Here is a 71,446-nt window from a genome sequence, read left to right on the forward strand (position 1 = left end):
CTTGTACCTGTAGTCATGGACCTATCCGTCTGGGCTTTTTCTTTCAATGTCTCTTTGGGGCTTGCCAGACGACGTATTCTGTCTGATAATAATCGTGAGTTTGCGTCTGCTCTTGGAGCACTATGTGTATAAAGTGTCTTGCTCTGTGCTTTTACTTTAGATCTTCTGTGTCCTTTGATCTGAGTGCTGGGATTGGGGTGTGGCTAAGGAGGAGACCATCTAGTGCTCTAGTCCCTGGGCTCATCGGAAACACCACCACAAACAAAAACAAATCCTCTATAAATAGCATGTAGATGAATCTTGTGGGTTTGTGCAAATCTGACTGCCCATTTCCGCCTTTAAATAAGAGAGTTCAGATAGTTTATATGTAATACTTTTTCTGATAAAGATTTATTTCTGCTGTTTATATATTGCTTCCACTTTATTTATTTTGTGCATGGATGTATGTATGTGTGGGAACTTCTGTGCCACGAACAGTAGGTGGAGATCGGAAGACTTTTTGTGGGAGCTGATTGTCTCCTACTATATGGGGTCAGGTGATTGAGCTCAGGTTGTCAGGATTGGTAGTAGACACCTATACCCACTGAGTCATGGCACTGCCCACCCTCCTTTATGTAGATTTTTTATTTATTTTCTTAGCGATTATCTTAAAGAGTAAAATTAACAAATTGATCTTGTGATACCTTAATTTGAATATCTACTTAGTTTCATTAATATGCAAAACTCTGTTCCTAAAACTCTCTGCCCTTTTCCTTTTATGTTGCTATTGTTACATATTTTCTCTTTGAACACTGAATGACTATTAACATAGGTTTTTAATAATTGTTTTATGTGCTGTCTATTAAATTATGTAGGAAAACAGGAATTTCAACTCATAACAAGAATGCAATAATTCTTGCCTTTATAAAAGTTTATCTTGGCTGACCTCGTGGGACAAGCCCATGATCCCAGGTACCAAGAAGCTGAGGCAGCAAGATTGCAAGTTTAAGGCCCTCTCTTGGCTAGAGACGGGATTCAAGGACTACCTGGGCCAATTAAACAAGGCCTTGTCTCAAAGTAAAACAAAAGAGCTGGAGATGTTGCTCACTGGAAGAGTGTGTGCTTGGCACCTAGGAAAGCCTAGGTTCAGTCCTTAGTACCACATGCACTTGTGGGCACACACAAGCATACATACATACATACATACATACATACATACATACACACACAGAGACATACAGACAGACATACAGGCAGACAGACGAACACACACACACACACACACACACACACATTAATTTACAACCCAGGCATGGTGGCTGGTACATTCCTTTCCAGCATGCAGGAGGCAGAGACAGTGAGTTTGAGGTCAGCCTGGCCTACATAGAGAGTTCCAGGCCAGCTAGACCTACATAAGGAGACCTTGTCTCAAGAAAGAAAACAGAGGTTGGAGATACAGTTCAGCAGTTAAGAGCATTCGTTACTCTGCAAGAAGACTGGGCTTCAGGACCCACATGGCAACTCACAGCTTTTGGTAACTTCAGTTGCAGGGGCTCTGCAGGCATCAGGCATGCACATAGACACACCTACAGGCAAAATGCCCATATACATAAAAAGAAAGCAAAATAAAGCTAGTGTTTTCTGTGCAGGGACCTTTAGCAGTGTTCCCATCCTTTCTTGGGTTCAACAACACTGTCCAGTCACTTCCATTACAGTCAAGATCTCTGGCTGGTGGTGGCACACCCTTCATCCCAGCACTGGGTAGACAGAAGCAGGTGGATTAAGGACTCTCAGTAGCCTTTGGTACCAGCAATGTATTTCCTCAGATTTTGTTTTCTCATTTGTCTTCATTTCCCCTTCATTATTAAAAGGCAGTTTTGCTCAGGACACAACTTTGGGCTGACAGCTCTTTCCTTCCAGGCCTTTAGACCTTGTCCCATTCTTTCTCATCTCCATCAATTTTCCAGAAGGTCCCTTGTACATAACAAGTTGCCTTTCTTTTTCTTCCTAATGATGATGATGTTGTTGATGTGTATGGGGGTGGGGAGAGAGAGACTGTACATATATGTGAGGGCCCAGGTGCCATCGCAGGCATGTGGAGGTCGGAGGACGACTTGGCAGGATCAGTTATCTTCTTTAATTCCTACGGAGGTGCCAGAGGTCAGACTGAGGTTTCCAGGCTTGGGCAGTATAGGCATCTACCAGCTGGTCCATCTCCTGGCACACAGCTTATGTTTGTCTCATTACTTTCACAGTTCTCTTTATCCTCAGATTCTGTAATTTTATTGTAATGTTTCATGGCCCAGGTTTGAGGGTTTTTCTTTCCTTCCTCCTTCCCTCCATCCCCTCCTTCACTCCTTTCCTTCCCTCTCATCTCTCTCTCCTCTTTCCTTCCTCCCTTGCCTTTATGTATACTGGGCAAGTGCTCAAGCACTGAGCTGTATTCCGGCCTTTAAAATTGTTATTTATTTTATTTACCACTTTTAGTTTTGAGGTAGTCTTGCTAAGTTGGGGAGCCTGCCCCAGCCTCCCCAATGGCTGGATAGGCCTGCAGTAAGCCTGATGAGCTATGAGGCTGAGTATCTTCTCCAGTGCCTGTGGGTGATTCTGTCTTCTTTAGAGAAGTGTCTGCTAGCATTTTTTGTAAACCTTCGATAAGACTGAGGGTTCTTTGTTGAATAGTGAGCCACCTGAGTTCACCACAGTCTGGATGCTGGCTCTTATTGGTCCTTGTTGGGCTCCAGGTGAGCAGACATCCTCCTGCTCCAGTTCACACAGATTGAAACATAGCAAGAAAACTCCATGCAAAAGCAATCAAAACGATCTGAATATACCGCAAAGGAGCAGCAGCCATGGAGGGAAGAAGGCACTGGAGAGCCCCAGTTCAAGAGAAGGAGGAGTTTGGTTTCTTACGGACACGTCTCTGTTTTGATGGCTTAGATTAAGTGATATAAACATTTTTTTTCTATTGCATATGTCTCTTCCTATAATGCAACTGATTTTAATCATATGTGTGCCCAATTATGCATATACACAAACTGGTAAATAAGGGGTTGCTCCCTAAAAGTTGGATTGGCCTTGCTGTTCTTCCTATTGGTACATTAGGAATGTGTTTGAATAGGAAGTGAATTTGATGGTTGTTGGGGCAGAGCAACCTAAGTAATTCAGAGAGAGGTGTTGCTCCACACAGGCGGGGGTCTGAGGTTGGAAGGTGCCTTGTTTGAAGAGGGGTGGGTGTGTAGTGGCAGTTGGGCAGCCAGGAGACAGACTTGCCTAACCAAAACCAAGTTCCCTAGGACTAAATTATCCCTGTGTTTGCCTGCCTCAGTGACACCAGCACTGTGACTAGGGCCATCTTGCTCCAGTATAGCCAGGCTCCAGTGTGACTTAGTGTCGCTCTGCCCACTGTGACCTGGCATTGCTCTGCCTCACTGTGGTTGGGTATGCCCGTGGTGAACCTAAACAACGGTGGGAAGCAGCCACACCAATGAATGCCAAGGCCACAGTGAGGAGCAAGAAGTAGGTGCGTGGTAGTGGGAGACAGTAGGGTCCTTCTGAGGTCGTGCTCTGAGGCCAAGAAAGGAGGAGGAGGGTCACACGAGGCAAGTGGATTGCAGAGATGAAGGGGCCTTGGGCGGATGAGGCATCCTGTACTAGGGCTCAGTGATTAAGAGCACCTGCTGCTTTTGCAGAGGACCCAGGTTTGGTTTCAAGTACCAATAAAAAGCAGCCCATAATCACCTATATCATCAGTTATAGGAGATGCAACTCCCTCCCCCTCACCTCCACAGACACCGGGCATACATGTAGTATATATACATACATATATATATACACACACATAAAATTAAAATAAATAAATCTATTTTTAAAAGATACTTATTCACTCTGCATGAAGGTCTCCACACAGACCACTAGGCAGACAATGGTTGGTACCTAGGCACACACCTACACACATGCAGTCCAGCACACAAGTCTCACAGGCGTACAGGCCTACAGGCAGACATTCATAGACAAGCTGGAAAGGGTGAAGGCTAAAGCCTTTACTTCTGACCTCAAAGCATATTTGTAAAGAGTCACACAAAAATGAGATTCTGTCCAGGACAGTTAGAGAAGAGATGACATCATTGTTTGCTTCTGGGTTCCCCAGGCATCCAATGTCAGTCATTTTGTACTGACTCATAGACCCCGGTGTCTGACATTAGCCACCTCAGCCCGGGCTGGGTATCTAGATCAGTGCCAGGTTCTCGACACATAACCTGGTCCTTAGAGCCCTCTGTTTAGGCAGATGTCACGGAGGGTGAGGACATAAGCAGAGATCCTGGGGAGGAGGCCTAGGACACATGAAGAACAATGTGTGAACAGACAGGGTGTACCTCTGTTAGTGAGGGACCCTCGGAGAAGCCATTTTACAAATGGGAAATGGGGGGGGGGGAGAACCCAGCCCAGATCACAGCTGAGGGTGGAAGCCAGCTTTGTCTGCCCTCTGCCTGCTGAGACGGAGAACATCTCAGAGTGTGGCAGGAGAGGCCACCTGGGTTCTGCTTGGCCATCTGCTCTCTCTCTTAATGTTCCCTCTCTCCTTCCACAGGACAGGCGGCCAGGGCCGACTATGGCAAACTGCCCCAAAGAGCAGTACTGGGACTCCTTGACCAAAACCTGCATCTCCTGCGTCTCCTGCAGCCAGAGGAGCCAGCGCAGCTGTACAGACTTGTGCAGTGAGTTCTGAGCCATTCCCTTGCTTGCCCCAGAACCCCTCTGGCCCATCTGCAGCCAGGTGGAGGACAGGGATAGAGGGAGGAGATCTGCCATGTGGTCCATTTCCATTCAGCCTTTCAACTGTCTGTACACGTCCGTTCTTCCCTGCCTCGTGCCCTGGGCAACTGCCTACGCCCCTGTCTGAAAGCTTTTCCCAATCTTCCCTTCGCTTCTTTTCACTCAGCCTTCAGTGTCTTAGCATTCCTGGAGGACTTCTCTGTCACAAAGGAGGAACTAGTCCTCATCACGTAACCCTTCATCTCTATCTCCTTGAAATGTTTCTTCAAGTTTATTCTTTGGTCATTCGGTCAGTAAATACAATGTCTTTCCCCCTGCCTCCTCCTTTTCTGACAGGTCTACTGTGGGTCTCAGGCTAGTCTTGAACTTGAGATCTTCCTGCATCAGCCTCCTGAGTACTGGGATTACAGGCACGTAGCCCCTCCCCAGCTCTATTGTTGCTTTGAAACACTTTATTGTGGAAATTATCAAACACATAAATATGGGGATAGGTGAGCACAGCACACCCACCTGCACATCTTCGGAAATTATTAAGACTCTGCCTTTTCCTTTCCAATCTCGTTTTTTCCACTCAAGTATTTTTCAAATATTTACTGATTATCACTCGGTCTTAAAACTTAGCCTCTCTCTCTCTCTCTCTCTCTCTCTCTCTCTCTCTCTCTCTCTCTGTGTGTGTGTGTGTGTGTGTGCGTGTGTGAAGATAGTTTTGGTAGTTAGTTCTCTCCTTTCACCATGTGGGTCCTGGGGACCAAACTAGGTAATCAGTCTTATTGGCAAATACCTTTATCCACTGAGCAATCTTGTCCACACTGGTGGGCAAGATATTTAAATATTTAAAATATTTAAAGAAATCTAAAACTCCATTAGTCTTAAAGGGAGAAAGCTCGTGATTTGGAGGGAGGGTCTCAATCAATGTCCCTTGGCTCTTTATTTCTGGGTATGTGGTGAAGGCAGTTTATTGAGAAGCGAGTGGGTAGTATCTCCCCTTCCAGAGCGGACCTCCTCCAAGTAGGCTCTGCCCTGCTTTCCTGGCTGTGCAGCTGTGAATGGATCCGCTCACCCAGGAGATTAGCTTCCCTTCATCTGTTCTGCCCAGCGTCATTACCTGTGGAGGCTGCTGTGGTTCCCACGTGTTGCCAACAAATCACCACGGACTTTCCCAGCTCCCCTCCCCAGCTCTCCAAGGAGGGTTCTGGCATTTTCTCTTCTATTCCTTCCACTAACTTGAAGTGTGTTTCCCCTTCAGGAGATCTGAGAATGCAAAATAAACAATTTATATGACCATGTAATAATCTAGATGTTAATTTTAAAAGATACATAGAAGGGACTAGAGAGATGGAACCGCAGTTTAGAGCATTTGCTAATTTGCAGAGGACCCAGTCCTGCTCCTAGCACCCACACGGTGGCTCACAACCATCCCTAGGAGTCTCACACCCACTTCTGAACTCCACAGGCATAGGGCACTCGTGTGATGCAATGCATACATGCAGGCAAATCACTCAGGCACATAAAGTAAATAAATCTAAAAGATTTTAAATATATGTAGAAAACCACCACATTTGGAAACTAAGAAGTATGAGAAACTTATGGGTCATAGAAGAAACAACAACAATAAGAAACCAGATGCATCTTCAGCTAGGTACAAGAAGATACACATAAATATAGATATAAATATCCAAATGCGAATCATCTGGCTAGAGAGCACCCAGAGGGCCCAGCTGACCTGGAACTGCTGTTTTCACACTGAACCATATAGGGTCGGTTTGCTTCGTTCTGTCGCTTTGACATAGTTCTTCGTCAGACCCCAAGCTCCTGGAAGTCTCTAACACCCAGTAGCATTGTTCTTTGCATCTCCCAGAGTTCCTCAGTTGCCGCAGAGAGCATGGCAAGTACTACGACCATCTCCTGGGGGTCTGCATAAGCTGCAACTCCACCTGCACGCAGCACCCTCTGCAGTGTGCACACTTCTGTGAGAAAAAGGCCAGAAGCCAGATGAACCTCCAGCCCGAGCTCAGGAGACCACTGGCCGGGGAAGTGGAAGCCAGGCTAGGCAACTCAGGAAGGCACCAAGGAGCAGAACAAGGAGGCTTGCAGACAGGATCAGGTAAGCAGCCAGAGGTCAGCGCCTAAGGGATCCGAGGATCAGGATGGGGAGGAGGCCAGGCAGCAGGCTGCAAGAACGAGTGTCTTAGGTTCAAGAGGCCCAGGCTGGCGAATAGCCAGAAGCCAGGGAGGTCACTCCAGGGTAGGAAAATTATTGAGATGAAAATTTCAGAAGTCTCCGGGACATTTTGACGCACATACATGATGTATACTGCTCAAATCTGACACCCCAGGCACTGAACCAAGTCTTTGTAATGAAAATATTCCAAATCTCTTCAGATTTTCCCCTTGATTCTGTGCAGTACTGGGGCTGGACCCTGAGCCTCATGGTGCTATGGTCAAGCGGACAGCTGCTGAGCCAGGCACACATCCCTCTAGCGTCTGAGACCCCCAATACATTGGTGTGGCCTAACCAGCCTCCCAGGATTGTCCCTTTCTACCTAGCCGCTCTGAGCTTCTCATTTCATGGAATCAAACAGGGCCCAGCCCAGAGCAGGGTTGAAGAGAATGATTCCGTAGGGCCTGGTGTAGGCGGCAGACTTTTTTTTTTTTTTTTTTTTTGGTAAATGAAAGAATTAATCAGAGGGAAATGATGAAAACTCAGATAAACCTTCATGATGAAAAGTTGTTGATATTCATTGGTCTGAGAGGTGGTGCCCCAAGACCCAGAGGCACAGCTTCTGAACCTGCAGAGGAATGCAAATTGCGTGGTTTGGGGGCTGGCATAGCTAAGGGTACAGAAGAAAGAGCGGAGGGTATTGTCAGGGGCAGAACGAGGAAGTGAACTGCTTTTCGACATGATCTGTTTCTTGGAATGGCTGAGTGAAAGATAGGTCAGTTGCTTTTCTCTGACCCTCCAGGGGATTAGCTGCTTTATGGAAATTCCATGGTGGCAGATCTGGGACCTTGGGCTTCTTTTAGGGCGTCGCTTCTGCGTGAGTGGCAAGGGGGGAAATCTCCTTTAATCCCAGACCCTTTACATATGAGGGATGTAGGTGCTGTTTTCTATCTGGCTACTATCTGGTTGGGGGGAGCATTATCTGGGGGCTCTCAAGTCTGGGGTGACCCTAAAAGAAGCATTGTCTTTACTTCATCTTGTGTGGTGGAGCAGAGGAAGGCAATAATGCTATCTAGGAGAAACTGGGGGAAAAGTTGAAAAGACAGGATAACCTCTAAGTATGAGGATGTTAAGGAGGAAGGGGTGAGAGGGGAAGGGCCAGGATGGGCAGGAGCCAGGAGCCCACCCAGAGGAGGCTTGTTCCTGAGTTTTCTGTGTGGGGTCTTGAAGCAGTTTTGATCTGTTGGTGAAGAAGCAGCATTGTCCCTGGAGGAGCTGAAGGGTGTCGAGAGGATCTGGATGTAGGCTGTCCGCGAGCTGCAGAGACAGGGGGGTTGGCTGATGGAAAGAACCCCCCGTTTCTGCTGTCCTCCTTATAGTCCCTGGAAGAATGCCGAGTGACAAGAAGAGGGATGAGTTGGAAGGCCCTCTCTGCTCTTGTTTATGTAGGTGTAGAGACAGGATTAGAGTTCCATGGGTAGAAGGGGAATGGTGAGGTGGAGAGGCTAAGAGGAGAGATACCTGTTCAGCTACTGGACAAGCACACAGAGACATTTGTCCTGCAGCCCCCAAAGAGCCATGCTTTATAGGAAAAACAGGGACTAGAGTCAAGAATGGTTACTCGGTGTAGCATTCCCTCCGCAGGGCACTTTGGAAGAGCGTCCAGGGACATGGCAGTGAATGGCTTCAAGCTGACTAGGAAAACAAAGTTTATTTTAATTAATTGGTTCATTTTGAGCTAGGCAAAAGGTTCTGGTGTTGAGGAGACACTGGTAAGGTGAGGCAGGTTCTAGGAACCCACAGGCCGCAGAAGGGTCAGGTTTGAATGGGGACAGATCGTTAAGGATTTGATAGGATTTTCCTAGAGTAAGGAAGACAGGTTGTCCTCCTGTCCCCAGCAGTCTTAGGAACCAGAAGAGGATTCAGACAGATGGGTAGTGGAGGATAGCGCCAGGAGGCCTCTGTGAGGAAGTGCTTTGTGCCTGTGGAGCAAAGGTGGGGGGGTGGGTGAGCTGCACTGGAGGTTGGAAGGAACTGACAGGAGGGGTCGCAGGGAGGTGGGGTCTGCCAGCACATATGGGGGGGGGGCTGTGACGTCAGCTTGTTTCTGACTGGTAAGATGCCTTGAGCAGATGTTGGGGAGGAGCGAGTTTTCTAACGTCTCGCTAGAAGATGAGAGTACAAGCCCTTTAGGAAATCCCTCCCTACTGTTCCAAGGGTCCCCCAGTATCTTTCTGGGTGAAGCAGAAGCCTGAGGGTGGGGCAGGGCAAGCTTGATTAGCAGTTAGAGACTAATGAAGACACACCCAAAAGAGGGACAGAGGAGAAAACCTCTACAAGATAAAGGGGAGACTTTGGAGCCCCCAAATCCATCCTCTCCTCAAGAGCTAAGTTTTGGTTTTTAAGTTTTTGGAGGGTCTTTTTCTCCTAAGTTAGGGTCGGTCAATTTTGTTTTTGTTTTGTTTTGTGTGTTTGTTTTGTTTTTAAGCAGTGTACTTCTATCTAGTCCTGGCTTCCTAGAACTTGCTGTGTAGCTAGGCACACATCAAACTCGCAGAGATCCACCTGCCTCTGCTTCCCGAGTGCTGGGATTGAAGGTGTGTGCCACCATGATCAACAAGGATTGATTAGGATAGATTTGAACAAGGACAGGGTAGCTGATTGGCTCATAACTGTGGCCTCTCAATCTGGCTTTGAATCCATGTCGTAGGGCCAGTCCATCAGCAGGGGGCCCCACTGAGAAAAACCATTAGGCCTTTGTTTTAAGCTGCTAGGCTTTTGCCTCAGGTAAGGAAGAAGCTGGGCATCTTGGAAGTTCACCATCTTCACTACCTCATCTCAGCCCCTCTCTCTGTCTGCCTACCAGGGGGTCTGGCTAACTCTAGTCCCTCATCCCTCCACTCTCAGAGGTCCCCCAACTGCTGAGAGACTTGGAGGCTCAGACTGTTTAACGGCTTGTGGGCTGGCAAAGGGGTGATGTAGAATGGACGGCATTTAGAACCCCTCAGAGGAGGGTCCATCCAAGGGACCACAGTGTTTAACATCTGGCAAGGCTCTGGAACATCAGAGTGGTGAGAGTGTGTGTCCTTGGAGTGAGCTATGTGTGCACAGAGAATCCGCAGCACCAAGAGTGAGATCGCTAGTGTATCATAATTCTCACTGCGAGCCCAACTAAAATAGTTGGGCAGATTTGCCCTCATTAGGGGAAGTGGAGGGGCCAAAGATCACTTGGCAGGCTCTGTCGTAGGATCAGTGAGATGGATGGTTTCTTTGTTATCATCGCCCACTGTATGGTGTACATACATGGAGGAGACCACATTTAAGTTCAGAGGTCGGCCACTGGGTCTATTACAACTACGTGAAGAATGTTAAGAGGCAAAATTAAGGAGGAAAATGTCTCAAGGTCATGAGACAGTTTCGTTACTAAACAAAACATATGCCGAAGGACACAGTATCTGTACAATAAGCTGCTTGTTACATCAGACTCCAGATTGTATAAGGAGTGAATGCCTGAAAACTAGGAGAACTCGGTTAAAGTCAGCATCTAACTGACAACTTGAAGAAGAAATAGAACCGGGCGGGGGTGGTGCATGCCTTTAAATCCCAGCACTCAGGAGGCAGAAGCAGGTGAATCCTTGTGAGTTCGAGGCCAGCCTGGTCTACAAGGGCCAGTTCTAGAACAGCTAGGACTGTTACACAGGGAAACCCTGTCTCGAAAAAACGAAGAAGAAGAAGAAGAAGAAGAAGAAGAAGAAGAAGAAGAAGAAGAAGAAGAAGAAGAAGAAGAAGAAGAAGAAGAAGAAGAAGAAGAAGAAGAAGAAGAAGAAGAAGAAGAAGAAGAAGAGAGTCCAGATTGTCCACAATGTCTCATGAACACTACTACATGAGTATCCTGATTCATTTCCGCAAACCTGTCGGTGGGAGGTACAGAATGTCCAGCACAGACTGGTCAGTCCGTCGAGATAAGGCACAGATGAATGTCCCTGGGGGCCGGGTGAGGGAAGATGGGGAGGGAACATTAATGGGAGAGGGACAGGAAGTTTTTCATTGGAGACAGAAACAGTCTCAAATTAGGGGGTGGAGATGGTTGGTTGTGCAACATGGTTGTGAACGTGGTTAAAAAAGGAAAGGTACACAATTCACTCAGCGGTGAATGTGATGACTTACAGATTACTTCCCAGTACAAAGGTACTGACCCCCCTTTATCTTCTAGCCCCCCATCAAGGAACAGGAGAATTAAGGAAAGTCCAATACAAAAAGCACCTGGCACCCAGAATGGGCTGAGTTACCGCGGTGTTGCTATGCTTTCTCAGAGAGAAAACACTCCAGGCACTTAAGGGATCAATAAAGGGAAAACTGAGTAGTAGTGTGCGACTGATTCTGGCTAATGTACAAAAGGGAGCCGGCCCTGAACAGAAATACCCCCCTCTCCCCCAGCTTATATGGATTCAGGGCCCCAAGTCACACTTTGAGCAGTTATCCATTGTTCTACAGAGACAGAATTCCAAGATTTGGTTGTTTGGACAGATGGGGAGATTTACAGTGTAAAGTATTGTCATAGTTACCTGAGACAGATCAGCCTGCTTTTCCTAGGCAGCTGGGGTCCTCCTGCCTGCAGGCAGAATTCTGCTGGGCCTGATTAGAGGCACAGGATGAATTAACATTGCCCCCCCCCCGCCCTCACCCCTGCCTTCTAAACTGCCCGGAAGACGCAGTGTTCCGTTGTTAAACTTTACTTTTGTGGACTTAATGTTTTCTGAGCAAGTTTATTGATAACACCTTAATAAGTTTATTACTTCCACTTCTTCCTTCAAGGGAGTGGCTCCCCTCCCCCCTTTCCCTGGCACAGAGTATGTATGCCCTAGTGACTGCATTGCGGGACCCAGGGGATAGTTTGAGAGGAGCAATGAATGTCAGGAGCAGATAGCTTTGCCCTGGGACAAGGTCTTAGTCCCTCATTCAAAGCCCGAGGTTCAAGTCTTGAGCTGTGAAGTGTCCCACGCCCCCCACCCCTGCCATACCTGTGCCCGGGACTCCTTAGTCATCCCCCTGGTCCTGATGTCAAGTCCAGGCTCCCCGTGATGCTAGGAGAACTCATCCTCCTTGGACTGCCATCCTTGCAAACAAGAATGTGCACATCCATCCCTGGGTCTGTCTACTTCCAAAGCATATGGAGAAAACAGAACGGGCCAGCTCCAGAGAGGTCCAGCTTTAAGGTCTTGGAAAAATGTGCCATCTGTTTGGGGTGGGAGGAGCCAGTTCTCTCAATACTCAGCATACTCTCAATACTTGGGGCCAGGAAAGGAATCCTATGTCCTCACCAGCGATGAAGGCCTGGGGATGGCCATGTGTGTTGCTTGGGCCTAATGAGGTCAAAAGAAAGCCCATGATAGGGAGAGCACTTAGTCCTGGGATGAGGGAGGGTATCAGTAGCTACAGGCCTGAATATAACACTTTTGTGAGAAGGGGAAACTGGGGAGCGGGTGCACCCCTTGAACTCATGTTCTCTCTTGAAGCATCCACAGGACTGAGGGTGAGCAGCGACCAGTTGGCCCTTGTCTACTGCACACTGGGGCTTTGCCTCTGTGCCATCTTCTGCTGTTTCTTGGTGGCATTGGCCTGCTTCCTCCGGCGTAGAGAGCCGCTTCCTAAGCAGTGTTCAGGGCCACGTGTGTCCCAGGCAAAGTCTCCCCACCGTAAGTACAGAAAGCCAGGCCTCCTTCCCGGGCAAGCCCCAGCATACCTCTCCCCTTACCTACCCACCACTACCCCTCCTTCCGAGTGGACAGGTCCTGAGCCCACAGGAGAGAACTGGGCATCCTGAAGCATCTCAGCGAAGTCAGGTTCAAGCAGCAGGGCCAGGAGAAAGGGTGGGTGTCAGGTTGCTAGCTTCAGCTTTGACAGGCGATCCAGAAACGGGGGGCATCCAGGGGTGGGGGCTAGATGGTTTCTGGGTTCAGGGAGAAGTGAGCCCAGCCTTGACAGCCTGCTTGGGGGCACGCAGGACAAGAAGTCCTGGGGTGGCTGTAGAAACGCTGGGCTGCTGGACCAGGCAGTGTGGCACAGCCTCGGTGACCACGACACCCTCTCTGTCTCCTCAGGCCCCACGACAGAGGCTTGCAGTGAGGTGGCCTTGCCACCCCAGCCTGTCGAGACATGTAGCTTCTGCTTCCCGGAGCGCAGGTCGCCTACACAGGAGAGCACTCGCACGCTCGGGACTCTCGGCTTAGCAGGAACCGCTGCCCCGCAGCCCTGTGCGCGTGCATCGGTTGGCGTCGTGCGCGTGCCCATTGGAGATGCTGGTCCAGGAGCTTGACAGCCAGTGAAGAAGAAGACAATGAAGTGGATGGAGTGCAAGAGGAGGGGAGGGATGGAAAAGAGAAAGGAGGAAGAAGACAGGAGATAGGCAGCCTGGCTGCATCCACTCACAATGAAGCAACCACCCGTAGCGCCCACACCCCCAGTACCACCTGTGTCACGGTTTCCCAGACTTTAGGCAGAGCAGTGAACCTGTAAACTCCTCTTTAGTGGAGAACGATGGAGAGCGGCAGGCACCTGGAGCATCGTCCTCACAGTTCTTACAAAGAAGCGCCCTTCCCTAGGGCCTTAGGCAGATAACTGAGTGCAGTGTGTAGGTTTGTGAATAAAAGAATTTGTATGTGTGTGTGCAAATGCTGGGCCGTGTTGTGTGCATGTGTATCTGTATGAGTGGCATGTATATGTGCATGCACATGCATGTGTGTGAATTTGGTGTATGCAGGTAGTGTGTCCACATGTGCATGTGACCAATGTGATGTACCCAGGAAGGCGAGAGACTCCAGGTGAATGTCAGACGTCTAAAAGGATGATGGGTGTTTCCTGGACCTCACCACGAGTATGTTCAATTGCACCCTTTTTTAATGAGCACGTATACACTTATCCTTTTAGCTGCATTTAAACCTCCAGGTGCATAAAGCGTTTTCCCAGCAAGCTTAAGTGTGAAACTATATACAGTGAAATTTCACCCTCCCTACCTGGTACTTGGCAGACCTACCCGCAAGGGCACCCCTGCCCTCACCATCCACAGCTAGCAGGCTGTACAGGAGAAGGGCGTCCTTCACAGTATAACACTGATGACAGCTCTGGTAACATAAGGTGGCTGCCACAGAGTCTGGAAGCCTGCAGTCAAGGGGTCTGCAGAATTGGCTCTTCCTGAGGCTGCACACACCTAAGGCTGCACATACCTGAGGCTGTACATGCCCAAAGCTGCACATACCTGAGACTGCACACACCTGAGGCTGCACACACCTGAGGCTGCACACACCTGAGGTTGCACACATCTGAGGCTGCACATACCTGAGGCTGCACACACCTGAGGCTGCACATGTCTGAAGGTGCACATGCAAAATTTGTCTTTGGTTTCTCCTTGCCATTCTACACTCTGCCTTCTCTCTCCACTCTGTTTATTCTCCCTTTTAGATCTCATGTTATGATCCACCTAATGGCTTCATTTTGACTTCTCTGTCAAAACTCCAAATAAGGCCACATTCAAAGCACTAAGGGTTGGGATTTCAACATAATGAGTTTTGGGGGACAAATTCAACCCATGACGGAGACCCTGTGAGACCACCACTGCTTTATCTTTGTTGACAAATTGGCATCTAACAAGTTTTTGTCTGAGGCGTGTCTCACCAAGTACTAAGGCAGCCTGCATCAATAGCACGCCCACCATGATCAACTTCCTACAACAGGGTTGCTGGGAAGCCCCTGGCCCCTGCTACAGAGAGTCATGTGCTGACTGTGCGCTGAGGAACACACAGCACATGCTCAGAGACAGACATCAGTGCTCAGCTTGTCTGGGAGATGAACCTATTTCTAGTCTTTAAGATCTGTGGTTTTAAAATTCTGTTCATCCAAACCCAAGGGGCTGTGAGTGCAAAATGTTTCTGGGACTGAAGGCGAGAGGTGCCAGGACACTGGGTGCTGAGAGCCCAGTCTCGGCCTCAGTTGAAGACAATCTTAAGAGTATTTGGCCCACTTTTCAGTGGATCCTGTGTGTAATGTTGTTCCTTCTCTTTGTAAAGAAAGGGCTCTTTTGCCAACTTTATCTGTTTTGTTGGGTCAGCCTGAAGAATACAGCCTGATTCCACTTGCATGGTCCCTCTACCAACTTTTTTATTAGTATATATTAACTGAATAAAACCAGTTTTGCTGCAGCTTTTACAAGCTATACCATGTGCTTTGGTAGTCTCCCCAACCCCATAATCCTCTCATCTCCTTCTACTGGTCTTTTCTCTATATAATTCAGTACCTACCTCATTTCATGTCTTTAAAAAAATGTCTAGATTCTGTAAATGTGAGAAAATCTGGTGTTTGTTTTTCTTAACCGTATTCTCTTCAACACGATTTCTCATTGCAGCCATTGTCTTGAAGATGATAAAGTTTTATAAAAGGTGATAAAATTTTATTCTTAATTTACAACCTCTTCATTTCTCGATTTTTTTGGAACTTGTCCTGGAACTTACTTTGCAGACTAGGCTGGCCTCGAACTCACAGAGATCCGCCTACCTGTCTCCCGAGTGCTGGGATTAAAGGTGTGTACCACCACTGCTCGGCTTCATTTCTCGATTTTCTTATCTGGATTTCTGGACCAGCCTCCCTCAGCCTCTTTGATGATGCCTTTCTCCCCATCGTGGGAGGGTTCCTGCATAGGACCAGGTGTGCCAGACAGGGGTGTGCACCATGCGGTCTTCCTGTGGCTGCACCATAGGGCAGAAAGGGTCAGAGAAAGAACATCCTGGCCCTGAGAACAGAGCCAAGGAAGCACACCCTGCCCCTAACCAACTCAGGACTTGGAATCCAACCAATACCTGAGAACGAAGTCCAACCAATCTATGTGCTTTTCCCAAGTTCAGGACTTGGGGTCCTACCAATCCCCACCCAGTGCCTGTTCAGTTGGGAGCTGCCTTTTTTCACCCTGGCAGAAGCAGTCACCCTCCTGAATTCCTCCCTCCCAGTAATTTCTCGAGTGAGGTTTGTTATGCCCCGTGGCTATGCTATTCCCTGGCTCCCAATTCCATCAAACAGAGATGCTTCAGCAACCTCACTGGGAAAAGCCTCCCCTGCTGGAGCAGAGTCCTTACATTTTCATTAGGGAAACCTTTCCTGGAGCAAGGGCCTGTGATACTCTGCTGGGGAGCAGTCCCTGCTAGAACAGAGCTGTACCACTTGCGATGGGCTACCTTTCCCTTCAGGGCTGTAGGTTTCCCTGGCTTCCTACAGCCCGGGTACCTGTCTACCAGAGCTGTAACACTCTGCTGCACCCTCACACACCACCATTCTGCCAACTCTGCACCAGCCTGCCAGAGGCTTCTGTTCCCATCGCCTCACCTGCTAGCTGACTCAGGGAGAACTGGTAAGTGGAAGTGATGGGATGTCACGGCAGGCTTCATGCTGTAACTAGAAACCATTACGAAATGCTGGTGCCTCACAAGCCAGTGCAGCATCGTGTAGAGAACTCAGGTGATTATGAAACCTGATCACCATTAGAATTAGAAACTAACTCAAATTTGTTCTTATTTCTCTTATCTTAAAAAAAAATGATTTTTGTTTAAATGGGCTTTAAAAAACATTTGCTTTTTGTGGCTTTTACATCACACATCTCGATCCCATGCATCTCTCCGTCCCTTTGTTAAAGCCCTTTACACAGCTTTATGTTCATTGGTGTTTTGCCTGCATGTATGTCTGTGTGAGGGTGTCAGAAGTCCTGAAATTGGGAGTCAGGTGTGAGTCACCATATATATGCTGGGAACTGAACCCAGGTCCTCTGGAATGGCAGCTAGTGCTCTTAACTGCTAAGCCATCTCTCCAGGCCCCTCCTTTTTGGGGGGTTAGGGCTGGGGATTGAACCCACAATGTTATGCATACTAATGCACTTGCTCTACTACTTGAGTGTTAATCTGAGTCTTAGACCTTGAGGGTAGAAAACTTTTCCACCAGTGGTACCCAGCAGCTGTCCCATTTAATCTGTCGAAACTGCTACACAGTGAGGTTGAGGACTCTAAGGGGCACATTTCTCTGGACCATTTGATAAAAAGAGCATCCAAACAAGGAGGGCCAGAATTTCAGATCTCACTGGTTTCTGAGACAAAGGTCTGATCCAACCAGGTGAGCTCTGACCACCTGAGGCTGGGATGGGGAAGAGGCATCAGAACCCACCACACACCTCTGCTGGGGAGTGTTCCTGTCTCACTAATCCTCCTGCCCACAGAAGGAGGCAGTGTTTGTTTTGTGTTTTGAGCCAAGGTCTCGCTGTGTAACTCTGGCTAATCTGGAACTCACTCTGCAGACCAGACAGAGATCTTTCTGCCTCTGCCTCTCAAGTGCAGGGATTAAAGTGTGGCCCTATGCCTGGCAGGTAGGAGGGTTAAGCAGCTGATTCATTACAGAACAGGTGGAGCTCATGCTATCTCTACCCACAGGCAACCCATGGCTGCTACCCACCCTGTGGCTGCCTGTGTTAGGAACAGGGTCAGCAGTCAGTTTCAGAAGAAAATGCAGCTTTATTAGGATATAGGAAAGACTAAAGTCACCAGGGAGGAGACAGTCAAGCCCCTCAAAATGACAGGGGAGAAAGTGACAAATGTGTTGGTAATAAAATTTCTAACCACAATACAATCATTGGATTTTTTTCCCCCTCACATTTTATTTCAAAGCTATAATAAATGAAACAAGCCACTTGTCAAAAAGAAACAATGATTTTACACAAGGAAAAGCATACATACCAAGCCAAACACAAGAGCACTCAGGTTCACATGGTGTAGGTCGCTCAGGCCAGAGCCCAGCTTGGGGGGGGGGGGAGGACTCCTGGGATGAAGAGAGGAATTGCAGATCCCACCCCACCTCCTGAATTGAAGACATCGGAAGAGAGCTAGTTTGGTCTCCTGTGAGGCTGGTACCAGCGGTCATAGAAGAGGTCTGCTCACGATCTAGACTGGGGCTGGGTAACACAGTCCTGTGGTCACACACACTTCTCAACCATCTGGGCACCTATACTGGATGGTCCTTGGATGGGAAACCCTTTTCCTGCCCTGCTATCCAAAGGGGTAACTGAAAGAACTTCCCAAGCCCACCGCTCCAATCTGCTCCTCAGCCATCCACACATGCCTGTCTGAGACAGCATGCTGAAGGTCCCAAGACACAGAGGTAGGGCCAGACAGACATGCGGCAGTCAAGGAGTTGGTTGGCCTCCTTGCCGCAGGCACAAAGCAAAGTGCTTAGAATGTTAAGCCCACGGTAAAGAAGGGGAATGCATTTGGATATAAAAGGTTAGAGTCACTCTGGCAGAAAACAGGTTTTGTCCTCCTCAGGTAGAGACGGGCTATGTGTGTGCTGTGGAGACAGAGGAAGCAGGCCTGGCCAGCACACCTGCTCATTTCCTCTGTCTCTGGATGCCCCATCCACCAGTGTCAAAGAGGCAGACCTTCAGGAAGAGGTTTGGGCTCTGGTTCCTCTAGGCCAACCACAGTGAAGTCTTTCCTATGGGGGTTCACAAACAGAATAGATTCCCCAAGGGTACCTCCACAGCTGAGTCCCACAAGCACGGGTCCATGTCTGAGAATCTGGGTTCACCCATATTTCTCAAAAAGAGCTTCTTCAAAAACATGCTTCAAGTTTGTTCTTTGCTTTAAATGCAGAAATAGGAACACGGGCACACTGCACAGGAGGCTTTAGCTGCCCCTGACTTCTGGTGATCTTTACACTAACTGGACAGAGGCCACTTAGTTCTGCCACAGCTACCTCATCCTGTCACAACTAGCTAGGGGGCTGGGCTGGAACCTGCCCTGCTTTTCTGTAGCCTGTCAGTAAAGAAATGTCTTATTTTCAAATAGTTAAAAAAAAATTCTGTACACATGATAAGTATATGGAATTCAAATTTAAGGTATGTAAATAAAGGACAATCGGAATAGAGCTGTACTTGCTATGCACGAATGATGCATAAGATACCTGCTGTAGACTACAGCTCAGAGCCTAGCGGCCCTGAAACCCTGCAGTGACGTGCTGCAGGTCCCTAGGCAAGCACCACTGAAAAGGCAGTGCTGTAAAGAGAAACACTAAGACCCTAGATTTTAACTTCTTAGAAATATTCAACCTAAGCCTTGTCCAAAGACACATGCAAAATATCTTACAAGAAATTCCATGATTGACTCTGTCAGCAGAACTGGTCACTAAGCCTTTTCATTCTGGCCTTTACTGAAACTATAGCGAACAGAGCAGAGGGAAGCGGGCGGGTGACACAAAGCAATGCGGTCTCCACCTGGACCACTCAGCTTCAAATCTCACTCCTCCACTAAACCACCCGGACAGGCAAAAGGACCAAAGACCAAGATAACAGAGACCCTGTTCCCCATGCCTGGCCACAGCTAACTGTGTGGGGAGGAAGGCGGGGTACAGGGTGAGGAAACAACACTGATCAAAAAGCAAGACACTCTGCTCTCAGGAAAGGTCACCTAGCTTTCCATATAAACTTGATAATCATTCACTTCAATGCTATCACGTTTATGAAATTCACTAGCGTGGAAGAAGAGCAAGGGGTAGAGGTAAGACACCTATTTCTAGAAAACAAAGGGAACATCTGGGCTGGTGTTTCCACATGCAGTTAGTTGACACAAAGTTATCTGTAGATCAGATGTTTAAGCCTGTGAGTGGCCTCAACCTGGGCCCAGGGCTATTTTACAACTTTAGAAAGGACACACCCTGCCCTTCATGCCACCCAACACAGCAAGCACTCTGCCCTCCGGCATCACCTCTGCTACTCTACAGCTTTCATGGGCTCATTTTCAACAGCGCAGTGCTTTTTAAACCCGTGTGGGGTGACAGGGTGAAGCACCAGGCAGAGGCTGGTCTGCTCTGAGGACATCCGCCCTCAGCATACCACAAGGTTGAGAAGAGGTGGCCCCTTGGCTCCTGTCCACCAAGGGCACACTCCACTCAAGTCTTACAGCTCATGCCCACCCTAACATCTCCTGGTGCAGAGGGGCCATGTGTGAGGCACATCTGCACAGGAGGGATACCACGGTGTTCTGATGTGAGGAGACCAGGGATCATGTAGGGAAGATTGCCAACTTGTTCTCTCTTTCTCTTTTCCTGGCCAGCAGGGTAGGAGGCTACTCATATTCCAGGAACTGCTTGTGGTAGAAGAGTAGGTACCTGAGGAGGCAAAGGGGAACGTGGGCTTAATCCTAACTTTCAAAGTAGCTACGCCAGTCAAGAACGGTTCACAAGCCTGACTTCTGAACGGACACTACAGCACCTCAAGTCTTCAAGAGAGAGAGACACTACGGGCCTCCCATTACCCAGCCTGAATTGACGACCTCCTACAGTCATTACCTCTCCTGTTCACAGCGGGGCTACCCTCATGCAGGGTCCACGTCTCCTTCAAACCCAACCCCTGCCCAGTAAGTAGCACACTTTCTCCATGAGATCTTTCTGGAGGCTCCCAGGGCCCAGAGTTTCACACCCACCATCTCCATCTGTGGCAGGAGGGTCTATCTTGACCCTAGGGGCTGGGAATTCTAAGGACTCGAAGACGTTCAGGGTGAATGATGATACACCATGGGCAACAAAAGCAGCAGAGAAGGTGATCGGAACCGCTGCACAGCATGGGCAGGACAAATGCTGACCACAATGTTCTCTGATCTAGGGGACGCACAGACAGCAACTCTGTTCCACGACACTCCCACCCTGTAAACATGACCTCAAGTGACATCTGATCCAAGGAGCCACTGTGCACTGTGGCAGATTCAGTCCAGCCTGTGGCTCTGTTCAGACACAAGGGATGGACAAAGCAGCAGCACAGGTCCTCCAACCTCACCCCACACGTACCCTTCACTGTCCAGCACATCCTTGATGCTGGCCTTGGTGATGATGGCATCATCACACTTGAACCACTGGTCTTTGTGCTGCCGTATGAAGCTGGTGTAGTGGCCACTCTCCAAGGTCCCTTGATGGTTAACAACAGCAAACAGGGAGTACCTGGAGTGGAAGGAGAGAGCATCTCGATCACGGTCTGTTGAACAGCCTACAGCAGAGCTTGCCGGCTGCACAGCTGGGAGAGCCAGTTCTGTACCACCCAGCCCTGGCCCAGCAAAGAGAACTCCTAGAACTGCACTGAAGCCACAGTGGCAGTAACTGCTTTCCTTGTGCCATCCGTCTGTGCTACCAACAGCAAGAGGAATGGTACCAGAAGGAGCAAGTTCATTGTGCTGCGCTCCAAGGCAAACCCTCACACCAAAAGCCTCTTTTAAAAAAAAAAGGGGGGGGGGAGTTGCTACAAGAAAGGAGTCTGTCCAGAGGGGAGACTGTAAGGAGGGAAGGAAGGGTCAGCTATCTGAGAAATGCCCTCTCACCCTGCCCCCAGGCCCTGCAACCCCACGTACTTGTTGTCATTGTTGAGACTGTCCAGGGGCTGCTGGTACTGCCCATTCATCCGGCTCTCTTTGCTGTAAGGCAGCAATAAAACTTAATTACTAACCCAGAGGGACAGGCTCCAACAACAGGATTAACTGACACGGATACGTATACTTCATACACACGAGTTTTCCTAGGCAGACTGCCCCACAGTGGTGAGAAATCCAGCTTGGGCTGGAGCTTGTTGACCTCCTACTGCTTCTGTGCAGCAACCCTCACATCCCGTGGACCCTGAAGCCACTTTCTGCCTCTAGGGGTTCTGATCCTGGCTTTGTGATGTTTTGCTTGTAATACACCAAATAAAGAAAGAATTTCTTCCCAAGGCTGTTAGCCCCACACTACATTCTTGAAGAGCACAAGGGACATCAAGAAGTGTCTCACTAGCAGCTTGCTGGACAGAATGGGAGCAGGGGCTGTGCACAGAGTGCTAGGTTCCAAACTAATTTATTTATCTAATGGCAAAGTTAGCAGAAGGCAGCAAGACCCGTGAGACCTTGGGATAGGCAACAATGTCACCCCATCCCTGGACATGTCAGCACCTCATTTTCCAAAGAGAATTCTCATGGTCTCTGACATCACTTCAGTCAGTGACCTGTGAACCCAGGAACACAGCCCACAAGGAAGGACATCAATGACTAATAACGGGAAGCCTGCTGAAGACAGTACAGCGGGCTGAGGTGTGGCTTCTGAAAATGCCTGCAACCTGACCCCCAAAACTGTGAGCGTGACCTATTTATAAAACCTGTGCAGATGTGATGACAGATGTTGAAACAAGGCTTTCTAGTCAAGCTCTACCCCTGACCACCAGTACCCAGGCCAACGGCTGAGACAGACTCCGGAAGGGCCTTGGGCCCAGGGCAGTAACAGCCAGAGAAGAACCAAGAAGCTCCAGGAGCAGATGACACCAGGGAACTCTGTCAGGACCCTTCTCATAAGTTTCCTATTTCTGGCTTCTATTACTCTAAGAATAAATTTCTACTGTTTTAAGCTACCACATTTAGAGATGCCAGCCAGAGACAGCAAACACATTAGCAAGCACTGTAGTTTTTTGAGGGTTAAATTTTATGTGGTCTATGATACACAGAATTTGATCTCAAAGAGGATCCACTGGTGCAATTGAACCCTATCTGTATTTCAAAATCTGTCTCCATCAACCAAAACATGTCATGTGGTCTGCCTGTGACTTCTGCCAATTCTGAAAGTTGACAAGTGATCAATGAAGGATTCACAGGAGGAGGCAACCAAGTAAGAGCAGGATAAGTACTGAGGCCGGGGAGAGAGGTGAGGCCTACACAGCTGTAACACAGCTGGTCTAAGACCTGGCACTGATCACCCATCAGACAACTCGCCTCCTCACCAGGACACACACAGGGGCACCAGACTTTTCTACCTGGAGGCCATAAAGGGAGTCATGTCCAGTTCCAGGGGAAAAGACACGTATGTGGTGATCTTCCGCCGAAGTTTGGCTGAGTGTTCAAATCGCTGCAGAGATGAAGGGAGAAGGGAACAAATGAGCAGAGAGAGCAACAGCTGGGCTGTCCAGACTGGAGGCTCCAGCAAAGGCCCTTGGCCAGCTTCTACTTGACTCACTCATTTCCTGCAATAGTCCTGCTCGGGTACACACAGAATCAGGACCCTCCTGACTCAGCCTCCCGAATGCTGGGATTACAGCTGCATACCACCAAGATCAGACTGATCGTTTACATTTTAAAGGGGTATTAAAATAAAGACAGGAAGCACAAATCATTCGTAGCCTTTAAAGACTCAAATACTAGCACTGACTGCTCTACCAAAGGACTTCAGTTTGAGTCTCAGCACCCACATAGCAGCTCACAGCAGTCTGTAACTCCAGTTCTAGAGGATCCAACACCCTCTTCTGGTTTCTGTGGGCACCAGGAATGCACATGGTGCACAGATAGACACGTAGGCAAAACAGCCATACATGTAACAACAACAAAAAGACTCAATTTCCTACTACTTGGCTTTTCTCAAAGAGCCTGCTGGCCTCTGGCCCAGACCACAATGCTCAGGTCCTTGTTTTTTCGATCTTTTCTTCCCGCAGTTCTGGGGTGGAACTCAGAAACTTGTTCATTTTAGGTAAGAGTTCTACCACTGACTCACACCCCTAGCCTGGGTCTTTTAGTGAAACAAAGTTAAAGAGGGCTCAGCAGTTACGAGACCTTGAGGACCTGAGTTCAAATACCCACACCCACCTAAAATGCCAGCGATTGGACATATGCACCTGTAACCCCAACACTGTGGGAGGCACAGACAGGAGGACCACTGGGCTTGCCAACCTCAAGCCTATATCCAGGTTCAGTGAGAGACCCTATCTCCACACAGTGAGGTGGAGTATGACAGAGCAGGACATCTGACACCCCCTCTGGCCTATGCTCACAGAGAAAGAAGTAGTAAAATCTAATCCTTCCTGCCTTCACAAGGAGGCGCATACTCTGTCAGCAAGACACAGAAAGGTGCAGGAGGCAGTCTTACTTCCTGTTTCTTGGGACTGGACACACTGAGGGGCTCTAACCTGAGCAGGTGAGTTTGAGGCTGTGCTGCAGGCTAGTTTTCTGGGAAACTCACTTTGAGATGGAAGCAGGCCACAATGGGCAGCTTCTTCATGGTGAGCTGCTTTGTGGACTCTTGGTAGCTATGGCAACCACTACACTTGATCTTGGCACTGCTTCCTAAGTGCTCCGGTCTGGTAAATCTAAAAGGCATTTAGAAAACAGGAGGGGAGAAAGGGGGGAACAGGTTATTTTACCACCCGAGATGCACAGCAACAGTTAAAGGTGTTGTATTTCACAGCACAAAGAACTTTTCCTGCTTCTCTTAAGCTTATTCTTTCTATCTACCTACCCACCTATCTCTACCCATAAACATATAATCTATGTATCTATGTATCTATGTATCTATGTATCTATCTATCTATCTATCTACCTATCTATCTATCTATTCTCTCTCTCTTACCTATACACACAACATATTTTCGTGAGAGGTCTGAGGAAATGGTAGTTAATATTCTTGTTATTATACATTCCAGCAACTCAACCTGTCTCAGAACAATGGAGCATACATCCACACAAAGCTACAAATGAGGACAGCAGCAGTTCAGAAGACCCAAAGGGCTCAATAAACAAATGGTGTCATCACCCATGGGCCACCAGCTAGTAGTGGAATGGCAAGATCTACGCCATACACAATTCTCTGGGCTGCCAGAGATCAAGACAAAGTGGAAGAGTCACCTCACAGGTGATGTGCTATGAGATTCCACTCACAAACCTTTGAGAATTCTAGAGAAAGCCAGGCCTGAACTGCTTAGGTGAGGCCCAAGAGGGCTGTTGGAGGGATGGATTGTGATGCTTTTGCCTACACCAGCTTCAGCAACCTTCTCTGTGTAGGGGTGGCGGTGGTGGTGGTGTTATGATGCAGCACTGGGTACTGAGATCACCATGTCACTTTATAGCAGCAGGATATTCTTCAATGTGCTAATATTCTCCCTCTCTCTCTCTCTCTCTGTGGTCATTTTTTTCTGTTACTTTTTAAAGACTGAATCAAGCAGTATAATGGAAGGAAGAAGTAGCATTCTGAACCAATACTACAGAATGTGTCTCACCTTCGCAGGCAGTCTGTGAGAGTGGTGGTGCCTGATGCATGGCTCTCCCCGTTAACCACACTGCCTTCACTCCCTGGGCTCAAGGGCCAGAATGGGGTGGAAGAACCGGGCAGGTCTAAACTGATATCCCAGAAGGGGTCTATGGTGGTGGAGACCCCGCTGCAAGAAAAGATGAAAACACATGAGGGCACGTGAGGACTGTGGCCTGAGGCAGTCCCTAGATAGGCTAAACACGCTGCCTTCTCTGCCCACCTGTCCATCAGAAGCCTCAGGACATAATAGGAATGTCCACAGTAAAGACTTCATTTGGGAAGTCTGGCAGAGTATAAAGTCCTGAGCTATAGGAAGAACCCTGGTTGCTGGGATCCAGCTTACAACACTTAGGAACTGCAGCCACACTGCTCAGAAACCAGGTACTCTGCACAGACAAAGACACTGAGAAACCCCCATCCACAGAGTGCACAGGCCACACTTGGCAGCCCTGTAAACAATACTGCATTCAGCAAGGCTGACTCCTGTTAGAAGACTTACATTACAGTATTAAAAAGGGGAAACTCAGAATAAGAAAATGGGTTCAGCTACGGAGCAAAATCCGAGGCTACCTCTTGCTAACAGAATGTAGTCATTTTAGGTCAGGGATAGAGGGATTTTAAAGACAAGGCTCAAAGGATCTCTGCTCCTAGGAAACCAAAGGAGCATCCCCAGATTCCTGCACCCTGGTCTTGAAACCTGAGAAGAGTACAGGTGGGCACTAGGGGATGGTGTGGGGTGTGCCTGGGGCACGTCTCTAGCCCCCGTCAAAGGATCCTTTCTGCTTCTGGAGGGGAAAGCACTCAGCAACTGCTGTACCTGGAAAGAACCCTGGCTTTATGTGAGCTAATGCAAAGAAGCCAATTCACATTAGAAGCAAGGACACCAATGATCTGCCATCTAAAGGGGCTACTTGCTTTGGATCTTAGTTTCGAAGACTTTAAGAAAAGCAGAGAGATATGTATGAAGCTGCCAAGGACACCCTGCTAATTGTGAGTACAGCAAAACTCTACAGGCCCCCAAGGGAAGAGCTCTCAGCCTGCAGATTGAGGCAATCTGTTGATTCCTCGTGTCTTCTCTATTGGAGGCATTTTTCGTCAAATGACCAAGCATAGCTGTTTAAGTAACTCCCTCACCTGACACTAGTGCAGGTGCTCCACTATGAACAGCACAGAGCTCAGGGAGCCTTATCTAAGGTACTGAGCTTTAGGGTTGAAGCCCACAGAAGACTTTCCCTTGCAGAAGGGGAAATGGCACAGCTACGGCAGATTAAAACACTCATGGTGACTGTCCAGCTGATGGGAACACTTACTGGCAGACCTGACATGTGACATCAGACTGGAGCCCACCCGTAAAGATTTGGTCGATAATGCAATTGCAGTGGTTAGGGTTGTTGGCTTTCTTCCCATTGTCATCACCTGAGGACAGAGAAGTGTGACTACCATTAGCAATGTCACCAAGACAGCACAAAGCAGTAAGTCCACATCCACCCAGCAAACAGGAGGACACCAGGAGGACCAACACTCTATGAGGTATGTGAAGGCATTTATTTCAACAAGAGATCTATCTGATGGCAGGGGTGGGGTCTGTCTTCCTTCCTTCCTTCCTTCCTTCCTTCCTTCCTTCCTTCCTTCCTTCCTTCCTTCCTTCCTTCCTTCCTTCCTTTCTTTCTTTCCTGAGTCAGGGTAAGGTAGCTCTGGCTGGCCTTGAACTTGCAGAGATCTGCCTGACTCTGCCACCTGGGTGTTAGAATTACAGATGTGCCAGCATGCTCACCTGGGACCACTATTCTTGTACAGAGGTTCACACCTATAATCCCAGCACTCAGGAGGCTGAGGCAAGAGGACCTGTGCTTTAGGCCAGTTTGAGCTACACAGTGAGATGCTGCCTCTGAAAATATCCAAATTCAATTGATAATAACAAAACAAACTGTGAAGAACTCTTAGAAGTGGCCATGCGCTCTTTCTTAGTGGAAACAGAACCTAACTACACTGTCTATAAGACAGATCAAGCATTATCTACAGTTGCTGGGGGAGCACCAGCCTTGCTCTACTACATTTTTAAAGAAAGTCCCCACCTGCCCAGCCCAGCAGGGAAATGGTGGCAGGCCCACCTTTGCAGTGCCGGTGGAGGACGTCCAGGGCTGCAATGAGGAATTCATGTGCGTCCTGCTGTTCATAACCCGCCAGGTGCCGGGCGTGTGTCCACACCAGGTGCAGCAGCTTGTACGGAATGTGTGGGGAGCGGTGCCCCGAGTAAAACTGTTTAGAGAGAAGGAAAAGGGACAACTAGAACACCTGCCAGTCTTCATCTGGCAAAAAATCCATGGCTGTAGACTGGGTAGGTGGCCTGCTCAGACAGACTTGCTTTTCTTTCTTTCGTCCAAGACAGGGTTTCTTTGTATAATAGCCCTGGCTATCCTGGAACTTGCTCTGTAGACCAGGCTGGCCTTGAACTCACAGAGATCTTCCTGCCTCTACCTCCCAAGTGCTGGGATTAAAAGCGTGTGCTACCACCACCCAGCAATTGCCTGTTTTTCTTTTCAGAATTATATTTTAAAAAAAAAAGATTTTAAATTATTTGTTTATATACTTTATGTATGAGGGTGTTTTACCTGTATGTATATTTGCACACCAGAAGTGGGCATCTGATCCCATGAGACTACAGTTACAAATGGTCGTGAGTCACTGGGTGCTAAGAATTGAATTCAGGACCTCTGGAAGAGCAGCCAGTGCTCTTACTGATAAGCCATTCCTCCTGCCCCACCAATTGTAATTGTATTTGGACTCACTAGATTCGAATCTCACTTTTTTCCACTTTACTTCTGCTGGTAAGCCTACACAATGAAGAGCAAAATCAACTGATTCATTCTATACAATGTTTGCCTCACAAAGCACCCACCACCCCTTCTACCAGAGCGCACTTCCCAAACTCATCCCAGGACTTCTACTTTTTTCATTTGTCACGTCTTTGCTTGGGAAGTCACTTCACGGAAATTCAAGTATACAATGACACTAAGAATATTTAAGGCCATTTCAGAAACTGGAAAATTGTTTTAATTCCAAGCCTTTTTATAACAACAAAAATGAAACTCAAGCCAGCAAACAGCAATTTTTAAAATCAGACATTCAACATCACAATCTAAAGCTGTATGAAGATATAATTTTACATGCTGAGAAATGACGGCAGAAATACTCAATGTTTCCATTTTCTGTAATAACACCATTGTGTTTCTATAAGAGCAGAAGACTTTGCATATACATTAGAATCACACAACAGTCTTGTCACTGAGGTCTGGGGCAGCACTTACTAACTCTGGCACTGATGGAACAGTGTGTTGTGTGTTCAAAACCAAGGCTGTGGTGAAGTCACACAACACAACCCTGGCAAGCCCTGCCAAAAATACTTCAGAATCAGAATCTACTTGGACTTGAAGTTCTGAATGTTGTGCTTTCAGATTTGTGTGTGTGTGTGAGACCTCCAGTTCTGTCATGACCCCTAAGGCTGTGTATTAAACTAATTCAGAGCTGCAAATTGTCTGCTTTCATGTTTTAGCTAGAAAACAACAGTGTGTAGTAAAAGTCCAACAAAGGCTGACGTCAATCTTTTACCCAGTTCTGTATGCATGCGGTAAGTGAAGAGCAAAGCAGCTGCAGCCTGTTCCGTGGAGCAGCTGAGCACCCGAAAGGGCTGGGACCAGAGCGCCTAGGGTTGTGGAGTGTTTGCAAATGAGGCATCCTGCAAATGGCCCAAATCTAGACGCAAAACTCAACATAAAGCAAGAAGGTAATTTATGAAGTGTGTGCACTAAACTACCCCAGGGCAGGTGTGAAATTCATCACATCAGTGACCAAAATGTCTTGGAATTTGGAACATTTTGGGTTTTGCTTATCAGATAAGCGATGCTCAACTTTTACTAGCAATGACCAGCTAGAGACTAGAACTAAGAACTAGATTTACATAGCACCAAAACCATGAAGTACTTAGAGCGGTAAACTGTTTAAGACTGTGTACTAAAAACTAAGGGCAGCGATAAAAATAACAACTTAAACCAAGAAAGGTGCTGGAAAACACTTCACATGAAACCCTGTATAGTAACGCACTTACATTCTCTAACTGTAAAAACTGGAAACCACTCAAAAGTGTCTGAACCAGGCAGCCTCCAACTGCACTGTGGCCCCTGCACAACAGAGCCTTCTCTAGCAGGAGAACACTGATTAAAGTGCCACACTTGGACCTTGATGCTCCACACCAGTAAGACACAAGACAGGTAAAACCTAGAAAGAATGGCAGAGCACTGCACATACACACAACACCTGTACCTGCCACACATCCATCCATATCATGTACACAGGGAACAAAAACCTGTGTCACCAGGAGAAGGGGGCTTGGCTTCAGAAAGGGTGGAGGTGTTAAGCATCTGCTACTCATAGATGTATATACTAGGAAGTTTGACTGACTACACCTTACTAAGCCTGAGTTTTAAAATGATCCAAGAGAGATGCATTAGTTACAAAGTAATATTAAAACCAGTGAACCCCAGCACCCACTTCTCACCATGTTTTCTTATCCCTCGTGATCTCTGACAATTTTTCCTGTCTGTCACAACAATTGTTCCTGTCTGTCACATAGCCTCAGTCACCAGTAACTGCAGGTGTTAGTAATGGCTAGACTAAGACAGGAATTGGCAAACTTGTTCTGGAAAGGTCAGCTGAATCATTTCAAAGTCACTGCTTAACTCTGTACACTCCTCAGTCCTGGGCTGTGGCCTAAGGCAGTCCTGACAACATTTGAGCAAAGATGCCTGGATGCACACTGGTAAAAGATCACTCAAAGAAAGGAGACAAGCCAGCTGGCTTCTGTGCCGGGCAGAGCAACCCATTTCTAGGATGGGAAGAGTTATTTCAGCTCTGATACCTGGTCTGAGGCCACTAAGTCAGTAAGTGCTGAGACCAAGCCTGAACAAGGGGACATCACTTTGCTTAGGGATAGACATTGATAGGCACATCACAAGTTTTATCATGAGATCAAGGACAGCCTTAGTAAGCACTGGCTCTCTGTGCTGCCAGTCTGCAGAGCAGAGGCCTTTGAGCATACTTGGGAAGGGTTATCCACTGCCACTGAGAATGAAGCAGAGAAAGGGGCCGGCACACATCTGCAGCATGTCTTGAATGCAGGGATCAAACAACAGCTTTAAAAAATTTTTTTAAATGATTTATTTATTTATATTGTATGTGTATTGGTGTTTTGCCTCATGTATATGTATGAAGACATCAGATTCCCTGGAACCAGAGTTACAAACAGTTGTTAGCTGCAATATGGGTGCTGGGAATTGAACTGGGCCCTCTGGAAGAGCAGCCAGTACTCTTAATCATTGAGCTAACTGTCCAGCACCCAGACAACAGCATTTACATATGAAACTTCCAGGATTCCTGGAGATGAATGCCATCCTTAAGCTGACTGCCTACTTTGAGGGCTCTTCTCTTTGGTGAACAATGTGTCTCCAAAAAGCCAAACCAACAACCTATCTCTAGCAATCCCTTTGTAAAAAGCTATGCCTTCCACAGTACAGTCGCATAGTGAAAAACATGTAGGTATGGTTATCCTCAACTGCTTCACTTCCTTAGAAGCAGGGAAAGAGGCAGCCGTACAGCTGTGCCTGCACTCACCTCCTGGAAGAGAGAGGACATCTCACAGACCAGGCAGGAGCTGGGGCTCTGCATCTCACAGCGGTGCCTGTCTGACAGGAAGAAATCTCTCAGAAGAGGTGTGTGGGTCAGCGCCTGCACGATGCAATTCATGAAGCATGTGTTCCCCAGGTTGATCAGTCCACGCAGACCTGGATGGGAGCCATTGAGAGCAGTGTTACCAGTGCACTGAGTGCAGACCCAGGACGCCAGACCCCAGCCGAAGCTTCCTCTACACCCCATGACCAGTCACTTTCTTCACTCATCGAGCAGTGTGTCAAGAGCGGGAAAGTGTGAAAGTGCAGGGCTCTCTAATTTCTGTATCGACAGCAGAACGCTCTTCACCACTGCCCCTCCACTTTCTTCTTTATGTTTCCACAGTATTACCCAAATGTATTTACTATGAAGACAGGCACGTCAGTCAGAAAAGAGCCTTTATAACAAGTCAAAATGCTTTTCAAACAAGCTCTAAAATATACTTCCTCCTTTTTAGAAGAAGTGGCTATCAGCGGGGGTGGTGATGTACACCTTTAATCCCAGCACTAGGGAGGTAGAAGCAGTTGGATCTCTGAGTTTGAGGCTAACCTGGTCTACACAGAGAAACCCTGTCTCAAAAAACCAAAAAATAACAACCTCACTCACTTGCATTATCAACTCTCCATGAAGAGAGCAGCTTTGCCAGAACACACGCCAAGTGCCTTCAGACATGCAGATGCCAAGGAACTGGGAGGGGTCGTCTCCACTCATTCCTCTGCATCCCATGTCTACAAGACCCCTGAAGACTAGGCGCTTAAGAGCTGAGTGCTGAACAAATCCAGGAAGGCCACTAAGGCATGGCCCGGGAAGAATGCTGTACTAACAGAAAGGCAAGGCTTTCTACCTATCTGACACTATGCATGCCCCTCACCCACCTATGGTACAGTTGGAGGTGATCTTCCGCCTCTTTGGGTTGTGCTTCAGCAGTTCCAGTTCCCGCTTGGTTGGTTCCCAAGTTGAAAACTTCTCTCCAACACCTAAGCAGATGGAAAACAGTCTCAGACAATGGTATTTAAGTTCTCTTGTAAATAACAGTTGTAAGGCTGCATTTCAGAGAAGGGACCCTTCTTCTAACACCCGCTGAGCTGAGAGGTGCCAGATTACCTCATGAGCCTCCCTCAGCGAGTGTCTATGTTTATTGAGTTAAGGAAAGAAACGCGACCCATCAAACTGCCAGACACTAATGTTTCTCAAATGCCTTGGATCCAGAGATAGTAAATCAGCTACAATAGGGCAACCTAATAACTCATAAAGGATCTTTCCAGAAATGAGACTAACAGAGAATAAGTACTTTAAGTAGTGGGAGAGCATTTACCTACTGATGTGTGGCTCATATTTGATCCCCAGAATTGCCTAAGAAAAAGAAAATGTGTTTTTTCTGTTTTGTCGGCTGAGTTATGTTGCCTTGGTTGGCCGGGAACTTGCTATGTAGACTGGCTGGCCTCAAACTCAAAGATCAGTCTGCTCATCTCCCAAGTGCCAGAAATCATACACCACAGCCTGCTGAAAATGCACTCTGACCTACTTACTGGTGAAAGTACTGAAGACTGGAACCCACGACAATGGTACCCGAAAGGTAACACAGAGCACACCTGGCACACACCCCACTCAGAAGGACCTGTCCTAAACTACTTTCAATTTCTAACTCAGTAACCATCGTTTGCCCAGATGGCCCTAGCACATGAATGTCAACTACTGGTTCAAGTGTTCTGCACAAAGAAATAATATATCCCCACATAATGGTGATATGAATTATTTTGTGGGAACAGAAACTACTGGCTAAAACCCACGAAATCCTGGACTCCTGAGAGCACCTGTCTCTACCTTCCGGAAACTCTTTGTCAACGTGACACAGCTAGGATCATCTGGGAGGGGAGGGCCTCAACTGAAGAGCTGCTTCCATCAAACTGGCCTGCAGGGAGCGCTACCCCTGGGCAGGTGGTCCTAGGGTACAAAAGGAAGATAGCTGTATGAACCATGAGAACCAAAGCAGTACACAGCTTTCCTCCATGGTCTCTGCTTCAGTTACTGCCCTGACTTCCCTCAGTGAAGGACTGTGACCTGGAAGGGTAAAATGTTCTGGGTCAGTGTTTTATTAACAGCAATAGAAGGCAAACGGGGAAGTTTAAAAAAACAAAACAAAACAGTCATGTCAGGGTTGTGGTCTACTTCCCCAGCACACAGCAATGATACTGACACACGAGAGACATGTTGTTTACTGGTCAAGAGGGACGCAGACCCAGCATTGTTAATGCAGACAACTGTGAGCTTCTCTGGGAACTGGGGAAATCAGGTGTGCTGATAAGTCTTATGTCAACTGGACACACAAACTAGTTAGCTGAGAGGAGGAAGACTCTATTCAGAAAAGGCCTCCATAAGATTTGGCTGCAAGGCATTTTCTTAATTAGTGATTGGTGCCAACCCTGGGCTGGTGGTCCAGGGTTCTGTAAGAAAGCAGGCTAAGCAAACCATGTAGAGCAAGCCAGTAAGAAACATTCCTCCAAGGCCTGCACAGCTCCTGCCTCCAGGATCCTCCCATGAGTTCCTGTCCTGACTTCCTTTGTAGATGAGCAACAACTTCAAAGTGTAAGTCAAATAAACCCTTTCCTCCCCAATTTGCTTTTTGGTCATGGTGTTTTGTCACAGAAATAGAAAGAAACTCTAAGACACCAGGTAAACCCAGAAACAATAAAGAACAAAGCTGCATAGCACTGCTGCACCTGTGACTAAGGGTGTGACACGAAACACACGTAAGGACAGACAGACAGACGAAACTGGTGCACCAGAGCCACCGCTCCGTTCTCCATCCACAATCAGGGAAATGGTGCCTCTCCTACAAGGAACTGGTATGTTACTTCTGATATTATTTCAGACAGAACATCTCCCAGAATACTTTAGGGCTGAGAGTAAATCATTGGTCAGGGATCTCTGCAGGCAGAATCATTTGGTCTGGATGAGGTAGGGGAGATACTGATTTGGTAAAGGTTAGGCTAAGCCAGGTTCTCAAATGTGCCCCCAGAGTGAGTTTGCCTTCTTTCTGACCCAGGCAGCGCCCGTAGGAGTCACAACCACAGGGGCATTGGGGTACATGGCAAGACTGATGCCACCGAGAACGAAGGACAGAGCTGCTGGAGGCCAGATGTCTACCTGGACAAACGCAGCACTGCAGGGCTCGCCTTTGCTCCTTGTGTCTCACCAACTTCTACCCTCGCTGTGACTGACCTCCTGTGTTATAGAGAGAAAATGTACAAGGCCTCTAATCATATGTATTAAACTCATTTCACTTAGTGGCTAAAGTGATTGTTATGTAAGCACGACATCCCAAATTAGGATTCCTGGCACCCATGTAAAAGCCAGAAGAACAGCATGCACCTGTAACACCAGTGCTGGGGGGCGGGGGGGGGGGGAGTCAGTCCAATCTTGGGGGCTTACTGATAAAATGATCTCTTTGAAACGATGAGTTCCCAGTTCAGTAAGAGACCCTGACTCTAAACATAAGATGGAGATCAACAGAACACCTGAGGTTGACATGAGGGCATGCAGACCACTACACACTGGCACCAACACAAACACAATTTAAACTCCTTTCCTTACACATTTTCACTAGGGGTTTCTTTTACAGGCGTACTGTGTACATAGTTGTTAACTATGAGATTTTATTAAGGCTGCAGTGCGTATAAAAATCATGGAGGTAGCCGGACGGTAGTGGCACACACCTTTAATCCCAGCACTCGGGAGGCAGAGGCAGGTGAATCTTTGTGAGTTTGAGGCCCGCCTTGTCTACAAATCAAGTTCTGGGACAGCCAGGGCTGCTATACAAAAAAATCTTGTCTCAAAAATCCAAGGGGTGGGAGTGGGGGGGTTCATGGAGACAGTATTTGCTAAGGATCTTTGTGTAATACTTATTATAATATAAAACTTCTTTTTCATGATGGGCTAATAGAAGACGCCAACCTCTGCAAATAGAAACTTTTAGGAACTGGGCAGCTTCCCTATAGGTAACAAACCCAGGGATTATCTTACTATATGTCTTACTAAACTAAACTTTACCAAGAAGAGACATAACATCTTACATTTAAGGAGTAACTATTACCATACGTTTTCGTTGAGCACTTAAAAGTTTCAATGCATAAAATGTAAATTTAGGAAATAAAAGCTACAAGACTGACATTGTGTTAGGGGGACTTCTGCATGGTTTCTGGGCTTTACTTACCTGGAATACACACATTTTGTGAATGCTGAGACAGGCTGCTTTTGACACACACACACACACATATAAAATGTGTGTGTTATTTGTTAAATAGAGAACAAAATTTCTAACGGTATTGTCTCTAAGATGCATCTAACTCCAATGTAAAAGAAGCTCTTATCATTATATCATTTAGGCACAGGCATTGTGGTGTTTTGAAAGAAAACGGTCCCCAAACGGAATAGTACTATTAGGAGGTGTGGCCTTGTTAGAGTAGGTGTGGTCTTGTTGGATGAAGAGTGTTACTGTGGAGGTGGGCTTTGAGAGTCCATATACACTCAAGCCACGCCCAGACAGACAGATCACTTCCTGTTGCCCATGCAAAAAGTAGAATTCTCAGTTACCTCTCCAGTACATCTGCCTGACACAGCCATGTCCTGCCATGATAATGGACTGAACTTGTGTAAGCAAGTCACTACAATTAAATGTTTTCCTCCTCTTCTCAGCAATAGAAACCCTAACTAAGAAAGACAAATTTCAACAGTTTTTGCTTCCATATATATATGTATGTAATGCTGAGGTTCAAACCCTAGGCCTTGTATATGTTAGGAAATGGCTCCACCACTGAGCCAGACACCTGGCCCAATAGTTAAGGAATTCCCACACCAGTCCAGCAAGAGGCAATACAACATCCCAACCTGCCAGGGTTGAGAATGGAGTAAGAAAAGGGAGGGATTGTAATGTCTAACAGACCTTCTGTGGAAAGGATGGACACAGCCTGGGGTATTGTGGTGGAAGACCCATCCATCCTCTCCAAAGGACCAATAACCCATCTCAGCTCATCCATCCTATCCCTAGGACCAATAACCCATCTCAGCTCATCCATTCTCTCCTAAGGAACAATAACCCATCTCATGGTTCCTGCATTACTTTCATCACTTCTGTGAGCTATGTGACTGCCATAGGAAAAGTAGGACTTTTTTTTTCTCTCCTACCCAGCCCAAGCCAGCTTCCTTGACCATTTTTTGGTCACCTAACCTTCTCTAAGCACCATGAACGCACCTTGCATCTTCCAAGCCTTGCGTTGCTCCTCTTTGGCAATGATTTCTATGTCCTTGTCATAGATGTAGTCTTGACACAAGAAGCAGTATATACCTCCATACATCAGGTCAATAGCTACAGAAAGAAAGGAGGGAAGAGAACAAAATTAAATCCAGTATGTCAAGGTAGTGCTGCAGGCAGCTGAACACTAGCTGCCCAGAGCATATTTCTTTGTGAGCTGCAGGAGTTCCAACTGCAAGGGTTCACCTAGGGTGGATGAAGTGTGTCTGCTAACCTGAGGGCCGAGTTAGAAAGGGAGGCACATACCTGTGCCTAGTAAAGTACTGATTCAAGGATCAGGATGCTTTGCTTCAGCTGTGCAAGCACAAAATTCAAAACTAGGGCAAAAGTTCAGAGAGTTTATTTTAGGCCCACAAGGGTTCTCAGTGACCTGACTGGCTGGGGAATGAGACTTTGCTACATCCTCAATGGCTGGCAATCTTGTAAGGGACACTAAGAGCTATTTGCTGCTGTCCCCATCTTTACTGAGTCGTTTTTCTCCAGGGACAGGTATAACAGGTTCCACTCAAAAAACCTTGACTTCATAGCACAGACACCAAACTTATAAAGGTATCTGTCCCAACTGCTACTTTAAACTAGAAACTTTTTCTTTTCTTTTTTTAATTTTTATTTTATGTGCATTGGTGTTTTGCTAAGGGTGTCGGGTCCTCTGGAGCTGGACTTTCAGACAGTTATAAACTGTCATGTGGGTGCTGGGAATTGAGCCCAGGTCCTCTGGAAGAGCAGTCAATGATTTTAACCCCTGAGCCATCTCTCCAGCCCTAGAAACTATTTCAAGAGAAATGAAAATAAAAGCCCATCAAGTGTGGTGGTGCACACCTTTAGTCCTGGTACTCAGGAGGCAAAAGTGGGTGGATCTCTTTGAGTTAGAGGCCATACTGGTCTAAAACAAAGTTCCACGACAGCCAGAAATCCTGTCTCAAGAAGAAAAAAAAGAAAGAAAAGAAAAACCTATCACACTAAAACTTAGGGACTTGGGGAGGGAGGAGGACACAGGGCTAAGATGGATACTGGTGGCTGTATGTGCTTACATCACCCACCACTAAGCCAGGTGTGACGATGCATGCCTAGAATCCTAGTATGCTGAAGACTAACAAAAGGGGAATCCCATGTCTGAGGCCATCTTGGACTATGTAACAAGACTGTTTAAAAGAACAAAGCAAATGCGGGGAATGGTAGACATAACCTATAATGCCAGCCTCGGGGAGATGGAAGGAGGAGAATCAGAAGTTCAGTTTAAGGTTATCTTTGGCCACATGGCAACTTCACAGCATGAGACAGCCAGCAATAACACACACTAGCACATACACAAGCACACACACATGCACAACTACTTCACATATACACACATAATTACTTCATATACTTGATGTCATATAATGCTCAGGTAGCCTTTCATGAACCTGCACTACTGGAAACAAGAAAACTCATTGTCAAACTATAACAACAGTTTAAAAGGTCTCAAATGCCAATGCCCACTTGAAAGCTCAGTTTCATAAGGATTCTTTCATCCCAGTGGGCTTTTTGGAAAGATAACATGCTACCAGAGCAGATGCCTGCTCCAGCTCCCACTGCAGGAGGGTGCCTTACCCAGGTTGTGCCGCTTTGACTTTGCATGGTCATGGATGTGTTTCTTGTTGAAACAGCCAAAGAAGACGCAGTAGAGGCAGGAGTGCAGCCGGTTCAGGTGGATGCCGCAGACATGGCAGACGCAGGACTTTGCCTGAAATTCAGAGGAGTTATGAGCAGTATGAATGCAACAGGCGTTCAAGGGGAAATGAGGGGTCCAAATCAGAGGGTCACGACTGGGCACTGCTGGGAGGGAGTACAGGAGCTTTCTTCTGAGTCTTTACACTTTAACACAGCATTCCATTCTTTCTGTTTTCCCAAAGCACTTAGTTTAGCTCAAAAACAAATCAACAAGAGAACAGCTATGGTGATGACATCATTTTCTCACACCCAGTACTGAATAGTGCCCCAGGCGACTTCACCTGCGCTCCAGGCAGAAGCTCTTACCCAGCCATCCTTAGCCCAGGTTATCATTTTGAAGCTTAAGAATCCCTAGCCGGGCGGTGGTGGAGCACGCCTTTAATCCCAGCACTCGGGAGGCAGGCAGAGGCAGGCGGATCTCTGTGAGTTCGAGACCAGCCTGGTCTATAAGTGCTAGTTCCAGGAAAGGCTCCAAAACCACAGAGAAACCCTGTCTCGAAAAACCAAAAACCAAAAAAAAAAAACCCAAGAACTACAGAAAACAGACACAAAGCAATACACACAGGAAAAAAAAAAAAAAAGAAAAATCCACTGCTAAGAATCAGACCACAGAAACCCAGCAACGCAATCACAGCAAGTATGAATGCAGCGGTAGACAAGTCTACATACTCACACCACCCAAGAATGTGCCAGTCGGCAACACTGCAGCCCGGATGGGAGGAGGAAGGGCCAGAGTTAATATGCTCACTGGGCAACCAAGGCACGATCTGACATATATATGAACAGTAAGAATGAACTACTTAAACCTGATAAAGAACAAAAGGCATCCAAATCCATACTAAAATTACTATTATACAAGCACTCCCGAAGTCTTCTTCCTAGTAGAGTTCCACATAACTGTAGTGGGAAAGACAAAACAAAGCCTATTTTCTATAATCATCACAGTAACAACTGACTTAAATAGAATCATTCATGGACACTAGGATCACCAGATAAAACTATCAATGGCACTCAAAATTGCAAAAATAGACCAATTACCTACCAAGTCAATGAATAGATAAATAGTGCTACCTCCCTGAACCAAAGACATGCCGATATGGGCGTGGGCATGACCACAGGCTATGACACACACAGTACAAGTAAACTGTGCAGACTTCGGCTGGGGAGACAGGGAGTAGATACAATGTGCCGAAATCTGGTGAGGTGGGCAGACTGCATAGTACTGAATATTCCAACTCCTACTCCACTGTTCCTTCGGTGAAGGAAGCTGGCACGCTCTAGGTGGCATGGTTGTACAGAGTTGTTCAACTGCTCTGTATGTGCTGGGCTTGGACTAACTGAGTTTCTGGTTTTGCTAAACTTGTGCATAGGTTTGGATCCAGAGTGCACAGAAGATCTACCTGTTGAACATCTGGTCCCAGTCACTTCTCACTGGAGGTTAGCTCAGGGAGTTGTGCTAACCGAAGGAAATGCAAGTTAGTATTTAAGTATGGACTTTGCATGAGACGAGATAGTTATATTCTCATGTTACTCGTGGACAGTGTTCATTATTATGTCATAAGACTACATTTTCAATCTCATAGAGGTCGATGACAATATTACCCAGATGCCATCAACTGATTTCCAGACAATTTGAAGAAAACAATGGCAAAAATGGAGCTAGAAATGGCTTGATAGTTAGAAGCACTGGTTGCTCTTGGAGAGTACCTGAGTTCAATTCCCAATACCCATGTGGCAACTCATACCTTTCTAGAACTCCATTTCTAGAGGACCTGATGCCCTCTTCTGGCCCCTTTCTTGAAAAACCAAATAAATAAATAAATAACCATTAAAATGTACACATCTTCTACAAATGGTTTGAAAAATAGAATAAAAAATAACACAAAAAGGACCTACATAGGTAAATTAATAGGTGAGATGTTGCAATAATTTAAAGGGTCACCAAAGCTCAACTGGAAGAGCATGGGGGAAGGGAGTCAGAAGAGAGTAAAAAGTAAACTGTGGGATACACATGTGTCTTACAAAGGATAGGATTCCAACACACGAAATAAGCAGCATCTCTGGGTGAGTATGAGAGCAAGAGAAAGTTCTCAGGGAAGACCCGCCTCTTCTCTTCACATGGTGACTCTACACAGGGGAGCACGGTAAAATTAAGGCGGAACTACAGGTTTGCCACTTGCTGTGGAAGGCACTAGATTAAAAAAAAAAACAGGGCAGATTCTCTTCTGAATGTTATCAGCTAGTCAAAAAACTAGAATTTGCAATGAATACAGAAAACAGAGAGTGGTCTTTGATACAGTCATAAACCCCTCACTTTTAACAAAACACAGTGGCACACGCCTGTAGTCCCAGCACTTTGAAAGCTGAGGCAGAACAATTGCTGAGTTTGAGGCCAGTATGGACTACATAGGGAAATACTCCCTTAAAAAACAAACAAATATTAATAATAACCTCCCCTTACATTATTTTATATTATTATAGCACTGTTCATTGTGGGAGATCACAGCAATATGCTGAGCTCAGGCTACGGTATGCCTAGCACAACCAGAATTTAACCTTTATTTAAAATGGCATGTATGGTCAGTGGCCACTAGATGGTGTGGCAGCTTAAGACCCTAAAGTGGGTGCTATTTACCCACAGAGTTTATTTGAGGTATGCCTTCTGGCTTCATTTATCCTAAAGAGAAGGGTTTAATTTAGATAAGGCTTTAATTCGTAGAAGTGAAAAAACCCTAGAGTAGTTCATTAAACACATTCAGTTTAAAATCATGATGCTTAAACAAAGGCAAGTATTAACCCCACAAACTGTGAGGCTATCCTATTTAGAAAAGGTGTGATAGTCTGGGTGATCACTAAATGCTGGCACAAGCACCCTCCCCTCCTAAAAGACAATGATAGGACCAGAAGCTAAGCTCATGTGAATGACAAAATGGACACTGGAGACCGTGGCCTGGGTCTGGGAAGAGGGAGACCAGGATGAACTCTTTAGAGTACTGGCAGGGAGGCCCTCCGGACATTTCACCCCTATAGTGGGGAGTTTTACAGTGTCGTTTGTTATGGTGACACAGGATTCCTATCAGCTATTACCCTCGCATCCACCCTACCAATACCACTAAGTGTGAAGATGAATTTCCAGTCATCCTCAAGGCTCAGGTTTTAAAAACCCAATTTATGCATCAGCAATGAAGCTGCCAGGGAGAGGCACAACGGGGCACACAGGGTGCTGAGGGGGTACCTGGGGAGCAGCACAGCTGGCTTCGAGAACCACTGATAGCAGAGTGGCTGTTGTGGTGACCTCTTCAGAGGAATGTGGCTCCTGAGCCAGCCTGCCCATCAGCCAGTACCCAAAGCTAGCTCTGTGGATGGTGGAAACTGGATGTTAACTTGGACTGGGCTTTGCAGGGAGCCTTCTCCACAACATTCACATTAAGGTACTCTCTCCTAAGTCATAACCCACAGGCTGCAAACAAACCTGACAGACACCTAAGGATGTTTCTTCCTTCATTTTTAATTATCATATAGTAGTTTCATTATGACATCCTAATACATATATAAACTCACCGCCAACACTATCCCTCTTCTCCCCCCCTCCAACTTTTTGGATTTCTTCCCCCTAAGAAGTCCCCCTGCATGGCAGTCCTGTGCTTAGAGTCCTCTGGGTCTATACAAAGGAATGGAGCGGCTCAGTGACATGGTAGTCTAGTTCCAGCTTTTTGCCGGGTCTCCACTGGTTTACATAAGACTGTAGATTACACCCCCACTAGCAGAGTATATAAGGGCTCCCCTTTCTCCCATATCCTGTTTGCTGTCATTTTTCTTGGGGGTAGACACTGCTCTGATGGCTGAAGATCAATACTTTTCCAGGTATTTATTTGTATTCCCTCATATGCCTGGTCAAGTATTTTTTAGAAGAATAACTGGATTGTGAAATGAGAACATTCTGAGGCGGAGGGAACTTTAGAGGAGTGGAGTTCCGCACACAAGCTAAAGTCCAGGCATCTTCAAGAGCACAACTAGCTGCCTTCATTTCCTACTTCACTGTAGTTCAACAAAACACGGTTTGTGAGTGTTGCACGGGTGTCTGAATTCTGGGCTGTGAACATCACTTAAAGAACTTCTAGAACAGTGGAAATTCAAATATTGAGCTGAGCAGTTCTAATTAAAAAGGAAAATTTTCATTTCCTTGTGTGATGCTACACGGAACTAGAGTCGGGAAGATGGAGGGGAAAGCAAAAGACAGAAAGAGAAAGGGGAGGATACCCCAATTACTCCCATGTAAACATGAGCTTTACAACACATCTCAATCCAGGAAGCAATGGATCGGTGACAAAATTATGACCGTGGAACACTGATGTCAATCAGGCATTTTTGTGCCATGATGGTTCACCTGTGCAATCTCAGTCCTCACAAAACTCTGACAGGAGGTTTAGGTGTTTAAGGCCAGCCTTTCTTCATAGGAAGACTATTGTCTGAAAATACAATAAATTTCCGACCCTAACACGCTGTTACAGAATATAAACTTTTAGTCACACTAGAAGATGTTACTGCAGTGTCTTCCACCATGATTAATAAAAAAAAGAGAATTAGGTCGGGTGTGGTGGTGCTCGCCTTTAATCCCAGCACTCAAGAGGCAGAAGCAGGTGGGTCTCTGTGAGTTCGAGGGCAGCCTGGTTTACAAACAGAATTCCAGGACAGCCAGGGCTACACAGAGAAACCCCGTCTCAAAAACTAAAGAGAGAGAATTTAATACTTAACATGACTTAGAACCCGAACAAAAAAAAAAATCCCAATTCCAGTTTTCACCTCAAAATCAAATTGTAATAATTAAGTCTAAGATTAAAGAACGTTTTCCGACTTGCAAATCACTAACAATATAGTCATAGTTGCTGGGATTACAGGACCAGTAAACAACAAAACAGCCACTACCTCGATGGCTGCGGATGTCAATCACCTCCTACAATCTAAAACCTCGAGTGCGCAGAGGCCCTGCCAGTCTCATGTGTGTGCTGCGGGTCTCAGCCCCGGCGCCCTCCGCAGAACCACCTCGCTGACCCCGACCCTGCACCGCGACCTTCACGGACGAGGGCTACTCGGCCCCGACGGTCTAGGCCGATCGCCAAGGCGGAGTCTTCCTCTTCAGACACTCCCCTCCCCGCACCTAGAGGTTTCCTTTCGCCCACCCCTTACCTCCTCCCTGCACCGCAAGGCTTTGCCTCGCCCCTTCCTCTGCCCCTCCCCGCACGGCGAGGCTTCTCCCCGCTCCCTCCCTGCACCGCGAGGCTTCCCCTCACCCCCTCCCCGCACTGCCAGGCTTCTCTCCTACACCCCCCCCCACTCCCCGTGTAGCAGGCGGGAGAGCGGGGCAGGCCTCGGACGCACCTTACGCTTGCGGGCCTCAGCCGTCCCGCTCCACACGAAGCACTGGTAGATGGCCCGCAGGTTTTGCTTCCAGTTGTCCACCTTGAAGCTGCCCAGATGCGAGCAGCCCGGCGGCGCCACCGTCAGCTCAGCATCCATGGCCTCGACCTCAGGCTCGGGCCGGGTGACCATGGCGGGCAGGGCCCGGGCGCGCGGGGCGGGCGGAGACGGGGGCGAGGACGACGCCAGCGCGGCGAGAACAAAGCGGCGGACAAAGACCGCGCGGAGAGCCGAGGCAGGGGACTGCAGCCCCGACGGCTCACGCAGCACTCTCGAGCTTCGAGGAGGGCGGGGCGGGGTGGGGCGGGGCTCTTCACGGGAGAGGATAACGTCACCCAGGCCGGCGGCCGCAGTGCGCAGGCTCCGTCGCTCTAGGCCCCGCCCCACAGCCCCACTCGAGTCCGCTAGCTCCCGCGAGACGCCGGGCCCGAGGAGGTGGGGCCAACGGAATCCCGCCCTCGCGTCACGCCATTGGTTGTCTGCCAGTCTGCGGCACGGTCGGCGGTTATCATAGGCTGGAGGGCTGGTCCGGTTTGCTTTGGAGCCGCCTCCCGAGACGCTGGCGCCGCGACGCTTCGAGTCTCCACTTGGAAGGCGGGGCTTGCTAAGGATTGGGTAAAACCGAGTGTCCGTCAGGCCACTGAACCGGTTTGCACCGGCCTGAGCTCTGCCGCAAAGAGGCGGGGCGCCGGACGGGGTGGGGCGGGGTCTGCGTCTGCGCTTTCTCTTCAGGGCAGGTTTTCGAGGTTGTGGTTGTTGGTCGCTGGAGTTTTCTTGTGTGGGCGTTTGGGCGCGGCAAGAACACAGACTGAGATTCCTTCCCTAGGGTCTAATCCAATCCTATCCTGTTGAACTAGAACGCCATACGAATATTTTTTAGTGGCTACAAAGCAACAAGAAGCAGGTAAAAGTAATCCAATAAAGACAATATCATGTCGACGTGTGATACTGTAAAATTGTTAGTGAAGTATTCAAAAAATTCTGCATTGGCTTTGGAATCTCGTATTTTACACACTCGGTACAGCATATATTCAGTTTGTACTGATCACATTACACACTCTAGGTTCTATTATGTGACACAATCTAGGTTCTATTATGTGGGAGACCGAACAGACCTATAATGCATTCAGCTCTCCTATCTGGGGGTTCCATAAATGAGCCGTCAGCCAACTCGGTCTACCTTCCCTACAAATTGATATCTTCTGAATAATTAGCCCCTCCCCCACATTTATTCCTTAAACAGTACAGCAGCTAGGTGTCAAACTCTGGTGACAGGTACCTGTGATGTAGAGCAGTGGAATAATTCACAAAGACAGAAAATGGCGAAGTAGAGAGTTCACCAAACGCACTGCGGTGAAAGCAGCTAGCAGACTAGAGAAATGCCGACAGGCATTCTGAGAACTGCTCTGCTGGGCGGGGGCGGGGAGCTTCCTAGGGAAATAGACAGCATTTCCAAGTCACAAGTCCCAGGAGCAACTGCAGTTAAGGCTTGTCTTGTTAGCTAGCAGCAGCCTGGCCTTGAAGCAATGATGGTCTTACCCAGCATGTGGTTAAGCATGCTGTCCTGTTTGGCATTTAGAATCTCTGATGAATTGAATATCACCCAGAGATGAGTTAAAGCATACAGAAGAGCAGGGAATGTCGGTGTGACTGTGTACACCACTATTCAGGAGCTATTCAGGTTGAGGCAGGAGGATCACTTGAGCCAGGAGTTTGTGGCCAGCCTAAACAAGTAGTGAGACTCATATTAAAAAGAGAAAGAAGATGGGGAACATACAACCCATTAGTGTGCATGCAGGCCATATAGGTTAGAGGCATTTATTACACCATTTTATAGTTAACTCTTGAACATCTGAGGGTTTTGGTGTACTAAGGGAATCCTATGTGTAAACGAGTTGCTCGGGGCAGATTTGGGGGGAGGGGGGACAACACTGAAAAGCAAAGAGGCCAGGGAAGCCCCTCAGCTTAGGTGTGGTGCTCTATTGGTGTGTTTATGTCCCACTGCTCTCTGTTTTACAGCGTTCCAACACAGGTGGGACAAAACAACAACTGCCATCCAGATTGTCTTGATCCCGAAGTTCTTAAAGCTGTGGGGTTTAATGGATGGAAAACTAGAATAAAGAATCCGTGTTGAGCTGGACCGTGATGGTGCACACCTTTAATTCCAGCACTAGGGAGACAGAGGCACTGGATCTCTGTGAGTTTGAGGCCAGCCTGGTCTACAGAGCAAGTTCTGGGATAGCCAGAGCTATACAGAGAAACCCTGTCTAAAACAAAAACAAAAACAAAAAAATCCGTGTTGAAGACAAAGTAGCAGGCACCCAGAGCCTCTGCCTAAAATGCTTCTCACTACACCCAGCATCCCACAAAATATATCCCCCAAGCTCCCAGGCTTCATCAGAAGCTTCATTTACAGTTTGGTCTTCCACTGCCACGCTATTACAAATGACAGTCACCTTCCCACCCCACCCCCACTTTCCTGCTTTATTTTACTTGAAAGAATGTATCACTTTTATCCCACAGTGTACAGTTACTTGTTTAGTTGACTTTCTCTTTTATTTGGTGTGGTGTGTTTTTGTGTGTGTGTCACTTTGGTTTATGCTGTGGAACATTTATTTAATGATGTAAAGATGTGTTTTTTGTTTGTGTTGCATTTATCTAACTCTGTGAAACTGTGTTACTTTGCCTGTCTAAAACACCTGATGGTCTAATAAAGAACTGAACAGCCAATCACGAGGCAGGAGCAAGGATGGGTGGGACCACAGGCAGAGAGTATAAATAGTAGGAGAAATCTGGACAAGGAAAGAAGCAATAAAGGATCAAGGGGAGAAGGACATCAGGGGCCAGTCACCCAGCCACCCACCCAGCCAGGGAGTAACAGTGAAAGTAAGATATGCAGAAGGAAAGGAAAAAGCCTACAGGCAAAAGGTAATTGAAATAATCTAAGAAAAGCTGGCAAGAAACAAGCCAAGCTAAGACTGGAAATTCATAAGAAAATAAGCCTCCATGTATATTTATTTGGGAGCTGGGTGGCAAGCCCCCAAAAGAACTAAGAGTAAAAAGAGTTTTAAAAAGAAGACTACAGTAAAAGAAAATCCAACTCTGTGTATGTGTGTCTCTCTCTGTGTGTGTACACACAGCTAAGGCATGGTCTCATATTGCCTATGTTGACCTCAAACATATATATCCTATGTAGCTGAGGATGACCCAGCTCCTGTACCTATCCTCTGAGTACTGAGATTATAGTTAAACACTATCCCGCCCAGTGTCTAAGGTTCTAAGGACCAAACCCAGGGTTTCATGCATGCTAGACAAATACTCTAACACTTGAGCCACATTCCCAGTCCCTAGTTTTTTGTTTTGTTTTTGTTTTTTTTTACTCCCAATGAAAAATTGATGAGGATGCAATTTTTGTGTTTTATTTCCTACTCTCCAATACCTACAAAAATATTTGAGTATTCAAAATTACCTGCTGGTTTATAACTTGTATCTTAGTTATGGTTACTATTGCCATGATGAAACACTAAGACCAAAGGCAACTTGGGGAAGAAAGGGTTATTTCACTCACAGTTCCATATAACAGTTCATCATCAAAAGCAGTGAGGGTAGGAACTCAAGTAAGGCAGGAACCTAGAGGCAGGAGCTGATGCAGAGGCCATGGTAGGGTGCTGCTTACTGCCTTACTCTCTATGACTTGCTCAGCCTGCTTCTTTATAGAACCCAGAACCACCAATCCACAATGAGTTGGACCTTCCCCTATCAACCACAAATAAGAAAATGACTTACAGAAGAAAGGGTGAAGCAATAATATGAGCAAAGGGTCAAGACCATGATGGAGACACCCACTGAAACAGCTGACCTGAACTATGGGAGCTCACTTGACTCTGGACAGACAGCAGGGGAACCTGCATAGGACCACACTAGGCCCACTGAATGTGGGGACAGTTATATGACTGGGTCATTCTGTGGGGCACTGGCAGTGGGGCCAAGATTTATCCCTACTCCTTGAACTGGCTTTTTGGAGCCCATTCTCTTTGGAGGAATACCTTGCTGCTCCTCTAGGGGACCTGGGTTCAGTCTCAGCAAATCAGGTGCCTCACAACTGGCTCCCACTTCAGTGAATCGGATGCCTTCTTCTGGGTTCCAAAGGTTATCTACGTTATCTACATGCATATGATACATGCTTACACAGACATGTACACATAAACCTTTTAATAAGTCAGTGGATAAATTAACATCTATTTATTTTAAAGTAAAATGAAAGTGGATACAGTTTATTTTTCACTTAGGATCATATTGGGCAATTTTTAGAAACCCTTATGTCGTTCACTCAAGAGAGGGATGTCGGTGGAGAACTTAGCTCAGTGACAGACCCTCATTAGCATTCACGAGGCCAAGTTCAGTTCCCAACACCAACAAAAACACATCTCAGAAAGGAAAGTATGTGGTTAGAAAAGTCTGTTAAAATTTTAAGTTAGAAATCAACAGAAGGTACAAAAGCACAATTTTAAAACAATCTCAGAAAAGATTAAAACAGAGGGGGTAGAGAGACAGCTCAGCAGTTCTGAGCTCTTATGGGGATCTTAGTTTTGATGTCAACACCCTGGTTCCAGCCCAAGGGGAGCCTTATGTCCTTTTTGATACACTGCATCCATGCGCACATACTTACACGCAGATACACAGAATTTAAAAATAAAAAACATTTTTAAGCAACAATCATAATCATCAAAAAAAAAGGTGGAGTGGCAAGGCCTGAAGGCACACACAAATAATCCCAGCACGTAAGAGGCTGAAACAGGAAGGTCACCGAGGTCTTAGGACCATTCCTACCCTAGTCTCAAAACAACCTGGCAGACAGCACAAGCTAAACAGAAGATCAGGAATTGTAGCATACTAAACTAGAATTCATGTTAAAATGTAAATAAATACCACGAACATTTATGTGCAGAATAATATAGTACATATGAATATATAAGACAAACGAGAAACAGGAGCACAGGGCATCTTGCCAGTGTTTTAGAAAATAACAGATGAAAACACAATAAATTTAACAATAAGATCAAGTCAAAGAAGTAATCAGATGCCTAACATTAAATGCCCCCCTTTCAAAATTTGAAGAAAATTATTACTCAACTAACAAAGCGGGGGAAAAGTGAAATTAAAGTACCAAAATCAGACAGTGGAATAAATAAGAACAATGAGAGAATGGAAGTAGTTTGGGAAAATTAAAGAAAATAAGAGGAAAAAAATCAAGAAAAACAAAATGGTGGGTAGAATGACAAGACAAGGAGTTTGAGCTCACTGGGACTAAGTGAGGGTCACTGGGGCTCACAGGTTCAAGACCAGTACTTACAGACTCCATGTCAAAAAAACAAGGAAGACTAGATCTCCCATCCTCCCCAAAGAGGAAATTACCAGCATGTTTAAAAAATAGATATTATGAGCATCTACATGCTAACTGTTCATTCAAACATATTGCAGAATATATAAATGTTCAGAAAATGAAAAATTTCCAATTTTCTATGTGAGAAACAGAACCCTGACCAGATGGAGAATACAAACGGGGAGAGGAAAACTTAAAAAAAATTATTTATAAGGAAAGAGCCAGGACTATCAAACTAGAAATATAGCAGATTCTCAGGACACACGCTAAATACAGACTTCCAGCTTCTTCTGCCTGTGTGCCGCTACATGTTGATTAATGCCATCCTGAGTAAACACGAATTCAGAATCTTAAACACTTACTTAGTCAGCAGCACACAGCAATGGTAACATTTTAAATGGATGGCTTAATATTAGATCCTATTAACTGGTATCCATCAGCAAGACGGGGTGGTGTCTTAAAGGAGAAAACCCATATAAACATCATTGTTAAAAATTCGAACCTGATACTAATAAATATGCTTTATGGATGAGAAAGAACTCGCTAGACTAGACTGTTCTTCTCATATTGTAAGTAGCCACTACACCAACCCTACCAACATATCCCCTTCATTGGATATCTGCAGGACATGACATGGACATTTGGACATGGACCCAGAACGGTCAGCTACGAATGGCTGTGACAGCTCTTCAGTATGCAGGGCAAACTCACTGGACCTTGGTGTTTCAGTTAGCTCACGACAAGGGACACACTGAAGCTGACACCACATGGTGAGCTTGATTGGTTTGTCTGCCGTGGACACTACCTGGAGGCTTGGGGTAGAGGCTAGGCATCACTCTGTGTCCCACCACGGCCAACTGGAGAAACTGTACGGTGTGAAGCTGGAGAGAGGAATGAAAAGGGATCCTTTAACTCGTCTCTAGGATATGACCTGAGCTTTCGGTTTAAGTACAAGAGCTGGGGCAGAGGGAGAGAGAGATAACTAAGCAGTCCTGACCAAGTCCCAGGACCAAGGCACTGTCTCAGTTCTGGTCTACCAAGGTGGCCAATATGTTATCTGTCTGCTCATTATTGTCCTTGCCTGACAGGACCAATCTGCTTCCTAAAAGATGCTCACTTCTGCTCAGAGATACCGCTTTGCCAGCATGGGTAACGGTCCTCTTTCAGGGGGTGCTCTGACCTAAGCACCTTGGATTCTATGGAATCCAAGCTGACTTCAGATTTGGGACCCTGCCTGATTTCTGCCTTCAGCCTGTATGTGTGTGTGTGGACGGGGTGGGGAATGAGTAGAGAAACACTCCGTTAGTGTCTAACACCTGTGCGAAGTCAAGTACGTGTCTAGTCCAAAGTAAAGGTGACAGGCACAGAATGAAGGCAGAGGGACAGGCTTCTATGCTGTGTTCAGCCACCTTGTTGGCCCTGGCGGGGAGCAGATGCTCTTTAGCAGGAGCAGCTTCTAAGTCTCTCTCTTTTTTCCTTTTATTGATTTTTTTGTTTTTTTTCCTTTTATTGATTTTTTTTTGTTTTTTTTCCTTTTATTGATTTTCTTTGGTGGGTTTCATATCATGCATTCTGGTCCCACTCATCTCCCTGCCTCCTTGCATCTGCCCTCTGCCCTTGCAAACTACATGAGCGCCACCACCCCCAAACCCAAACAAAAACAGAAAGAAGAAGAATCTTGTGGAAGATGTAGTGTGGGCCATGAGTCACACAGTTTACCCTTTAGTCCCTCCCTCTTGAACTGCAAGTGCTTATTACCTGGAGTCACCGGTCTGACTCGAGCCCTCTGGTTCCTGCTACACCACCCATAGTGGGCTCTCACTGGTGTTCACCTAGACATCCCGTTGTTGTCCTGTGTCATGGAGATCCTGCTGTTCTGGATCTGTAGCAGAGTTTTAAGAGACTCCTGCAGCTAGAGAAATGATGGGTGTGCTCAAGGAAATTGAAACAAGGAGAGGAGTTTAAAGGTCAGAAGGGTGATGGGGTATATCATAGTGGCCATGCCCCTGCCTCACATGTTATAAGGCCCTAGGTTTGTGCCCCAGCACTGAAGAGGAAAAAGGACAAAAATGGACCCAAAGCTACTTTGATGCAGTTTGTTGATCTTGGAGACTTTGGTGGTTTGTAAGAACTGCCCCCAGGCTCACAGGGAGGGGCACTATTAGGAGGTGTGGCCTTGCTGGAGGACGTGTGTCATGGAGGGTGGGTTTCGAGGCCTCAGATGCTCAAGCCAGGCCCCGTGTGGCACTCTCCTCCTGCTCTCTGCTAATCTACCATGTCTGTCTGCACGCCACCATGCTTCCTACCATGATGACCATGGACTAGCCTTCTGAAGCTGTAAGCCAGCCCCAATTAAATGTTCTCCGTTATAAAAGCTACGATGGTCATGATGTCTCCTCCCAGCAATAGAAATCCTAAGACAGATACCAAAGGCAAGGGCTAGCATTAAGTGGAAATACTATTTTTGGGCAGGTATTCTCTTCAGAGCCTTTCAATTGTTGCAGCCTTAAAGGATGTTAGAGGTAAACATTGCTGCAGAAATCTGTGCATATTCCTGAGGCTAACAATTTATGAGATACATATAGAACAAGAAAAAAACCTCTTTGGAGTTGTTACAAAGTTCTTGACAGATGGCTCATCACCCCTTATAACTTCCAGCTCTAATTTTGTCTGGGTCTGACAAGAATGATTGCATCTTGGTGTTATCAGTTTTCTCGAGGGAAAACAGGGCAGCCTGGTGACACCTGAGACTGAAGGAAGGAGGACACAATGAGAAGAGGTGCACCGAATGGCCTCGGACTGTGAATGGAGCTGCTTCCGGGCCACTTGGGCATGTGGCATGGCCTGCTGACTTCAGAACCACCTTTGCCTTGGAAACCATTCCTGGAGGCTGTGCTGATTCAACAGTGAACCTACAGGACTGCTTTGACCCAGGTCTTGGTATTGAGACACACTGATCTTCAAATCCCTAAGTTCACAGAAAATGCGCTGCCTGACCTATGGACGAGGATGCGAAAAAGTCCTTGAAGCTGAGAACAGAGCACACACAGTGCTTCAGATAAAGGGTTCTCAGACAGATCATCACCCCAGGTTTGCTTTTACTTTGTAGTTTCTGAGGAAACAGGACCAGGGTCCACTTTCCAGCTCAGGGCCATGTTAACTTCCTGAGCATAAATCCTGTTTGACTAAGTCTATCAAAAGGCTGCTTCATTTCAGTTTTCCTACCTGCCCTCTGTATTCCTTGGTCCTGTGAACCTCCTGTCTCTCTGTGTGCTGATTATTGTTTTATTTGTTGGTTGTTTGCTGTAGTGTTAGCCCCCCTCCCGCCCTCCCCCCCTCAGCTGATCCCCAGGTCTTTGTTGTGTTTGGAAGACCAGGTTCTTTTGGTAAGGTGTCTTACTTGCTGCAGGGAAGTTGAAAGATTGGTTGTGTGTGTGTGGACAGGCTTGGCTCTGATGGCTTGTTAGACCTGGGAACATTGTGTTGATAGTCTGACAGATAAAAAAGAAGTTTTGGAGCCATAGAAAGAAGTATAGAAGGATTATCACAGAACCCTGTGCACTTTAAAACAGAAACACGAGGTCAGTGGGATGCCTCAGAGGGTGAAGGTGCTTGCCACCAAACCTGACAACCCGAGTTTGGTCCCTGGGAACCACTTGGTGGCAGGAAAGAACCAATTCCCAAGTCCTCTGACTTCCACATGTGTGCGGTGGCATGCACAACCACATGTACCCGAATGCACAATAATAATAATTTGAAAAACCTTCTAAAAAACAAACATAAAAATCCTTGATGCCTTGCTTCCTTGAGCAACTATCACAACAATTGTCCTTTCAAAATGATGCTGAGGACATCTTTTTACCAAAATATAAACTTGAGACAGAGATGGCTCAGCTGTTGACTCCAGTCCAAGAGTATCTGCCACCTCTGCCCTCCAGGGGTGGCTGTAGACAGACACACATATGTAATTATAATTAAAACCAAATCAATCTTAAGACGTGCATATTTAAAGCTGGGCAGTGGTGGCGCACGCCTTTAATCCCAGCACTTGGGAGGCAGAGGCAGGCGGATCTCTGTGAGTTCGAGACCAGCCTGGTCTACAAGAGCTAGTTCCAGGACAGGCTCCAAAACCACAGAGAAACCCTGTCTCGAAAAAAAAAAAAAAGAAGTGCATATTTAAATCTCTTTCCAGAAATAGCCTTTTAAGTATCTTTTCTAGGGCACCAGAGGTATGGTTTAGTGGTAAAGTATTTGTTTGGCATGAGTGAGGCCCTGGGTTCTATCGTCAGCACAGCAAAGGTAGAAAAAATATATATATATATATATAATCCGTTATTAAGTAAGCAGGCATCAGCCAGGTTAGACACCAGTCTCCTCCTCCTTTTCTTCCTCCTCACCACCTTTCATTCCCGTGGATCAAATCTAGAATCTCACAAGTGCTAGGCAAGGGCCGTATTGCTGAGTTACGTTTGACCTGAGTGTGAGGTCCTTGGATGGAGGCTGCCCTTCCCTCCCAAGGGGGAAAGGGAGAGTCTCGCTTCCAGTGGTTCCTCATTTTGCAGAGTAGACGTGGTCTCACGGAAACCCCGGGACTTTGGACCTTCCACCATAACAGGAAATTGTCCTTGGAGGCGCGGCCGTCTCCTCTCCGCGGACTGCAGCAGGCAGTCACTAGATGGAGCTCTAGGACCTCCTGAACCGCACGGGGCGTGGCAGTTGCAGAAGCCTCCAGTTCTCACCCTCAAGATCTCTTAAAGACATGAAGACCACGCCTAAAAAAGTAGAGAGAGGGTCTAGGGGCGCCTGGTGTGGTGTTTGAAGCTTTTGCTTCAAATATGAGAGGGTCTGTTTATGAAATGTGTGTCCAGGCTAGCTTGGCCGTCCCGAGTCTGGGGGTCAAGGCTTCAGCTGACTTCGACAACAAAGGAGAGGAGTTCCATGTGTTATCCCTGCAACTTGCTACGGTGGTGGGTTTTATGATGGACTTGGCAGGCCCTTTCCCATCACTTCCTATGTCCATGGTTTGACATGATCAATGAGATTCCAAACCTGGCACACCAGAGGTGCTTAGATTGGCTGTAACTAGATTCCAGGTGAACCCATTAACCCATCTGTGCTAAGGACCAGATGCAGGAATCCTTACGGGTGCAGTGGGTGCAGGATTTCTTGTGTGTGCAGTGGGTGCAGGATTTCTTGTGTGTGCAGTGGGTGGTTGGGATGACAGTGATATCTTATTTCGTTAGACCAAAAGCCACAGCGGGCTTTGAATTCCTGAAGGAGGGTGTAGGGATCCTGGCTAAATGACCATACTTGGTCTTATCTGGGACTGGTCAGACATGGAGAAGGGGACATGTAACCAGATGGTACCAAAGTCCTCATTTTTAGTCATCTCAGGAAGGGGAAGGATTTTCTCTGAGGAGAATTGTCCCCTGGGTTCCATATATGAAATTCTAAAGTGAGTATGCGCAGGAGCGCGTAGGAGGAGGGGAGATGGAGGAGTCACACAGGAGGAAGCAGGAGCCCAAGTTTAGCAGGTGGAGGTGTGAATAGTGTGGAGAAGCTCAAGGGTGAGCAGGAGGCTTGTGTGTTGAGAATGCCCTCTGGGGCTAAGTTGACAGAGACAGGCTAGAGTCGGAACCTAGTGGGGCAGATGTGACATCCTCTAACAGCTGAGAGGGAGGGAGGTCACAGTGCCTTGGATGCAGGGGATCGCAGAGCCATTTTCTAAATTATGCCAAAAGAGGAGGGCTTGGTTACAGCCTAATGCGCCATGAGACGGGGCATCTCAAGGTGGGCGCAAAGGGGAATTTCTGTTAGAAAGGAAAAGTTCTTTTTGAGAGTCTGAGGGTCAGATTTAAACATTTTGACCCCGCAGGGCTGAGTCATATGGAATAGAGGATACAAGACCCATCGTGTGGGTCCTACCAGAAGTGCAATTTTCACCTAGAAAGTTTTTAAATCTATTTGTAGATTTTAATTAACATGATGAAAAACAATGGGAGTTGAAAGGCATCAAGAACAAAGTAAAAAATGAACTTCAGTATAGATGGCTAAATGTTCAGAACTCTACAGAGAGAGAGAGAGAGAGAGAGAGAGAGAGAGAGAGAGAGAGAGAGAACACCAGGAGAGGCAGTCAACTGTAACAGCAGCTCCTCACAGAGCGTGTTCAGAAAATTAAGATATTCAGAATGCTAATCCAACCATTATGGCATGTTAGGTTTTAAATGTAGCATAGATAATATTTGCTGAGATTTAATTATACATCAGTTTTCTGATGAAAGTGATCCTTTTTCTCATGGGCCTCTCTCTAGATTCTAAGCTCCTCATGCTCAGATAGCTATCACACATAGGAAGTTAGAAGCTAAGGTCTACATATGAGAGACAACATACTTAGCTGGGGTCACCTTGTTTACTCTAATATTTTCCAGTTCCATTCACTCCTGCGAATTGCATAATTTGATTGTTTTATGGCCGAATAAAATCTCATTGTGTGTATGTTCCACAAGACTGATTTCTTTGCCATTTTGAATAGTTAGAGAGCATCTCATGGAGACAACATTCGTCCCTATTGTCCCTCAACTGTCTCACTGTACCCAGTCAACTATATGCCCTAAGCAAGGGCGGTCCCCAAGAGTGGACCTCTCCACCTGTGCAGGGGCCTCTAGTCTCACTCTGGATCCAACCTGTGCAGTTACTCAGGCCAGACTGGGAAAGGAAGCAATTGTATCAAAATGTACCAACCCACAAGGACTGGAGAGATGGCTCAGTGGTTAAGAGCACTGGCTGCTCTTGCAGAGGACCCAGGTTTGGTTCTCAGCACCCACATAGTGGCTCACAGTTACCCATAACTCTAGTTCTAGGGGATCCAATGCCCTCTTCTGGCTTCCATGGGCACCAGGCATAGGTGGTACACAAACTTTCAGGCAAACTCTCAGTTATATAAATCCATAAAATATGTTATTTTTGTTTAAAAAAGTAAAAGCAGTATCATTTTTACTTGCAGTATAGGTTAAAAAAAAGCATCATTTTTACCAGTTAGGTCAATTTTTATCAAGCAAAAATTTAAATGTTTCTTCAGTATAGAAGGATCACCAGTCTGGAGAACTGCTTTTAGAATTTGTACATTAAGATAACTTTATGACTAGAAAGACAAATTTTATGATTATTATATAATTTAGACAAGAATGTACCACTTAGGAATAATGTTTAAGTAGAATTCTTCTCACTGTTATGGTAATGGCTACCCAATGAGAAAAACATAAGCATATTTATCATAAATATTATTAAGAAAAGATAGATATTTACAAAAATCAATAACTTTGTGTGATTCTCAGATAAATATCAGACAAAAAGACCCAAACAGTTTTTTAAAAATCCTAGTGTGTCAGTAGCTTCCAAGTAGTCATTTTGATAAAATACAGTCATTCAGTGTTTGTAAACATTATCATGAGTAACATTCAAAGAAAACTCTATTGGTTCAAATATTTGTTTGCTATTAATGAGAACAGGATACAGAAACTGGCCAGGTGCTTGTCTGAAGGGTAGAGGACCCTGAAAGGTTTTCCCTGATTAAAAGACAGGGTGCCCTTGTTCCTCTCAGCAGCTCTGTCCTTGATGAAGGCCAGAGATGCCAGAAGCGTTGAGCCCCAGGAGCTAGGGGTGCTAGGCAAGAATTCTGGCTTCTCATCACCTGGCTTCTTCCAGAGATTGCCCTTCCTGGGAGCTGTATCTGAGGGTGTGACGAGTACTGAGAGGCACCTGGACACCTTGAGAATGGACCAGCTGGACCAACCAGTTCCTCCTACTCCATGCTTCCATCTAGCAAAGCCTTATAAATGCCAGTCTGAGGACCCCGAATGGTACCCCACTTCAGCTGACCCACACTTCTGTACAAGGGCTGTGTTTTCTCTTTTCCTTAAGCTTCCATTTTGGAATCTGTGATAAAGCTTTTCCAAAGCTCAACCTTTCTGGTCCATGAATTTCATTCCTTGCATTTCAAGGAAAGAACCCAGAGGCCATTGGCTCGGTGGAAGTTTTGTGTGACTCTAAGTATCCAGCACCCTATCTCCCATGATAAGAGCTGCTCTGAGGCAAGAGAGAAAAGCCTATGTCAAACCCATAGGCACCCTGGTTTCTCCATATCAATATTATGTGTCGAACTTTTATCTTAGACTCTGACCAGGTAAACAGAAGCCTAAATTCAGCACTCCTCAGGGATCTTGCAAAGCCAATTTCTGTTTACCAGAAAAAAACTACTGTCTCCCTTATCTTCCCTAACTACCTAAGACAAGGCCACCTGGTTCCTTATTACTCCTATCAGCCTGCGTCAGTTCAACCCTGCTACCCCCCAACACCATCCTGCTGACTATCATATAAGATCCACTTGGTTTTCCTGCCGAGTAACTGTCCTCTCTTCCCAGAGGCAGTCTGGCAATGAATTTCTCCAGTTAAATTTCCTATCTACCTACGGAATGGTCCATTTGGAAGTTTCACTGCACCATTGCTTACAGGAAGAAAGAGGAAACAATAGTAATAAAGTTGCAGCAGAAAGAGGAATGGCTACACCAGACTCCAGTGAGACCCAGAGCATCATCAGGGATCATTCTGAAAACTTGTATTCTAAAAAGCTGGAAAACCTAAAACAAATTTCTAAACAAATATGACCTCCCAAATTTAAAGTCAGAAAATACAAAACACTTAAATAGACCCATTACAGGCAATGAAATTGAAGCTGCAATTAAAAGCCCCCCACACAAAGGATCATATGGATCCAACAGTAAATTTTTATCAAACTTTAAAGGAAGATTTAGTAATAATCCTTCTCAAATGGCTCCATGAGGGAAGTAGCATGACCAGATTTGTTCTAGGAAGTCAGTGCTGTCCTGAAACTGAAACTACACAAAGACAACAAAACAGGAAAACTACAAATCAATTTTTCTGGTAAACATAGATGGGAAAATTCTCAACAAAATACTTGCTTCGCCTTAAGCTCATACATCATGGCCAAGTGGGCTTCACCCCAGCGATGTGAGGTTGAGTCAAAGATGACACACCATGAAAATGACCAATAGATGTAGAAAAATAATTTGGCAAAGCCCAGCATTTCTTAAATGATAACATTTCTGGAGAAATTAGGAATCGATGGAACACACCTAAAAATAACAAAGGTTAGATATGACAAATTTATATCCCACATATGAAAAGGAGAAAAATCTGATGGCATTTTCTCTAAGACCTGGATCGAGACAAGGGCACCTGCTCTATTCAGTGCCTAAAGTCTCAGAACACTGAAGCAAAAGAGACCTGTGAAGGAAACGGGAGTCACAAGCAGCTAAACTGTCCTTAATAGAGACACACACCCCCACCGGTAGTTAGAACATCTCACAGACTCGACCAGAAGGTTCTTAAACTTGATGAATGCCTTCAATAAAGTTGCAGTATACAGAAATCAACCTACTAAAATCAGTAGCTTTCAGATATTTGATGGCTGTTCTTGGTTGGCCACCTGACTATGTCTAGCATTACCTAAAACCCAAATGACTGGGCACACCTGTGAGGGAAGGGATTCTCTTTTTCTTAATTAAATCATTTGTAGTGGGAAGACTCACTTCTATTTCAGATCTTTGAGGTGGGAGGGTAAACCTTTAATCCAGATCTTTTGAGGTGGGAAGATCCACCTTTAATCTGGGCCACACCTGCTGGCAGCCTGTGTAAGGGACATGGAAGAAGGGAACCTGCTCCTTGCCTGTGTGTTCTCATTCTTGCTGGCAAGTCCAGTCCTTCTCTCTGATTAGAGCTTACTTGTTCAGAATTCCAGCTCATGCTCAATACCATCTGAGACACCAGCCTCACGGACTGACAACTTCTGGGTTCTTGGACCTTCATTGGCAGCCGTTCTTTATATGGCTATAAACCATTCTAATAAACCCCCTTTCTATATAGAAGTTAATTCTACAAATTATGTTCCTCTAGAAAACCTGGACTACTACAGATTTTGGTACCAGAAGTGGCTTTAGAGCAACAGAAGTGTAAGGATGAATAGTTTAAGTATCTGGAAATGGCTTTCTAATTAGTCAACACCTACAATATATAATAGAAATAAATTTGCTGAGGAAAAAGTTAAATACTTAGGACTTATCCTAACTACAAAAGTGAAAGACCCCTACAATGAGACTTTTAAGACATTGGATCTTTGCGGATAAAGGGGGAAGGAAAAACCCAATTCTACAAAAGTAACCTCTGCCTCCTACTTGTAGGACATGGCACACACACAAACATTATACACACATACACACAAACACACACAAATCCATTTTAATTAAAAAAGAAAGAAATTAAAGAAGATACCATGATAGAAAGACTTTCTATGCTTCTGGATTGGCAGAATTACTATTGTGAGCATGGATATACTATCAAAAATAAGATGCAGATTCAATTCAATCCCCATTATGTAGAATATATGGAATATATGTATATGTATTAATACACACCTATATATAGTACTTTGATCACATACCCCCATTTTCTCTTATCTCTTGGCTTCTGAACCCCTTCATCTTCCAAAAAAGGCCCCTCCTCCTTTCACACTCGTGGGTGTGAATATGTGTGTGTCTCACTACATTTACTTAAGGTTGCCTGCATGAGCATAAGGGTGGGATTATTTAGTTGAGCAAGGGCAACTTACCAATGGCTACACCACTGAAGAATATGATTCCCCTTCTCCCAGCAAGCAGCAATTGCCTGTAGACCTTTTAGGGGTGGGAGCCTCATTCGTATCCTTCCATTCTGTCGTGGAATGTTGATGGCCCAGGCTTGTGCAGGTCCCATGCAGGAAGCCACTGCACTGAGCTCAGGACTGCATCCTTCACATCGTACCAACATTGCACAGCCTATGCTGCTCCCTATCCTCCGCCCCTTATGTCCTTTCCATGCCTTTCCCCTGATGTCTGCTGAACCCTAGAGGAAGATACTCAGCAGTCCCTTATTCTCAGCACTTTCGCCAGTTGGGAGTCTGACTGCCAACTGCTGCCCCACTGCAAGCCGAAGCTTCTTTGACTGATGTGGTGGGATATTTGATCACACTGGGAAACTCTAAGACTGTGAATAAAATTAATCTTGGATCAGGAGATGGAACCAGCATCTAGTTGACAGGAATTAGCCATAGAGAATATGGAGGAGCAGGGATATGGATAGAGAGACTCACAGGAAGGATACAGAGGGACTTAGAGATTCGTGGTCCTTTTTGGTTTGGGATGGGAGGAGAGATGCTCTTTGCTGTGTCTCTGACCAAAAAGGAAGGTGTAGTGAATAGGAGTGGGTTTGCTTCAGATTACACACCATCTTCCGCTGTTCAAAGGTGTCTCCAAGCACCGATTGTCATTGTGACTGTATACAGCCTAAACGTATGTGAACTTTGCTCAAGACCATGCTTAACCCCCAGAAAACCCTCAGAATATAAACTATCTGATGTTCTGAATAAAGTTGGCTATTGCATGAGACTTTTGTCTGCCCAGCTCTCCCAGGTTCCCACCACCAACTTAGAGAAGTAACAGGTGGTGACCTCACAATATGTGGGGAGAAAATGGAGACCTTCTCTCTGTCCCCTCTAGACTTGTCTTAGCTGAAGGTGGCCAGACTGGTGAACACTGGATGCTAGGATCTGTCCCCTTCTGGCTACCATGGATATGGTCTATACCAGGAGGAATACTGAGTGCCCTAAAGACCCCTCAGACCTGAAATTCTGGCATCTCTGACTCCTTCATTCTTGGCCCTTGATCATGGTTCCTGGAGACTGAGGGGATGCTTCCAGCCACTCTCCTTTTTCCTTATCTTCCAGAATTCTGTGTTCCTCTGAGTCAACATCAGCCCATAGCTGGGGTGTCAGTGTACATGTGTGTGAGAGCGTAAGTGTGTGTGTGTGCGAGTGTGTGTGTGTGTATGTGTGTGTGTATTCATCTGCAGTGTTGCTGAGAGGAAAATGTCTCATGTGGGAAGAATTGCCGAGGGTTCCCAAGATCTATGGAATCTATTTTAAAGGCAATCTACATTTTAGATGACTTAGTCCTGGCCTAGTAAGGCAGTCTCTAACTTCTTCTTTGGACTCTGCCCATGCCCTGTGCCCTGGGATAGTCCTTACCATGGATGGTCCCATGGTAGATATGAAAGCCTGGATTGTCAACATCACACATGTCCTCCTCAGCCCTGCCTCTTAGGGACACAGGAACACTTATGTCCCAGAGGAGGGAAGAACCTGCTGAGTTCACACTGTGATTCAAGGATAAGCATGAACCTCTCTCTCTTGGGATTAGATTTTTTTTTTTCGTTACACAGGAAAACACCCAGAAAAATCGAAGCATGGGAAACAAAGAGCATTGCTCTTGCTTGTGTAAAAGAACTCTGGAGGGGCCAGAAATGGTGATATATAGTGTAATGCAATATCACCCAGAAGGCTGAGGCAGGAGGATTGCAATTCAAGACCAGACTGGCCTACTTCACAAGACAATATATATAACAAACAGGATTGGAATATGACTCAGAAGGTAAGAGTACCTACTGTCCTTGCAGAAGACTCTTCCGGCACGCAGTGGTTCACAACTATCTGGAGGCATACACATGGTTCACAAACATAAATGCAGCCAAAGTACTATGAACATATGCTGAGAGCCAGACCAATACAAGACTTTCTCAGAAACCCCGATCAAAGGACAAAGGGAACCTAGTTCTGTGTCCTTGTTCAGGAACAGACATGGCAAGGCCAATCTCGAGTTAGGGATCAGGGCCTTGAAGGAGTTAAGGTTTCAATTCCTGAGAATTTGGCTTCTGTGCAAGAGACTGGGATTATCAGTGCCAAGGCTGCTGTGTGCTTGTTCTGCATGCTCAGCTACACTGAGATTCCTTGACTTCCCTGTAAGTATTGCAGTTCGTATGGAAAGGGATGATGGCAGTCGGGAGCCAAGGAGTACCACAAAGTCACTGTAAACGTTTCAGCTTCCAGCCCTGCTCCAGAGAAAGGCTTCCCCCATCTAACAAATCTGCTTGGCTAGGGGAAGGTTTCCCCAGCGAAAGTGTTACTCTTCTGCTCTGCTCTGGCTTGGTCCACTCTGGAGAAGGAGGGTCTTCACCCAAACTTCATTCAAGAGCTTTATTGGGAAGGAAGAATCCAGGAGGGTGACGGCTTCTGCCATGGTGGAAAAAGGCAGCTCCCAACTGAACAGGCACTGGGCTTATATAGGGCTTCTTAGGGGTGGCGTTTTTCCAGGGTGAAGATTTTCAGGGTGAGAATTGGTCAGATTTCAATCCTTGAGCTTGGACAAATTCAGAGATTGGCTGGATTTTGTGATCAGGAATGGTTGGTTTTTCTGCTAAGTTGGTCAGGGCCAACTTTGACTCTTTGACTCTGGTTTCAGGACCAAAGTGTGTTTCTTTGGCTGGCTTTGGTTAGGGCCAGGGTGCGTTTCTGTGGCTAGCCTGTTTACCCTACACCCCCTTTGTTCATCATTGCCTGATTAATCTCCTGCTGACTCTGTCTATTTCTCCCCTGAATAGTATGTAAGACGTTGTACTCCTTAAGCTTGCTTGGCACAGATATATAGCCTGTGCGAGACCTCCTGATCCCAAACTTATCTATATTCCTATCTTCTGATCTCCTGGTCCTCTCTCTTAGGACCTTGTCACTGAAGAATGATCTGCTGGTTTAGATTAAATACATAATAAAATTATTAAATTTAAAGCAACAACAACAAAATAAACTAAACAGACACACATGGAGGCAACCTCCTACACTAACCCTGGTCAACACCTGAGGCGTCCTAGCTCCCCATCAATCCCATGGGGTTTGCACACATACTAGGAAGGTCAGTCACGTGGACTTCCTTAGGCCTGTGAAATGAAGACAACACGTGTGTAGACGAATGACCAGCAAGCCAGCCTGGCCTTCAGATACTCTGTGGGCAGTGGCATTGCCAAGAAGCCACTGCCAAGAGAAATGCATCCCTAATCTCAAACCCAGGAGACAAGAGAGTGATCTGCCTGTTTTTTTTTTTTTTTTGTTTTTTTTGCTGCCAGTTATGAGCTGTCTCTGATGATGAGGAGCGAGTTCCAGGTGGTGAGGGAAGAACACATGTGTAAAACAGTCACTAATACAGTGTGCCATGTAATTCTTGCCTTGCTAACATGCTGAAAAATGGCTTGATAAGAGCAGACATAGAGCTTTGTGGGGGTGAGCATGGTTAGAAAGTGGAGTTTTGGGTCCTTCATATCAAAAGGTCATCCACTGAACATTTGTGCAGGCCCAGTGAAGGAGTCCACTCGGTTTAAGGTAGAGGAAAGCAATCTCTATGTTATTTTTAAAGTTGTATCTTTTAATAAACTGCCTTAACTCCCACAAGTTGTCTTTTGATATCTGCACACACACCGTGGCGCATGTATAGTCCCCTACCTCAAATCTCTCTCTCTCTCTCTCTCTCTCTCTCTCTCTCTCTCTCTCTCTCTCTCGCACGCACACACACACACACAAATGTTAAAAATTTGAAAAATACTGGGAAAACAATTAGAATAAAAACTCTTTATTTTTTATATTCTGCGAAAAAAATAGAGTTAGATTCCTTATATGTTGTAATAAGAAGGGAAAAATGAAAAGGCTGATGTAGTTTAAGTACCAGTGGAGGGGAGAAAGGAACCAACAAGGATCAAAGCAAAAACTAACGAACCAGAAAGTCAGTCTACATTTATACTCACACTGCTGAGGAGAACAGCAGCCACTCTCTGCCTGAAGCCTGAGCCCTTGATGCCAAATGGTTTCCATGGCAATGGCAAAGAGCCGAAGCTAACACACACTCTAAGGCATGAGAATGAGACATAAGTACAGATCAGGAGGTAGTAACAGAACTGTAGGGGACATACACTCGACACTCTGGCAACCGGTTTGAAGACGTGGAGGAAATGAGTTCAGCAGAGTCTCTTGAAGGGGGACACTGAGGTGGCATTCCTTGGGTGTGTGACCTCGGGCCAATTACAGCTTCCCTGTGCCAGGCTCCCCGTGTGTATAATGTTCATATCATTGGTGGCTGTGAAGACTGAGTACATTAAAGTCTGCAATGTGCTCAGAACAGTCCGTGCCATGCAGCAAAGCTGCAGTCAGGGCTTTGGTGTAATTAGATTCTCTGAGTACAGCAAACTGTCTGTTTACAAGAAAGGAACCTGGATTACCAGTCACCTCTCATGTGAGGTGAACTCTTGATGAATTCAAATTAGAAAGCAGACCAACCAAAATCTTTCAGGAAAACCAGAGAATTGGAGGAACAATTTTGGGGCAGAGAGGACCCTCCTCACCTAAGCTGAAACAACAGAAATAGTGTGTTTGAGTATATAAATATTCACGTCAGAAGACACCGCAAAGCCCCTCACACATGAGAGTGTGAGGCCAGCAGGGGCCGTGGAGGCGGGGACACCACTGACAGATGCAAACTGACAGCGTGTGTGGGAAAGTCCTACCCGGCCTGCCACACAGGACAACACACCCCGGATCCAAGCCTCAGACTCTCGGGGTCAGCCGTAGTGGGACAACATCCGGCAACACCACGGAGAATTAAAAATGAAAACACTCCCAGGAAACCCTTACATAAGCGTAAAATCTCCAGAAAGTTCAAGGCCTTTGGTAGAACCTTTGCCTTTGCAAACTGGTCTTCCATGAATTGAAGACTCAATATGCATAACATGTGGTTAATACTCATGGGAGCAGTGCATTCATGTTGTCTGATGTTTCTGGAACAATTGTCCCCACACTCCAGAGTATAGAAAAGTATGTATGAGAGCACCTCATTGTTTTCTCCTTGTATCAGCTGAGCCATGGCACTACCAGCTGTGCCCATCAGGTTACCACAGTGTTATCAGCTGTGTTACCAGCTGTGTTACCAGCTGTGCCCGTCAGGTTACCACAGTGTTACCAGCTATGTTACCAGCTGTGCCCATCAGGTTACCACAGTGTTACCAGCTGTGTTACCAGCTGTGCCCGTCAGGTTACCACAGTGTTACCAGCTATGTTACCAGCTGTGCCCATCAGGTTACCACAGTGTTACCAGCTGTGTTACCAGCTGTGCCCGTCAGGTTACCACAGTGTTACCAGCTATGTTACCAGCTGTGCCCATCAGGTTACCACAGTGTTACCAGCTGTGTTACCAGCTGTGCCCGTCAGGTTACCACAGTGTTACCAGCTATGTTACCAGCTGTGCCCATCAGGTTACCACAGTGTTACCAGCTGTGTTACCAGCTGTGCCCGTCAGGTTACCACAGTGTTACCAGCTATGTTACCAGCTGTGCCCATCAGGTTACCACAGTGTTACCAGCTGTGTTACCAGCTGTGCCCGTCAGGTTACCACAGTGTTACCAGCTATGTTACCAGCTGTGCCCATCAGGTTACCACAGTGTTACCAGCTGTGTTACCAGCTGTGCCCGTCAGGTTACCACAGTGTTACCAGCTATGTTACCAGCTGTGCCCATCAGGTTACCACAGTGTTACCAGCTGTAGCCATCAGGTTACCACAGTGTTACCAACTGTGCCCATCAGGTTACCACAGTGTTACCAGCTGTAGCCATCAGGTTACCACAGTGTTACCAGCTGTGCCCATCAGGTTACCACAGTGTTACCAGCTGTCCCGGCCAGGTTTGTTACTTTCACAAGGTGCCTGGGGTAACTCAGTTTGTGAAGAGACTTGACTTTGGCTCGTGCCCTACTTCTGAGGTTTTGGTCCTTGGTTAGATGGCCCTGTTACTTTGGGTCAGTGGCTGCAGAGTATGCAGGGAGCATGTGGTAGAAGCAGCTGCTCAGATCATGGTGGCCAGAAAACAGAAGAGGAAGGAAGAAGGGGTGGGCTTATAATAGCTCCTTGAAAGGAATACGGATGCCAGGGAAACTCTTTCTTAAATCACACGATCACACCACCACAGAGGCATTCCCAGATCATCGTAAACACGACATCCCCTGTAAACAAGACATCCCCTTCCAGTCTTCTTACTTTGATTGTTTTTTGTTTGTTTGTGGTGTGTGTATGGATGTTTTGCCTACATGTATATCTGTTTGCCACAAGTGTCCCTGGTGCCTGTGGAGGTCAGAGGAACTGGAATTAGATAACGGTTGTGAGCCACCATATGGGCGCTGGGAATTGAACCTTGGTCCTCTGCAACAGCAGCCAGTACTCCTAACCACTGGGCCATCTCTCCAGCTCCGGAGCCATTTCTCCAGTCCCCCAGAGGCCTTACAACTCTCCTCATGTCACATGTTTTCATTTTCAGTGTATTATATAAGCATTGGGAGTGGAGGGTGGGGATGGACAGGAGCGTATTTATGAGACGTTGAGCCAAGTAAGTGTGAAAGCAAGGCTGAGCCAAAACATCTTATCACGGGTGTGTGTCTCTATGAAATCTCATCTGTGTAGCTGGGGAGAAAGAAAGCTTGCCGCGTCTTCCTCTGGAGCAGTTGGCTTGCAGTGATGAGAGTGTGCTTGTTGAGTTGGTTATGATCTGAAGGAAAGCTAAACCCAGAGAGATCATTAGTGCTGCCAACTCAAGTGTGCCCTGGCATGGCTTCCTGTGTCAGGCTGTGACTCAGGTAGGCTCTGCCTGGGCTGGGCGGGCATTCCTGCTGCTAGGTGGCAGGTGCCTAACGCACAGTGACTTGCATTTAGCTGCACCCTGCCCAGAAGGCTAGCTTAACCCAGGAAGTCCTGGCACTGCCCTTTCCAGCCTTCTGCTGTGTTTTCTGCCCCATTAGGCTAGGCTTTGACTTTCTTGGGGAGCCATGACTTACTGCTAATGGGAACTCCCAGGGATGGTGTGGGTTGGGAAACTCTGTAGCATACTTGGAACAGCCCTCTCCTCCCTCTTTCCCCTCATTCTGAAAACCCACAATTTCTCCAGCCAAAGGCAGCAAGACAGTAGAGAGCGGAAAGAGAGGAGGCCTCCGGGTCTTCTCTCGTTTCCACAGGCAGTGTGGATCCAGGTGGGAAAGTTCTGCCTGGCACAGCCAGTTCTGATGACTTGTGCAGGGCTGACTGATGTGGGTTGGCCACCTGTAGGTTCCAGTTCTTCATTCACAGAGTCAATCAAACTCAGATGCAAAGATAATTGAAAAAATTATACCAAACATGTACTGTCTTTATTGTTTATTTTATGTATTTTTTTCAAGACAGGGTCTTTCTATGTAGCCCTGACTGTAGTAGAACTCACTATGAAGACCAAACTGGTCTGGAACTCACAGATATCCACCTGTCCCTGCCTCCCAAGTACTAGGATCAAAGGCGTGCAACAACCACGCCTGATGGGACTTTATTCTTATTCTTGTTCCCTAAGCCATATAGCATAGCAACTGTTACACAGCCTCTGCATTAGGCATTACTGTTGCGGGACATTTGATGGCACTGTGACACTCTGAGACTGTTAATAAAGTTAGCCTTGTATCAGGGGGTGAAGTCAGTGACTAGATGACCAAAGTTAGCCACCAAAGTTAGCTGTAGCAAAGTCAGGACTATGGATACAGAAGATGCACAGGAAACAGAAAATTGGAGATTTTGAGCTCTTTGATCTGAGAAGGACAGCTGGTTGCTCCTCCGCTGCTTCTTGGGTCTATCAGGATTTTACCCCAATATTTGACTCCCAAATTTTTATTGATAATAAAATAATTTAGAACCGGGTGGTGGTGGCGCACGCCTTTAATCCCAGCACTTGGGAGGCAGAGGCAGGCAGATCTCTGTAAGTTCGAGGCCAGCCTGGTTTACAAGAGCTAGTTCCAGGACAGGAACCAAAATGCTACGGAGAAACCCTGTCTCAAAAATCTAAAAAAATAAAAAATAAAATAAAATAATTTAGATAAATGATTCATATAACAAATAATCTAGGGATAATTTAAAGTGTGCAGGAGGCTTTTTGTAGGTGCTCTTTATAAAGGAGATGAACGTGTGTGGGTTTGGTTATTAAGTAGAGTCCTGGAACCTGTCCTCTGGGGGCACCTACGGGATTACTGTGTTAACTGAATGATTAAAATCAATGTTTCCTCACAGCTCAACCCTAGACATTAAAAGTTGTTGAGCATTCATACACACACACACACACACACACACACACACAAGCAAGCATACAGGGATGCAGGCCTTAGTTGTTGACTGGGATCCCACCTGCTGACTGCAAAACTGGAGGGGACTTAGGAGAGTTCAGCCCAGACTGGAAGTCCCATGGGGCTGAATGAAGCCCGGCTCTGCCACCCTCATCACCTTCATTCCAGTCCCAGCAGTCAGTCTCCTAGTTCAGCAAGTTCCACTACGGGTGCCTCAGCTGAAAGCTTCTATGGGAAGGACACCTGCTCGGCTGGAAGGTGCTCCCAGAAACCTTGGGGTGGAGGAGGACCCTAGGGGAAACCGTCCTTCTCGTCCCACACAATGAGGATACACACACATGAGGACTGCACTTCACTGTTCACACTGATCGGGACCCCTGAGTGAGGTCACACCGTCAGGCTCCTACTACACTGTTATTCTCTCTGTGTCCCGCCCTCCCTCCCCCCTCGTGGCCTCTCTGCAAAGATGGTGCAGTGTGCAGCCCTCACTTAAGGACAACACTGACGCCCAAGTGCAGAGCAACTCCACAAATCATAAACTGGGTTTGAACAGGGAAGGTGTTAGCTTCCATCTCCAGCTCTGAAAAAAAAAAACGGAAATAAAAGCTTCAAAGAAAAAAATTAAAGTCATGAGAATATAATTCACACACCATGATGGTTGGAATAGGAATGCTGCCCATAGGCCCATATATCAAAATCCTTAGTCATCAAGGAGAGGCACTACTTGAGAAGAATTGGGTGTGACCTTGTTGGAGTGGATGTGGCCTTGTTGGAGAAGGTGTGATGCTAGGGTGGGTTCTGAGGTTGTAAAAGCCCAGCCCAAGCCAGGTCTGTTTCTTCCTGCTCTCTGGATAGAGAACTTCAGATACTTCTTCAGCACCATGTCTGCCTGTGTACCACCATGCTTCCCACCATGCTGACAATGGACTATACCTCTGAAACTGTAAGCCAGCCCCAATTAAATGTTTTCTTTGATAAGAGTTGCCTTGGTCATGGTGTCTTTAGAAGCAATAGAACACGGACTAAGACATCCCTAATTTACTTGTTTATAGTATGTAATGCATTTTTTTCAGATTTTAAAATAACACCACAATCCACCCATCCTCTCTCTGTCTCTGTCTGTCTGTCTGTCTCTCCTCTCTTTCTCTGATGTTTTGTTTCTGATGTTTTAGGATAGTTTTATGTTAATTTGACACAAGCTAAAGTCATTTGATAAGAGGGAACTTCAATTAAGAATATGCTTCCAGAAGATCAGGCTTTAGGTAAGCCTTACAGCATTTTTTTTTAAATTAGTGATTTATTTGGGAGAGTTCAGCCCTTGTAGGTGGGGCCATCCCTGGGGTGGTGGTCATGGGTTCCTTAAGAAGACAGGCTGAGCAAGCCATGGGGAGCAAGCCAGTGAGCAGCTCTCCTCCATGGCCTCTGCATCAGCTCCTGCCTCCAGGTTCCTGCCCTGCTTGAGTTCCTACCCTCACTGCTTTTGATGATGAATTGTTACGTGGAACTGTGAGCAGAATGAACCCTTTCCTCCCCCAAGTTGCTTTTTGGTTATGGTGTTTCATCACAGCAATAGAAACCCTCACTAAGACACACTTTAGTTCTCTATATAGTACTTGGCTGGCCTGGAACCTTCTATGAAGGCAAGGCTGGCCTCTAACTTGCAGGGACCCTAAATTCTGGGGTTGCATCAGGATATAGGTTTAAACACATGGCCATTAGCGGTCACCCTCTTTGTCGCTATGCCTCTGCAGGGTCTGTCAATCACTTCTCTCTTTTCTTCCTCTGTGAATTTGTTTTTCTGAGAATTTCCTGTAAGGGAACCAGGAAGTGTGTGGATTCATGCATCTGGATTCTTTCACTTGATGCTGCATTTTAAAGTTTGTTTGTTCCGGGGCTTGTGTCCATCCTTCATTCCCTTGTGTGGCTGTGTGTTCATTTCAGGGCTATGTCAAAGCTGTTGGCTTATTGACTGTCAAGCATTTGGGTGATTCCCACTTTGGGCATCAGGAGTAACTGTCCTGTGAACTTTCCTGTGTAGGTTGTCTGTGGACATGTGTTCTCGTTTCTCTGGTGTGTATCTCAGAAATGGGACGGGTGGGTCATCAGATAACTGCCTATGCTATGCACAGAGGAACAGCCACACCATTTTCCGAAGGGGCTATACCACCTTACACAATGCAAGGGGCTCCCATCTGCCCACATTCTCACCCACGCTTCCCACTCTACCCTTCTGCACGCTGGCTGCTGAGTCTTTGGTACCCGAGCCTCTCACCCTGCTTGCCTGTGGAGGGACAGCCAGTGGATCTCTGCATGGACAGAGTTACCTTTCTCACTGCTGGTGCAAAGTTCCTAAGAAACTCAAGGGAGAAGGATGGATTTTGCCTCAGTGATAGAGGGATTTTGCCTCATCCTTGAAGAGAAGGTGGGGTGGCAGGAATGACATTGTCTGTGGTCAGGGAAGGTGGTATAGTCACATGTGGTTAGACCTGGAAGAAGAGAACTAGACAGGACCGGAGGTGAGTACAACCTTCAAAGGGTGGTCCCTCATGGCTTACATCTGCCAGATAGGCCACAGGTCCTAAAATGCACATAATCTCCCCAAAGTGTGATAAAGGCCAAATATTTAAACACATGAACCTGTGGGGGGCTTTTGCACTCAAACCATAACAGCAGACCCAGAATGGGGGATACTGCATCCCACTAATTTTGAAAACCATGGGTCCCTTACCCATGAAGCCAGGGGTGGAGCAATGCCAAGGTGGCTGCCCGCTCAACCACAGCTTGGTGTGGGGTCTTGCCAACACTGGCCTCTGCAATGGCTTGTCTGGCTGGCAGCTCCTGATGTACTTGTGGTTTTCTCTCAAACAAGCAGTAGCTGAGTTTTCACTTAGCTGGGTACCTGCCAAGCCACTGTGTTTGCCCCACTGTATACGGGTGGCCCCACTGTTCACAGATACTTTCTGCCTCTCCTGGTGCATCAGAGATGCTTTCCTGTCTGCCTTGAAGCATCAAATGTCTGCGGGGTGCCTTGGGATTTTGTTACAGATCTTGCTTACCTTTTCTGATTCCAGGGTTTTTCTAACTCATGGCTGATGCCCATATATACAGATGGTCCTCTGGACATAGCAGGCTAACAAACCAATATGAGCTGAAAACATTATAAGTCAGGTCTGGGGGCTGTAACCCAGGGATTGGTGTTTGCTATGAGAGGTAGCCGGGGGTCAAGCCTTCAGGAACTCATAGATTGGATTTTCTCCCAGAGAGCAACAAAAGGACAGCAATTAATGTCAAGTGGGAGGAGAGGCATACTCAAGCCTTCACCAACAAAAGTCCATCTAGCGTGGTTGGAAGAGGTGTCATGGGAAGTGAGAGTGATCAGGAAGATCAGGCAGGTGGTGGCCCAGGAGCCAGAGCAGGACAGGCCAAGCTGGAACCAGGTATTGAGAATGGATTACCAGGTGCATAAGGGGAGAAGGTAGCCTGGTAGCTAGGGGCACTGAGAATCCCTGGTCACAGTGCAGGTGTGGGATGTGGCTGACTGTAGTGGTCTGTGTGAACCTCTACCTCCACAGTGTGGTGCAGGCCAGGGGCTCAGAGAACACTGCTTAAACACAGAGGAAGGGACATTCAGCTTCTATCCTCCCTGGGGGACCACAGAGAGTAAATTCCTGGTTGTTCTGACAGGCCCTAGCAACATTATCCTCTAATCTTTGAGAGAACAGATCCACATACTAGTAGGGACCCCTGTAGAAATTTCCAACCAGCCTGTTGTGAGTCTGTGCC

At 46.6% G+C, this 71,446-nt stretch overlaps 2 protein-coding genes across 2 annotated transcripts in view; one reads left to right on the top strand and one right to left on the bottom strand.

Annotated features, from left to right (window-relative positions):
* The window catches only part of Tnfrsf13b (TNF receptor superfamily member 13B), an 18,864-nt gene extending 4,709 nt beyond the window's left edge, over nucleotides 1–14,155 (top strand). The window contains exons 2-5 of the mRNA XM_050163760.1: nucleotides 4,571–4,697; nucleotides 6,614–6,859; nucleotides 12,433–12,612; nucleotides 13,018–14,155. Of these exons, the coding sequence (XP_050019717.1) occupies nucleotides 4,592–4,697; nucleotides 6,614–6,859; nucleotides 12,433–12,612; nucleotides 13,018–13,232 (747 nt within the window). The 5' untranslated portion in view covers nucleotides 4,571–4,591 and the 3' untranslated portion in view covers nucleotides 13,233–14,155. The remainder of the gene's footprint in view (nucleotides 1–4,570; nucleotides 4,698–6,613; nucleotides 6,860–12,432; nucleotides 12,613–13,017) is intronic.
* Nucleotides 14,156–17,437: 3,282 nt separating this feature from the next.
* Nucleotides 17,438–43,480, bottom strand: Usp22 (ubiquitin specific peptidase 22). Its single transcript, XM_050163681.1, has 13 exons — nucleotides 43,137–43,480; nucleotides 37,638–37,770; nucleotides 35,988–36,101; nucleotides 31,612–31,713; nucleotides 30,683–30,852; nucleotides 27,127–27,274; nucleotides 26,326–26,431; nucleotides 24,984–25,142; nucleotides 23,951–24,077; nucleotides 22,755–22,846; nucleotides 21,334–21,396; nucleotides 20,780–20,929; nucleotides 17,438–20,104 (listed from the first exon to the last, which is right to left on the bottom strand). Exons 1-13 carry the CDS (start codon nucleotides 43,305–43,307, stop codon nucleotides 20,062–20,064), a joined length of 1,578 nt encoding a protein of 525 aa, XP_050019638.1. The 5' UTR covers nucleotides 43,308–43,480; the 3' UTR covers nucleotides 17,438–20,061.
* Between the last annotated feature and the right edge of the window lie 27,966 nt (nucleotides 43,481–71,446).

Source organism: Alexandromys fortis, unplaced genomic scaffold (genome assembly GCF_014885135.2).
Source record: "Alexandromys fortis isolate MF-2015 unplaced genomic scaffold, M_Fortis_MF-2015_v1.1 scaffold_149, whole genome shotgun sequence".
NCBI classification, from domain to species: Eukaryota; Metazoa; Chordata; class Mammalia; order Rodentia; family Cricetidae; genus Alexandromys; species Alexandromys fortis.

Coding starts and splice junctions, on each gene's coding strand:
- Usp22 (XM_050163681.1), bottom strand. CDS start 43,307: ATGGTCACCCGGCCCGAGCCTGAGGTCGAGGCCATGGATGCTGAGCTG. Junction 36,102..37,637: donor GTCAAAGCGGCACAACCTGG/GTAAGGCACCCT, acceptor TTCTTTCTGTAG/CTATTGACCTGATGTATGGA. Junction 22,847..23,950: donor TGGCCTGCTTCCATCTCAAA/GTGAGTTTCCCA, acceptor TCATCTCTGCAG/CGATTTGAACACTCAGCCAA.